This window comes from Jaculus jaculus, chromosome 12 (assembly GCF_020740685.1).
Source record: "Jaculus jaculus isolate mJacJac1 chromosome 12, mJacJac1.mat.Y.cur, whole genome shotgun sequence".
NCBI classification, from domain to species: domain Eukaryota; kingdom Metazoa; phylum Chordata; class Mammalia; order Rodentia; family Dipodidae; genus Jaculus; species Jaculus jaculus.
In genome coordinates this window covers 69,957,899-70,029,987 of record NC_059113.1, presented here as the reverse complement: position 1 = coordinate 70,029,987, position 72,089 = coordinate 69,957,899, and positions in this window count along the sequence as shown.

Below are 72,089 nucleotides of genomic sequence, written 5' to 3'. Positions count from 1 at the left end.
GAATTCATTAACACATCAAGATTATTCATCATGACCCACTGGAATTCATATTGGGGATACAAGACTGGATCAACATACATAAATCAATAAATGTAATACAATACATAAATAAATATAAGGATAGAAATCACATGACCATCTCCATTGATGCAAAAAGAGGTATTTAACAAAGTCTAACATGCCTTCCTGATGAAAGTTCATGAGAGAATCAGAAAGAACATCCTGACAATAATAAAGTCCATATGTGACAAACCTACAAACAACAGTATATTGAATGGAGAAAAATTGAGACCATTTCCTCCATTATCAGGAATAAGACAAGCATTCTGCTCTCACCATTTCTATTCAATGTGGTTCTCAAAGTCTTGCTACAGAAATAACAAAAGAAGGCATAAAAGGAATAAAATCAGGAAAGGAGCAAATCAACCATCCCTAGTTACAGGTAATATGATTCTATAATTACAATACCCAAGAGAATTGACAAAAAAAAACTTATAGAGTTAATGAGTAATTAATGATTAATTAACCTTTAATAATGTTGCAGGATACAAAAGCAACACACAAAATCAATAGTTTTCATATCCACTAATAGTGAACTTGCAGAGAACTTAGTCAAGGAAAACGTCTCATTTATGAGAGTTCCTCCCAAAATTAAATACCTAGGAACATACCTAGTGAAAAATGGGAGAGTTGTACAATTAAAGCTTCATAACACTGAAAAAATAAATCAAAGAGAGTACTATACAATGGAAAGATGTCCTATGTCTCTGGATTGGTAAAATTAACATTGTGAAACTGGCTAGTCTATCAAAAGTAATCAACAGAGACAATGTAGTTCCAATCAAAATTCCAATAATGGTCCTCACAGTGCTCAAAGAAGTTTAGAAATTCTTATGGAACCACAAAAGACCATTAATAGCCAAAGCAAAATAGGAGGTACCACAGTACAATATCTCCACTTATAAAATAGGTCAATAGTAACAAGACAGCATGTTACTGGCGCTAAAACAGACATATTAACCAATGGAACAGAATAGAGGACCCAGAATTTAATTCACAGTGCTTTGACCACCCAATCTTGGACAAATGAGCCAAAAATATTTAGTGAAAATAAAAACAGCTTTATTCAACAGATGATGCTAGCAAAAGTAGACATTCCACTGCAAAAGAATGAAATTACATCCATATCTCTCTGCCTGTACAAATATCAAGTCAAAATCGATCAAGCACCTCAATCCAAAACCACAAACACAGAAAATGCTACAGGAAAATATAGGGAACACATTGCAAGTTCTAGACATAGGCAATAATTTTCTGATTAGGACTTCAATAGCACAGGAAATAGCTCTAAGAATTGATAAATGAGTCTATGTAAAATTTAAAAAATTCTGCATAGCAAAATAAACCATGATCAGTGCAAAAAGCCTACACAGTGGGAGAAAAACCATTTCTGCTGATATTTTAGAGAGGGGGCTAACAACCAGAGTTTACAAAGAACTGAAAATTTAAACACCAAAAAAATTAGTTTTCCAATCACTAAATGGGCTAATAAAATGATTTGCAAAAGAAGAAATACAAGTGGCCAATAAGTATTTAAAAATATTCAACATCTCTACTGGTTAGGAAAATGCAAATCAAAACAACTATGTGATATAATCTTATCTCATTCAGAACAGCCAAGAGGATCCAGACAACTACTGCTAGTAAGGATGTGGAGAAAGAGGATCCCTCTCCATTTTTGGGAGTGCAAACTAGTATAGCAATTGTGGATATCAGCAGAGTTTTCTCACAAAGTTAGAAATACACTTCCCATACAACCCAGGTATACCACTTCTGGGAATACATATATCCTAAGGACTCCACACCCTACTACAAATACTTGCACATCCATGTTTATTGCAGTTCTATTCACAAATAGTTATGAAATGAAATGAACCTAGATGCCCAGAGACAGATGAATGGATAATGAAAATGTTGTGCATGACTCCTGGCCAAGATGACGACCGCATAGCTGCGCTGCAAATCCTGGGAAAGAAAGGCAAGTCATTAAGGGTTTACTGGGTCTTTTGTCAATGGGAGGGCATGGGGGGGGGGCAGGGAATCTCAGATCCCCTCATGGGCGAGTAGCCCACCCTGCCATGTCCGCCACCGCTGCCACTGCCTGCCGATGGTGCACTGATCCCGCGTCTATCCATCCCTGTGTGCGGAAGCTTAGACTGCTCTGAACACACACCCACATTACTGCTCTGGCCACCACGCAATCAGCGACTCCTAATAATAAGGAATCCCCAAATCCCTCAAGAGAGGGCAGCCCACCCCGCCCCATATCCACAGCACAACTATGCGCAGATCAATCCCTGCATGTGGAAGTTTACATTGCTCCACCCACTCGCTCAATTACTGCTACTGCTGCGGCATGTTCAATGAGCCCAGTCCCACAGCAACTGCCACACAAGCCCAGACTGTATCTTTGACTTGTGCCAGCTCAAGTGCCATCCCCTACCTGTCTGCCATGCCAGCCATCAACCATTGTCCTGTGGTAGGGGAGCACAGACTGCTTATGGGTCCCAGGGTTCCCAGCCAGAGTTTGGGCTGCTTCAGGGCTTGGTACCTCTGTCCCCCTCCAAGCTCGAATGCAGGCAGCTTTGGCACATTACCGCATGAGAATTCAGGAAACTTGGGTGACCCTGCCAGGCAGTAGATAGGCAGCATTGTCAAGTGAGAGCCAAAGCCAGGTGCTTGGCAACTGTCCCAGGATGCCTCAGATTCACATTGTGCTAGAGCCCAGGCTGATCCACCACCTATGTGCCCATATACTGTCATGGGCAGACCACAGTGCAAAAGAAATAACATGAAAAATCAAATGCAAGAAACTCCAGTTAGATCCCCCAGTCCTACAATGAATACATCTAACCAAAACATAGAAGAGTCATTACAATCAGAACATCAAATTGAAGATATGAGCAATACAACCCTGACCAACCTACTGGTAGAATTTGCAGGAAAGCAACAAAGGACCAATAATCATGTGGATGCTGCCATCACTAAACTAGAATTAATTGATAAGAAAATGGATGGAGTCCAAAGAGAGTTAAGAGATGGAGGGAGAGTGAAAAAAAGGAAGACCTTAAAAATCAGGAGGACTTCCGGTTAAGATGGCGGCGTAGGTACCACGCCAAAGCAGCCTAGGGGGGAAAAAGACCAAAAAACTCAGCAAAATACACACTTTTACTAAAAAGTGAAGTGTATAGGAAATTAAAGTGGCAGCGGAGAAGTAGAAGAGATATAGAGCCTCCAGAGCCTGCACAGGCGGGAAAAGCGGCTCCAGCAGCTCGGCCAACCGCCGCGGCCACAGCGCAGCAGAAAACCGCCAGACTCGGCTCGAGACGCAGGAAAAGCCAGGTGCGGGATTTTCCCCTCACACAGCGCTCTCCGCAACTCGGGAAACGTGTGGGGAGAGCGGCAGTGAGCAGCAGAGGAGCAGACCGCAAGGTAGAAGAACACGTGGAGCAGCGAGACAACCAGAGCAGCCGCGGCTCCCTCCCCTCCCCCACCGCCTGAACCCAGCTCCAGCAAACAGAGCAGCGGCCCAGGACCCGGCCACGCCAACATGGGCTGACAACGGGACCCAAGCAGGAGCAGAGTTCGGGAGCAACATCAGCGGCTCCAGCACCGGTACCAGCAGCCCCAGCGGGAGCAGACCCAGGAGCAGCAGCAGTGGCAGATCCCGCAGCAGCAGCTTCAGGGGGAGCAGCAGAAGTGGACACAGCAGCAGCAGCTTCAGCAGCAGTGGTGGCTCCAGCAGTGGCAGCTACAGCAGCAGCAGAGGCAGCAGCAGCGGCTCAGTTTGCCCTGTAGGAAAAGCAAGTGCCCAGCTCCAGAAATCAGAACAGCAGCCGACGACCCAGGCAGCAACTTGACTGAGACCAAAATCACCCCAGGTAACTGGGATTGCACCAGGGAAGGGTCTCATTTGGTCACAAGCTGACTTGGATCCCTCAATAGACCAGAAATCTAAACCTCTTTGTTGATAGAGGATCTGGTCATTATAATAACTACTCTTGCATACATACTAGGGGCTGTTTTTGATTGAATGTGTACAGTGTTTAGTTAAATTTTAGAATCTACCTGTATTTTATTCCACTCAGCCTGCTTGAATACTCCTATAGCAGGGAAACTCAACCCCTAAGAATATCTTTGCAGATACTCTGAGAGTCTTAAGAGCCGCACCTAATACCTTAAGGTCCTACCCTGAAAATATATTACATCAAATCAATTGATACAGCTAAGAATACACAACTAGCTAGAAAATCCAAGCATTAAGTTAATCCAAGATGCAAAAATATATACATTATAACACAAGAAACACTAAAAAGCAAGACGATATAAATCCACCTAAAAGTATTAATGCATCAGAAATGTCCTCCAGTGAGAAGAGTTAGAGGAAATGCCTGAGAAAGAGTTCAAAAGAATAATTATAAATATGTTCAAAGAGGTCAAAGAACACATGAAAACAATCAAAGAAGAAGTCAAAGAGGAAATCAAAGGAATCAAAGAAGAGGCAGGACACCAATTTAATAAAATAAAGAAGGCAATACAAGACATAAATAGGGAAATAGAAATAATAAAGAAAAACCAGTCAGAATTACTAGCAGTGAAGAATACAGTTAATGAAATAAAAAACTCTGTAGAAAATCTCACCAGGAGGATGGATGAGGGTGAGGACAGAATATCTAAGCTAGAAGATCAGGTGGCAGACCTAATGCAGTCCAACAAAGAGAAAGACAAACTTATAGAAAAGTATGAGTGGGAATTTCAAGATATTCGGGACACTATGAAAAGATCCAATAAAAGAATTCAGGGCATAGTAGAAGGGGAAGAACTCCACTCCAGAGGCATAGTAGGCGTCTTCAACAAAATCATAGAGGAAAATTTCCCTCAAATTGGGAGAGGTGCCAATACAGATACAGGAAGCCTTTAGAACCCCAGCCAGACAAAAACCAGAAAGAACCTCTCCTCGCCATATTATAATCAAACTTCCAAACACACACACCAAAGAAAAAATATTGAAAGCAGTTAGAGAGAAAAATCAAGTTACCTACAAAAGCAAGCCCATCAGGATTACAACAGATTATTCAACACAAACTTTTAAATCCAGAAGGGCTTGGAGTGATATATTCCAAGTTCTGAAAGATAACAACTGTCAACCAAGGTTACTTTATCCTGCAAAGTTATCCATTCAAATAGATGGAGAAATAAAGACATTCCATGAAAAAAGCAGGTTAAAGGAGTATTTGAAGACAAAACCAGCTCTACAGAAAATACTTGATAGAATCCTCCATGCTGAACAAAAGGAAAAGCACACATATAAGGAACCTAGAAAAAACAAGCTATACTCAAATACCAGTTAATAGAAGAGAGCACAGGTAGAACCAGAAACACACACACACACAAAAATGGCAAACATAAATACACACCTTTCAATAATATCTCTTAATATCAACGGTCTCAATGCCCCAACGAAAAGACATAGATTTGCAGACTGGGATAAAAAGCAGGATCCTACAATTTGTTGTCTCCAAGAAACTCACCTTTATACAAAGGATATACATTATCTTAGGGTGAAAGGTTGGAAGACAGTGTTGCAAGCAAATGGGCCTAGCAAACAAGCAGGGGTTGCTATCCTAATATCAGACAGGGTAGACTTTAGTCCGACATTAGTCAAGAAAGATAAGGAAGGTCACTTTATATTGATTAAGGGCACACTCCAACAGGAGGACATTACAATCCTAAACATATATGCACCTAACATGGGGGCTCCCAAATTCGTCAAACAAACACTATTAGAACTAAGGTCACAGATAACACCAAACACAGTGGTGGTGTGTGACTTTAACACCCCACTCTCATCAATTGACAGGTCATCCAGGAAAAGAATAAAAAGAGAGGCATCTGGACTAAATGAGGTCATAGAAGGAATGGACCTAACAGATATATACAGGACATTTCATCCAAAGGCTGCAGAATATACATTCTTTTCAGCAGCACATGGAACATTCTCTAAAATAGACCATATATTAGGACACAAAGCAAATCTTAACAAATTCAGGAAAATTTAAATAATTCCTTGCATTCTATCTGACCACAATGGAATGAAACTACAAATCAGTAGCAAGAAAGGCTATAGAGCATACACAAATTCATGGAAACTAAATAATACACTACTAAATGATGAGTGGGTCAATGAAGAAATCAAAAAGGAAATCAAAAAATTTATAGAGTCAAATGATAATGAGAACACAACATACCAAAATCTCTGGGACACAATGAAGGCAGTTCTAAGAGGTAAATTTATAACCTTAAGTGCCTATATTAAGAAATTAGAAAGGTCGCAAGTAAACGACCTAATGCTTGGCCTTAAAGCCTTGGAAAAAGAAGAACAAGGCAAACCAAAAATCAGTAGATGGGAAGAAATAATAAAGATTAGGGCAGAAATTAATGAAATAGAAACAAAAAGAACAATCCAAAGAATTACTGAAACAAAGAGTTGGTTGTTTGAAAGGATAAACAAGATTGATAAACCCTTAGCAAATCTGACCAAAAGAAAGAGAGAAGAGACACAAATTAATAAAATCAGAGATGAACAAGGTAACATCACAACAGATTCCAGAGAAATTCAAAAAATCATAGGGACATACTATAAAAGCATATACTCCACAAAGTATGAAAATCTGAAAGAAATGGATGATTTCCTTGATCCATATGACCTACCTAAATTAAATCAAAATGAGATTAATCACTTAAATAGACCTATAACAAACATGGAGATCCGAACCGTTACCAATAATCTCCCAACTAAAAAAAGCCCAGGCCCGGATGGATTCACTGCTGAATTTTACCAGACTTTTAAGGAAGAGCTAACACCATTGCTTCTTAAGCTTTTCCAGGAAATAGAAAAAGAAGGAATTCTACCAAACTCCTTCTATGAGGCCAGCATCACCCTGATACCAAAACCAGGCAAAGATAGAACAAAAAAAGAAAATTACAGACCAATCTCCCTCATGAACATAGATGCAAAAATTCTCAACAAAATATTGGCAAACAGAATACAAGAGTATATCAAAAAGATCATTCACCCTGACCAAGTAGGCTTTATCCCAGAGATGCAGGGATGGTTCAACATACACAAATCTATAAATGTAATACATTACATAAACGGGTTGAAGGACAAAAATCACATGATCATCACATTAGATGCAGAGAAAGCATTTGACAAAATCCAACATCCCTTCATGATAAAAGTCCTACAGAGACTGGGAATAGAAGGGACATATCTCATCTAAAAAAATGTTCTACGTCACTAGTCATCAGGGAAATGCAGATTAAAACTACATTGAGATTCCATCTCACTCCTGTCAGATTGGCCACCATCATGAATACAAATGATCCTAAATGTTGGCAGGGATGTGGTAAAAAAGGAACCCTTTTGCACTGCTGGTGGGAATGCAATCTGGTCCAGCCATTGTGGAAAACAGTGTGGAGGTTCCTAAAACAGCTAGAGATTGATCTACCATATGACCCAGCTATAGCACTCCTAGGCATATATCCAAAGGACTCATCTCATTTCCTTAGAAGTACGTGCTCAACCATGTTTATTGCTGCTCAATTTATAATAGCTGGGAAATGGAACCAGCCTAGATGTCCCTCAACAGATGAGTGGATAATGAAGATGTGGTACATTTATACAATGGAGTTCTACTCAGCGGTAAAGAAAAATGAAGTTATGAAATTTGCAGAAAAATGGATGGATCTGGAAAGTATTATACTAAGTGAGGTAACCCAGGCCCAGAAAGCCAAGTGCAACATGTTCTCTCTCATATGTGGATCCTAGCTACAGATGACTGGGCTTCTGTGTCAGAATGAAAATACTTAGTAGCAGAGGCCAGTAAGTTGAAAAGGAGACATAAAGGGTGGAGAAAGGAAGGGAGGAGGATACTTAATAGGTTGATATTGTATATATGTAATTACAATGATTGTAATGGGGAGGTAATATGATGGAGAATGGAATTTCAAATGGGAAAGTGTGTGAGTGGCGAGGGAGGGAATTACCATGGGATATATTTTATAATCATGGAAAATGTTAATAAAAATTAAAAAAAAAATCAGCTGGCCATGCTAAATGCAGACATAAAGAAATGGAAGGATGACTTCCAAGAATCATCAAGAAAATCAGAAAATGATGTGAAAAGGGAGCTTGATAGAGTGATGGAAATGATACATAGAAAAGTAGTAGAAAATGCAAAATTAATTGAACAAGTCCAAAACTCTCTAGAGGCTCTCAATAATAGAGTCAGCAAAGTTGGGTAGAAACTCTGATCTGGAAGACAAGATGGAAGAAACAGTATGAGAGTTCAAAAATTTAGGTAGAGTTCAAAAGTTCCTGTGAACAGAACATGAGGGAATTTTGGGATACACTTAAACGTCCTAATAACAGAATCATGGGAATAGCAGAAGGAGAAGAATTTCAGACCAAAGGCATGGAGAAATTATTTAACAAAATAATTGAAGAAAACTTCCCCAGTCTCTTAAAAGAAAGGCCCATCAAGATACAAGAAGCAAACAGAACTCCAAATAGACTGGAACAAAGGAGAAACACTCCAAGACATATTGTCATTAAGACTCTAAACATTGACACCAAAGAGAAAATCCTAAAAGCAGCTAGGGAAAAACAACACACCACTTTCAATGGTAACCCCATCAGAATTACTCCAGACTTCTCAATGGAAATCTTGAAAGCTAGAAGGCCTGGAAAGAAACATTCCAAAGTCTAAGAAGCTATGGCTTCCAACCCAAATTACTCTACCCGGCAAAAGTATCCATCATAATAGATGGTGAAAGAAAAACTTTCCATGACAAAACTCAGCTTTATAATTATATGCACATAAAACCAAACCTACAGAGAATATTTCAGGAAATTCCCAACAGAGAAGAAACAAACAATCAAACTCAAATGCCTACAAGAAGCAGATCACAATAACCAAACTCAGTAGGTGCAAAAAACTTCAAAGTCCATGAAAACACCAACACACATCTACCACCACAATATGGCAGGGATCAAATCAAATCTCACAGTTATTACCCTAAATATTAATGGCCTAAATTCACCCATCAAGAGACACAAGCTAACAGGATGGATCAAAAATTAGACCCCTCAATCTTGCCTTCAAGAACCCCACCTCAACACTAAAGACAGACACCTCCTTAGGGTGAAAGGGTGGATAAAAATATTCCAAGCAAATAGGAATAAGAAAAAAGCAGGTGTATCTATGTTAATATCAGATAAAATAGACTTCAAACCAGAAATAATCAAAAAAGACAAAGAAGGCCATTTCCTACTCATCAAGGGAATTAAGAGGATATTACAATCATAAATCTGTATGCACCAAGCACAAGGGCACCACAGTTCATAAACCAAAACCTACTTGACAATAAAACAGAAATAACCACCAACACCATCATAGCTGAGGACTTTAACACACCATTATCAGTAATAGACAGATCATCCAAACAGAAGCTCAACAGGGAAGTAAGAGAGCTCAACAAAACCATAGAGCACTTAGCCCTAATGGACATCTACAGAACTTTCCATCCCAAATCCACAGACTACACATTCTTCTCAGCAGCCCATGGAACATTCTCTAAAATAGACCATATACTGGGTCACAAAGACTGCCTCCACATATTTAGGAATACTGACATAATTCCCTGCATGACATCAGATCACAATGCTATATTGCTAGAAATCAAGAACAAAAGAGCCACCAAGAATCCCAACAACACCTGAAAACTGAACAGCACACTGTTAAACAATAAATGGATAGTGGATGAAATAAAAAATGAAATTGAAAAATTCCTGGAATTGAATGACAATGAGAACACATCATACCAAAACTTATGTGACACAATGAAGGTGGTCCTCAGGGGAAAATTCATAGCACTCAATGCCTTCATAAAAAAGACAGAAAGATCCCAAATCAATAACCTAACCATCCACCTAAAGGCACTGGAAAAACAAGAAAAATCCAACCCAAAGAGCTCCAGAAGGAAAGAAATAACTAATAGCAGAGCAGAAATTAATGAATTGGAAACAATTGAGACAATTGACAAACAAAAAGCTGGTACTTTGAAAAAATAAACAAGATTGACAAACCCCTGACCAATTTGATCAAGCAAAAAAAGGAGAAGCTTCAAGTTAATAAAGTTCAAAATGAAAAACAAGATATCACAACAGACATTAGTGAAATTGGGAGAATCATCAGGACTTATTTCAAAATCCTTTACTCCAAAAAAGTGGATAATGTGGAGGAGATGGATAAATTCCTGGATACATAGCATTGACCAAAGCTAAACTCAGAGCAGATTAATCACCTCAATGAACCCATCACACTCATGGAGATTGAAAAAGTAGTAAAATACCTCCCAAAAGAAGAGTCCAGGACCAGATGGCTTCTCATCTGAATTCTATCAAACCTTCATGGAAGAACTCAAACCAAATCTTCATAAAACTATGACACACAATTGAAGAACAGGGAAAGCTACCCAACTCCTTCAATCAAGCTAGTATCCCCCTAGTTCCAAAACCAGGCAGAGATGGCACAAGAAAAGAAAAGTACCAGCCTATTTCCCTGATGAACTTAGATGCAAAGATCCTGAACAAAATCCTCACAAACTGAATCTAACAACACATCAAAAGCATTATCCACCTTGACCAAGTGCGATTCATCCCAGGCACACAGGGGCGGTTCAACCTAAGGAAATCTGTCAATGTAATACACCACACAAACAAGGTTAAATATAAATTTACATGAACATTTTGATAGATGCAAAAAAGGCCTTTGACAAGATACAACATCACTTCATGATCAAAACATTGGAGAGAATTGGCATGGTTGGTCCATATCTTAACATAATAAAGGCAATATACAACGCTCTGAAGGCCCAAATAATACTTAATGGAGAGAGACTGGAGGAATTCCCATTAAGATCAGGAACAAGACAGGGTTGTCCTCTCTCAGCTCTGCTTGTTAATATAGTACTGGAAGTCCTAGCTCAAGCAATAAGACAAGAGAAGGAAATAAAAGGGATACAATTTGGAAAGGAAGAAGTTAAGTTAGCTCTATTTGCTGATGACATGATTGTATATGTAAGAGGCCCAAGAGACTCTATCCCAAAACTCCTAAAGGTGATTAACTCCTATAGCAGAGTAGCAGGATACAAAATCAATGCACAACAATCAGTACCCTTTCTATATGCAAATGACAAAGTAACAGAGAAAGAAATAAGGGACATAGTCCCATTTTCAATAGCAACAAAAAAAATAATAATAAAATACCTTGGAATAACATTAACCAAGGAAGTGAAAGATATATACACTGAAAACATAAAAACACTCAAAAAAGAAATTGAAGAGGACTTGAGAAAATGGAAAGGCCTCCCATGCTCCTGGATGGCAGAATTAACATTGTGAAGATGGCAGGCCTACCAAAGGTAATTACAGATTTAATGCAATTCCAATTAAAATCCCTTATAGCATTCTTCACAGAGATAGAAAATGATCTAAAATTTCATATGGAAAGGCAGAACGCATCTCATATCCAACCATATCCTCAGCAAAAGAAATACCTCTGGAGGCATCACCATACCTGATGTAAAGCTATATTACAAGGCCATAGTAATAAAAACCGCATGGTACTGGCAAAAATCCAGGAGTATAGACCAATGGAATAGACTTGAGGGCCCAGACTTTGGGTCAAGCAACTATAGCTACTTGATATTCAACAAAGGCCTGAATAATATAGGCTGGAAAAAAGACAGCATCTTCAACAAATGGTGCTGGACAAACTGGATAACCACATGCAAGATGCTAAAACTTAATCCACACATTACACCATGTACTACACTCAAATCCAAATGGATCAAAGACCTCAACATAAGACCAGAAACTCAAATACTACTCGAAGAAAATTTCCATGATATAGGAATAGAAAAATACTTCCTGAACAAAACCCCAGTAGCTCACTATCTTAAACAGTCACTCAACCAATGGGACCACATGAAGCTGAAGAGTTTCTTACAGACAAGCATACAATAAGCAAAGCCAATAGATTACCCACAGAATGGGAGAAATTATTTGCAGGTTATCCAATGGATAGAGGCCTAATCTCTAGAATCTACAAAGAACTCAAAAATCTAAACAGTAAGAAGTCAAACACCCCACTCACAACATGGGGCAAAGAGATGAACAGACAGTTCACAGTGGAAGAAATACATATGGCAAACACACACCAAAGAAAATGTTCATCATCCCTAATCATCAGAGAAATGCAAATTAAAACAACTATGAGATTCCACCTTACCCCAATAAGGAGAGCAAACATCAAAAAATCAACTGAAAACAAATGCTGGCGAGGATGTAGAGAAGTAGGAACACTCATCCACTGTTGGTGGGAATGTAGGATGGTAAAACCACTTTGGAAAGCAATATTGAGACTCCTGAAAAAGCTGACTATAGAGATAGCAACAGAGCCAGTTATTCCCTTACTGGGCATCTACCCTAAAACCTTCAAACCACAGGGCAGAGAGATTTGCTCAACTATGTTTGTAGCGGCTCAATTCGTAATAGGTAAGAGCTGGAATCAATCCAGATGTCCATCACTAGAAGAATGAATAATTAAGATGTGGTATATCTACACAATGGAATTCTATACAGCAGTTAGAAAAAAATGATACAATGAAATTTGAAGAAAAATGTTTGATCCTGGAACAGATCATGCTCAGTGAACTTACCCAATCACAGAAAAAAAATGGCCACATAGTCTCACTCATCTACAGCACCTAACCTGAATCTATGCAAGATACCTTACATACCTAGCAAGCATCTCATGGACTAGACAATAGGGTGTGTGGGAGGGAGGGAAGGGCATCAAAGGGGTCAGAAACAACTAATTTAGACCCAAAGGGCAATGGTACCATAAAATTCTACTTCCTAAAAGGCAGACCAAATGGCTGAACCTTCACCAGTCCCTTACAGGAAACACCTGAACCACAAGACACTGGAGAGGGTAGGATCAAGTCTAACCTAAGTCTTCTACATCTTCCCTCCCTCCCTCTTCCTCTCTCTCTCTTCTCTCTTTCGCTTGTATATTAATTAGCTTTTTCATCATTTTCTTCGTGGGCACTGACCTGTAACTCCAGTGCCAGCATGGGACTATCATCCACAATGAACTTTTGATTAGAGAGACCTACAAGGTTCCCTAAAAGAATGACAGATTTCTGTCAGAGTACTTGTTTACCCACCAAAGGTTAGTGGTAAGACCCTACTGCTAAAGACACCATATGCAGTTGACACATAAAATGGAACAGCATGGCTGGAAGCTGGAAGAGAGTCAGTCCCCAGAAAGTCAGTATGTCTAGTGCCAAAAGGTGCCACATGGGTGACTGGGGGAAATGACCAGTATCTGTCCAAGCAACTCATGGTCTAACCTACTTAGCAGCAAATAACCTGTTGTGATACCCACACAAGTGCAATAGTGGCACACAGCCATGGTGGGAAATTAACTGCTCTTGATTTGGCTAACTGATCCCCTCAGTGGTATGGGACCCATAGCTGGTGCTGGGAAACAAGTCAGAACTATATCCAAACATAAGCCCACTCTCTGATATCAAGCTACCATCAATCATGGGCTACAAGAGGGCCTATACCTATTAAATTCTCTACAATAAAAGTAAGGGTTATCTTATTTCTCCTGGTGCTAACTTAATCTCTGTTGGAGAATCTGCTTCTCTTTTTCAGATAGATGTAGATCCTAAGGAGGGAGCCACCCCATCATACCTCAAAAGGGCCCTAGCTGAAACTAAGAAAAATTGGCAAAACAAGCAAGGGTGCTATTTTCCTGATGAACTGGATACCAGCACAAGGGAGAAGGAGACCAACACGAAGAAAAATCAACTCCTACCACACATCAGAGAGCCAGAGCTGCAGAGGCCCCCAACACCTCATCACTTAAGCAGACCAAAAATGAGCCCAACATGGCTCAGGGATATTTTGTGGAAGAGGGGGTGGAAAGAATATCAGAGCAACATGTTGGGTCATGATCTGCAGAGACATTTATCTTACCAATAACTGTGGGCTAACTCCACAATGCACGACCCATATACCTCAATAAGAGAGCCAATGGGGAGGGGGTAGGTCACGGATGACCCTAATAATGGTACCAAACTGACTGTATTTGCTGAATACAAAACTAATAAAAAAATAAAATGTTGTACATATACACAATAAAATTCTATTCAGCAGTACTGAAAAAAAATCTTCAGGAAAATGGATGGATCTGGAAAGAATTAGATTAAGTGAAGTGACTGAAACTCAGAAAGATCAAAAATGCATGCTTTCTCTAAGATGAGGGTCTTAGCATGTACTATCTGTAAATGTGCATATAGAGTGGGGCAAAAGTGAATAAAACTATAAGCAAATAACTGTAAACAAAAGTGAATATAAAGAGATGAGCTGGAAGAAAGGAAGAGTGGACAGATGGATAGATATTACAGGAAGGAAAATAGAGGGGAGAGAGAACTGGGGAGAGCTGGAAGGGGACAGAATCAACAAAAACCAATTATGTGAAAATGCCATAAAATGTAAAAAGGTATCTAGTATCTTATCAACTACATTTGATGTTGTACCCTGACTGCTATTTGCACACACACACACACACACACACACACACACACACACACCTATGTACATGCACAAGCAGGAACATGCACACACACACCTTTGTTAACAGCTCTTAAGTACTTTTCATGGTACTCTGCAGAGGTGGCCACACTGTGAGGATAAGACTTTTATTCTTAAGTGATCAGAGAAAATCGCCATAATTTTCACATAAAGCGTAAATCTCAGTCCAGAAATACACTTTCAGTTTTCAAAATTATAATGCTAATTTTATTTGTGAAAATAAGTTGCTGAATCTTCAGCTTATGCCAGCAGGTAGCTAGAATCTGGGGGGGGGGGGGCTTTAAGACTACTGAGGAAGCAAGGCACACTTGTCACCTATGGTCCAGCCATGAAGGCAGACTGGGACCATCACTGCCTCTCAGGCTAAGCCAATACTGAGTTCAGGATCTACTGAAAAGTAATGTTAATGCTCGCTAAAACCACCCAACAATTGGGATTTGAATGAAGAGTTCCTTTCACTCCCCCTAAAATTCTACGAGTGAGAAAAAAAAATCATTTCAAGGCTTAACCTAGCCTAATCTGAAGGTCTGCTGTCGCACAGCCACATACAGGTTAGCACCCAGGTACACACATGAGTATCTGTAGCTCAAGAATTACGTGCGACACTGAGACTGTGACAGAGACAGCCAGCTGCCACCAAGGATCTGTACCTTCCTCCCTTGTGTGAGTTATTTGCAATTCAGGTGCCCAGCAGGGAACATGTTCTAAGATGGTTTTGGATTTGGCTCAGGTTTGTTTCATGCAGGGCTGGAGAGGGAATGAAGGGCTTTGCAACTAGTTAACTATGCACTGGACCATGAGTGGCAGGCACACTGGCCCTCTAATACTTCTTGTATGTTGGTAAGGACAGAAGACTTGATTCTACTGAGTGAAAAAGCAACAGGGGAGGTTTTTTGTTTTGTTTTGTTTTAATTTTCCCATAAGATTTACACAGTTCTCTTTGCAGGCTGGAGTCTGAGACTGAGGGCAGTCGTGGACACTAATATTTCATAATCTTGGTCCTTACAAGCTTCCTCAACACCTGATATGAATGACCAACACATTGTTTTCATGTTTAGACACAGTAAGCCTGGGGAATTGGTGTCTGTCAGCACCTCATGTCACGCTGCTAATAGAGGGATATGACAATAGGCAGCCTCCATGCCAGACCAATAGAAGAGAAGCCGTAGACATAAAGGTAAGCACCACAGCCTCAGAGGAGTAAGACATGGAGAAGTATCCTCAGTAAGTACGATGGGAGATAGCAGACACCAGGGAAATGTTATCAACAACTGTGGTTTTATTGCCTTCCAACAACATACAATGTGTAATGTGGGGAGATTTCTCTGTTGACAAAGTGCTTGAATTGCAAGCATGAGGATCTGTGTTCAGTTTCCAGTACATAAAGTGCCAGACATGGTGGTTTGCACCTGTAATCCTAGCACTAGGGAGGCAGAGACAGGAAGATCCCTGGAGCTCACTGGTCAGCTAAGCCAATGAGAGGTCCTGTCCATAAACATGCACCTACACACACACACACACACACACACACACACACATACATGCACACCACACACCTGTATAAAAGAGATAGAAAGCTCTAAATCTTCTTAAAACATATATGTTCATAAAAACTTATAAATGTTCATGAAAATTTATAAATATTCATGAATTTCAGAATTTTCCAGACCAATGGGATTCAGTTAAACTTTGAATTTTACTATCTTGGTCCTGAGGTCAGCAGAAGTCCTATGATTTCACAGCACAGAGGAAGTTGCCAGGTCTTTCTTTGGCCATTGTTGCTTTATAGTTATTTCTAAGTCACTACCTTATGTCAGCTTAGCTCTGCAAGGCTTTCAAAAGATTCTAGAGGGTACCCCTCCACAGATAATCACTATAATTGAGAGAGAGAATGTCTAATTTTCATCAGAGAAAAACTGTAAGAACTTCATAGATTTAGTGTCATTATAAAGAACTATACAAGGGCTGAAGAGATGGCTTAGCAGTTAAGCGCTTGCCTGTGAAGCCTAAGGACCCTGGTTCGAGGCTCAGTTCCCCAGGTCCCACGTTAGCCAGATGCACAAGGGGGCGCACGCATCTGGAGTTCGTTTGCAGAGGCTGGAGGCCCTGGTGCTCCCATTCTCTCTCTCTCCCTCTATCTGTCTTTCTCTCTGTGTCTGTCGCTCTCAAATAAATAAATAATTTTTTTAAAAAAGAACTATACAAGACCCATGTTTATAAAATCTAGTAAAATCATTCAGATCCTATCTCCAAACAAACCCTTTGTGAAAAGTTAAGCCACTTGAAAGAAAGGGTTTTGCTGTCCTCCCAGTAAGCCAGTTTTATGAGCCATTTGCTGGGCTTGGCCAGGTTGTGTCAGGTGTGCTATGTGTTTACCATGCTTGCCTACATTTCTTCTCACCTTTCACTCAGTTGTACCTTTTAGTGAATTGACATTTTCCTTTATCAAATTTAATGGCCTTTCTCAGACATAGGGAGAGCTGACTAATCAGATTATATTTGCAATAGCCTTCAGGAACCTATTTCTCTGCAGTCCTCCAGGGCATTAAAGGCTCACCGTGGATCTATAAATGAAGGTGATCACAGACCAGATATCTGCCATGCCTGTGGTGCACTCTGCCCAAACAAGGCTGGTCTCCATTGGGAAATACTACTTGGATCCCTTTTCTTCATCTTTCACCTCTCATTTTTAGCTGAGACTCATTGCTTGTGTGGGGTTTTGTTAACTTGATTTTAAAAATTAAGAGTAATTTATAAAATTTAATTATAAAGTTAGAAGACAAAGAGGCATCTTTACAAATGTTTTGTCAATGTATTAGATTAAAAAAAAAAAAAAAAGCATTTCAAAGAGAAAATACCACAATGATTTTTTCTGGAACAGAAAGAAGCTCCAGTTTCTGGACAATTAAATAGTCATGTCTCTGTATAAAATGCCCATTTGTTGTGAACTTCCTGGTTCCACTAACAACCTCCCAAAGGTGTGAGGGATCACATATATTTCCCACTCTATCAAAACTCCAGGGTGACTAGCAAAGCACAGTACCTCTACAGGGGTGAATTTGATCAGGACAGCATTCCTTCTCTTTGCCTAGTATATTATCCATATAAAATTCATGACATTAGAGTGTCAGATTGGGAATAAAGAATAAAGCTGCAGAGGGCCAAAGTAAAGGATTAGGATGTGGGGCTGTTGCAGTATCCCAGTGTGTGTGCCAGTACACTAGAGTTATAGTTTAGGATAGGCATCCCACAAAGCAAGTTAGAGCAATTCAAGGTAGCTTTGGGGGTTGGAGAGATGGTTCAGTCAGTGGCTAAAGCACTTGCTATGCAGGCATGATGAACTGGGTGCAAATTCAGCACCCACACAAATGTCAGGCCTGGAAGCCCCCTTTGTAATCCCAGTATTTGAGAGGCAGAGATGAGGGATCCTTGGGCAAGCTGGCTGACTAGACTACGGAATCAGTGAGCTCAGGGTTTAAGTGAGAGATCCAGTCTCATAAAATCAGGATGAGAGCAGTGGAGGAAGACACCCAACATCAACCTCTGTCCTCCAAACACACATGGGCACATGTACACGCACATGTACAACACCACACGCGTAGCACAAGATGATGAAAGTAAATTGCAAGTTGAACTACAGAGAATCTCATTTCTCATGGACTTCCTGTTTTGATCATGTGAGCCAAGCAAAGCCCAGGCTTCTCTAGAGATCCTAAAGTGGTAACCTTGTGTGAGCGCATTTATGTCACAAGGAGAAGGAGACATATGCCAGAATATTCCATTTATATGAGCCAATAAATGTCATGATGTGCTTAAGCCACTTTCTGTGACATTCACTTGCAGTTGTGTCTGATAGACTTCTGTGTATGTCATATCTGCTCAGCTATTGTCTCACCAACTTGATCTGCCAAGAAGGATCCAATAAGTAGAGTTTATATGACCAAAAGGCATGGCCCACACCAGGGTCGGTATTTGTTGAAATGAATGTAAGAATGCTACTTTTAATTGAAAATTTTGAATAGAACAGAGTTGAGGTTTGTCTTTTTTGTGTTCCAATGATTTCTGAAACATCTGTGTGAGGCCTTAACAATATGAGTGCTTTAGACCCTAACACAAGAAAGCAAAAGAATGAATTGGATGACATTAGTTGAAAATTTCATTATTAAAGTAGTTATTTGGCCAAGCAAAGGCCATTCAAATCAGACTTAGAGTGAAAGTAAGCAAAAAACAACAAAAAGTTGAAAATTATTTTCATTTCTGTTCTCTGATTATTTATTCTATTCCTTTCCCCAAAAACATCAAGTCTAACTGTCCTTCCAATGATTTTTCTCTCTCCTTTACATAAGTGGTCAGTGCTTCTATCTTTCCTTCCTAATTGTTTCTTTCTTTGAAAAGAGTCTCTCTCTCTCTCTCTCTCTCTCTCTCTCTGTGTGTGTGTGTGTGTGTGTGTGTGTGAGAGAGAGAGAGAGAGAGAGAGAGAGAGAGGAGAGAGAGAGAGAGAGAGAGAGAGAGAGAGAGAGAGAGAGAGAGAGAAGAGAGGGAGCAAGAGAACAGGCATGCAAGGGTGACCTGCCACTGCAAAGGAACTCTAGATGCATGTGCAACTTTGTGGATCTGGCTTTAGGTGTGACTGAGAAATTGAACCTAGTCCACCAGGCTTTGCAAGCAAATGCCATTAACTGCCCAGCCATTTTTCCAGCACTGACGTCAACTCTAATTTCTAAAATATGGAAGTGGTGACAGAAACCAACCAAAGCACAGGTCAAGCTTGGTGTGTTTGATTTTTAAACTTTCCCCTTAGCAAACCTCTATTGCTGATCTCAAATTATCATTAAGCTTTCTATTGCAATCTAAAATTTATTAAAAGGGAAACCAGGATAAGTTAGAATTAACTTTCTTCCACAAATGCTATATTGAAGTTCAAGCCAGGATTTGGGAACTGGGTTGGATTGGAAAATTCATAATGTTTTGAGCAAAGCAGGATTTTTAATGACCTAAATATGAAGGTTAAACAAAAGACTAGAGGAGAAAAGGAAAAAGATGAAAGACAGGGGAAGGTTTCACCATTTGTCTACCCATAAACCAACACTGAGACTTTTCCTAGAGCTACACATTGGGTGCCCAAGTGACCTTAGCATGGCCTCCCTTGGAAAACTCAAGCCTTTCAGGTCTCAAGCTCTAAAGTCATCCTATATTCATTACTTAGGGGCTTGAAACAGAAATCCCTGCTGGGTTAGTTAATGAGCAAGTCTCAGCTTTAATTACAAAGAAACCACTAGCAAGTCCTCCTGGTCTGCTCCCTACTCTGAGAGAATACCTCACCACACAAAATTAACCTCATGCCATTCAGACCTCCAGCTTCTAGTGACTTCCATATATAATTAAAGACCTTGGTCCTTTTCTTAAACTCCTTTGACCTCAGTTTACATGTGGGAAAAACAAGGATATATCTCAAACTCTGTTTTCCACACTTGGATGGTGTTATCCCAGTAGTATGCATGCAGGTTATGTCATTTATTGTTAATAATATGTAGGATGCTGAGAAATCCCAAGGTCCCCTAGGCAGGATTTATTTAAAGTTGTCTCAGCATGCCCATCTCTGTTAGACATGATGCTCTCACTAAAGGACTAATGTAGGGACAGTTCAGAGAAAGAAAATAATAGATTTTACTAATTCAAACATAGATAAGGACCTAGTTATAAATTTAATATGTAATTATTTTTTCAAGCCCTGATAAAATATCTCTAACTTTCACTAAAGGATATGTGTATATGATGAAATTAATGTACATAATCAAACCAATCATCAAAACCCAGAGCAAGGAATCAAATCATTACCAGATTATAATTCTACTATAATCTTGCTAGAACTAGACTTTTCTAATTAGTGAGTTCCAGGTCCAGTAAGAGACATTGTCTGAAAAAATAAAATGGAAAGTGATTGAGGAAGACACCCAACATCAACATCTAGCCTTCATATACATATGTATGCTGACCCACACTGTGGCAGTCAGGTTCACATTGCTGGGAGAAATCACCTGACCAAGAGCAACTTGTGGGAAAAAACAGGTTTATTTTGGCTTACAGGCTTGAGGGGAAGCTCCACGATGTCAAGGAAAATGATGGCATGAGCAGAGGGTGGACATCACCCCCTGGACAACATAAGATAAACAGGAGAATGTGTCAAACACTGGCAAGGAGAAACTGGCTATACCACCCATAAACCTAACCCCAACAATACACTGACTCCAAGAGGTGTTAATTCCCAAATCCATCAGCTGGGAACCTAGCATTCAGAACAACTAAGTCTATGGGGGACAACTGAATCAAAACACCACATTCTGCCCTGACCCAAATAAACTGATATCCATTCATGATGTAAAATACAATGCATTCAGTCCAACTTTAAAAGTCCCTGTATTTTTTATCAATCCCAATGATGTTCAAACATCCCCATAATCCAAGATCTTTTAAACTGAGCCATAATACCAAAAAGTCCCCCCAAAACTATAATGGCACAGAATAAATATTCACACTGCAAAAGATGACATTGGGCATAGCAAAGAAATATTCAACCAATTCAAGATTTGAAATAAAGCCAGGTGTGGTGGTGCACACCTTTAATCCCAGTACTTGGGAGGCAGAGGTAGGAGGATCGCCATGAGTTCAAGGCCACCCTGAGACTACATAGTGAATTCCAGGTCAGCCTGAGCTAGAGCAAGACCCTACCTAAAAAAAAAAAAAAAAAAAAAAAAAAGATTTAAAGTAACCAGGGCAAACATCAAACTCTGTAGCTTCAAGTTCAACAACTCTAGCCAGTGACAAATTTCCAAGTCCAATAATTCTAAACAGCAACAAGTCTCTGGCATTCTAATTCCACCCCTCCAGCTAGGCAATTATAAAAAACTTCATTGGGGCTGGCAGCTTTTCGTAGCAGCCATCTCATGGTCCTGGCACCTCTATTGGGTCTCCACTGCAATCCACAGTTCATCCTCATGGCTCCATTGGGTCGTCATGCAGGCATCCAGCAAACCTGCTTCACACTGTCCATGGCCATTTCCAAAACACAAGATGTCATTGGCAATTCAATGGCCCTCTCTTTCCTGCACTTATTTTACTCCATAATACCAGGTAGGGTGTCAATTTGTTAATCCAGGAGGGAATAAAGCAGACTTTGAAGAACAGGACACTCCTTCAGCATTCAGGCCCCTTCAAAAGAGTCTACATTCTTCCTGTTGCCCCAATGCAGGTTAACTGGTCCAATCTCAATAGTTGTAATCTCTCAAACAACTTCCAAGTGAGTGGGCAGCAGTTTAGGTCCACAGTTTTCAGGTTTGGTTTTGTTTTGTTTTCTGTGCCATATCCCTCTGCTCACACCAGCTCTTTTTTTTTTTTTTTTTTTTTCAAGGTAGGGTTCCCCTCTAGCTCAGGCTGACTTGGAATTCATGCTGTAGTCTCAGGCAGGCCTTGAACTCACAGTGATCCTCCTACCTCTGTCTCCCAAATGCTGGGATTAAAGGTGTGAGCCACCACACCCTGCTCACACACCAGCTCATTTCTATGCAAAGCAACCCTGCACAACTTCTCAGGACAAGGACATATTAGCAAGCTTCTCACACAAACTGCCTCCAGCCCAGTCCAGACAAAGCTCTTTCTCACCCTCATAAGCCAAACCTCGCAGTCCATAGTTCTTACTGCATTCAGCTCTTTCAACTCTGACCAGAATAGTCCATCAAGCTGTACTTACACTGTAAGGCATCTATCTCTTAGGCCAAGGTTTCAAATCCTTCCACATTCTCCTTGAAAATCAGCTCCAAAAGGCCAAAGCCACACAGTGAGGTGTCTAGCAGCAATCCCATTCCTTGGTACCACTTTAGTTTTGCAGTCAGGTTCGCATTGCTGGCAGAAATCATCTGACCAAGAGCAACTTGTGGGAAAATAAAAGGTCTATTTTGGCTTACAGGCATGACAGAGAAGCTCCATGATGGCAGGGAAAACAATGGCATGAGCAGAGGGTGGATATTACTCCCTGGCCAACATCAGGTGGTCAATAGAAACAAGAGAGTGTGCCAAACACTGGCATGGTGAAACTGGCTATAACACCCATAAGTCCGCCCTCAACAATACACTGCCTCCAGGAGGCATTAATTCCCAAATCTTCATCAGCTGGGAACCTAGCATTCAGAACAATTAAGTTTATGGGGGAACACCTGAAGCAAACCACACCCCCACACACGGATGTCCACATGTGTACAAATATGTATGCACATGATGTACAAAAAAAAATACTAAATTTAAAAAAGGACTTCAATAAGTGACTTATTAAAATATTTTATTTTAATTTATTTATTTGACAGAAGAAGAGAGAGAGAGAGAGAGAATGGGCATGCCAGGGCCTGCGGCCACTGCAAACTAACTCCAGATGCGTGTGCCCCTTTGTGCATCTGGCTAACGTGCGTCCTGGGGAATCAAACCTGGGTCCTTTGGCTTTGCAGGCAAATGGCTTAACCACAAAGCATTCCTCCAGCCCAAAGTGACTTCTTTTATTTATTTATTTAAAAGTGATAGACCGAGAAGAGGCAGATAGAGACAGAGAATGGGCGTGCCAGGACCTCCAGCCACTACAAATGAACTCCAGATGCTTGTGCCCCCTTGTGCATCTGTCTAACATGGGTTCTAGGGAATCAAGTCTGAACTGGGGTCCTTAGGCTTCACAGGCAAGCACTTAACCACTAAGCCATCTCTGTAGTCCATGACTTCTGTTTTAAAGAAATAAAACAAAGGTAGCAGAATGAGAACAGGTTTAAAACAAAAAAAAAAAATTAGGATCAATAAATTAGATGACTAAATAGAACCTGATATATCAAACATACCCCAGGACAGGGTAACCAATGTCTGAGTGGGAAAAGTGAAGACACAAATGAGTTTTAAATGGGAGTGTCTTCTGGGTTCAGGATGCATCTGCTCTCAATAATATGGGAACTGGAGTGAAGAGTGGAGTAAAATATAGTCAAAGATGACAGGAAGAAATTCAAGAACTCACTGAATTGTCTTAGACTGAACAGCTCAAGGTCCTGTTGTCTCTCTTTGAATTGATGATTCAGCCAAACTACTCCATCCCCATAAATGAAAACAGTAAAGAAATTGAAATCCTTTTTGAATGAATTCTCCTGGATAGAATCACGTCTCAGCACATCTGATTTCCACTCACAATTTGTACATAAAGGAAGGGTAAAAAAGCCAAGTGATTGAAACCCTGCCATCCAGCTGAGCCACACACTGTTACAGCCTCAAAACTGGGACAAGCATTACCAGTAGGTTCTGAGGCTTATGAATAAATGAGTAAATACATACATAAGCAGATAAGTAAATAAGTAAACCAGCAGAGTTTTGCTACTCAATTTAATTTAAAGAGGTCTCAAGTAGATAATATTTCTTGAATGTGCTGTCAGTAGGATCTGAAGAGCAGGCTTCCCAGAGCCTGCATGATAGAAACTGGAACCCAGATAGCTCTGGCACTGTTGGTGGGAAGGAGAATTAGTCCAACTCCTATGGAAATCAATATAGAAACTCCTCAAAAACATGAATATAGACCTTCATGTGACCCAACTCTCCCACTTCTGGGTATATATCTGAAGGACTCTTTCAACATATAACAGACACCTGCACACTCATATTTACTATGGTACTATGCAGACATCAGACCAGGAACTCCATGGTTCTTTCCACTCTGACTCAGCTCCAGGACCACGATTTCAAGAAAGACATTAAAAGTTGACCACTTCCTCAACTACCTTTGAGGTGTCAAATAAGAATTCTTGCATATTTCTCCCCCTGTCTCTCATTTCCACTTTGAGCAAGAGAGGAGCACAATTTTTTAATTTTTTAATATTTTTTACTAATTAGTTTTGTAGTCAGTGAATACAGTCAAGTTGGTACCATTGTTAGGCTCATCCACATACTACCCCCTACCCCTGGCCCCTCCTTGTTGAGGTATATGGGCCATGTATTGTGGAGTTAGCTCACAGTTATGGGTAGGAGAAATGTCCCTACGTATCATGACCCAACATGTAGCTCTGACATTCTTTTTATATTTTTAATTCAGTTTTGTATTCAGCAAATACAGTCAGTTTGGTACTATTATCAGGCTCATCTGTGACCTACCCCCTCCCCATTGGCCCCTCTTGGTTGAGGTATATGGGTTGTGCATTGTGGAGTTAGCCCACAGTTATGGGTAAGATAAATGTCTCTGCAGATCATGATCCAACATGTGACTCTGACATTCTTTCCGCCCCCTCTTCCACAAAATTTCCCTGAGCCATGTTGGGTTTATTTTTGGTCTGCTTCAGTGATGAGGTGTTGGGGGCCTCTGCAGCTCTGGATCTCTGATTTGGTAGGAGTTGATTTTTCTCTGTGTTGGTCTCCTTCTCCCTTGTGCTGGTATCCAGTTCATCAGGAAAACAGCACCCTTGCTTGTTTTGCCAATTTTTCTTAGTTTCAGCCAGGGCCCTTTTGAGGTATGATGGGGTGGCTCTCTCCTTAGAATCTACATCTATTTGTAAAAGAGAAGCAGATTCTCTAACAGAGAGTAAGTTAGCACCAGGATGAATGAGATAACCCTTACTTTTTAATATAGAATTTAATAGATGTAGGTCCTCTTGTAGCCCATGATTGATGGTAGCTTGATATTGGAGAGTGAGCTAATGTTTGGATATGGTTCTGACTTGTTTCCCAGCACCAGCTATGGGTCCCATATCACTGAGGGGATCAGTTAGCCAAATCAAGAGCAGTTAGTTTCCCACCATGGCTGTGTGTCACTATTGCACTTGTGTGGGTATCACAACAGGTTATTTGCTGCTAAGTAGGTTAACCATGAGTTGCTTGGACAGATATTGGTCATTTTCCCCCAGTCGCCCATGTAGCACTTTCTGGCACTAGACACACTGACTGTCTGGGGACTGACTCTCTTCCAGCTTCCAGCCATGGCATTCCATTTTACATGTCAACCACATATGGTGTCTTCATCAGTAGGGTCTTACCACTAACCTTTGGTGGGTCATCAAGTACTCTGACAGAAATCTGTCTTTCTTTTTGGAAACCTTGTAGGCAGAAATTTTACCAGCAAGAAGAGAAACCATGTCTAATTCTCTCTCACCCTTCACATCTCTCACCATGCACATCATAATCAGACACTCAGTGGCATAGGCAAACTGCCCATGGGTGCAAGTTCTTGTTGTACTTGAAGTTAACTTTGAAAGTCTGAGCTTAGCCATTCAAACCTGAGGATTCAGTAATTGTAATAAGCATGTTTATGAACTACTGTGCATCCCAGTGACCAAAGCACCAAGAAATGCTGAAATTTGTTTCATAAGTAAAGTACACAAGGATTTTTAATAAATATGGATTTGTATTTCAAATAAAGTCTTACTATCTTTTCATGTGATTCTGTTTGATTCTCGAGAATGTTTATGTTCATTTGACAAGTTTGCAAATAAATATTAGGATACATTTACATCAGAGATTCAAACTGAAATTAAATTTGCAATTTTTCTCCTTGAATCTGTTTGGGATTTGGCCATCATTTCTTAAGACTCACTGCTTTTTTCCATCTATGCTCTCTTTTGATTTAGCTGTTTTTGTTTTTCATGTGAAGTTGTCTCTCTCATCCATGGGAAACTGATTGCAAGATCTTTAATATCCATGAAATAATGCAGAAGTCCATATAAGATGTGTTCTGTCTTATATATCCATGCCTATAATAAAGTATAATTTATAAAGAAATCACAAGAAAAAATCAATGTCAACAAGAATGAATAGTACAATCATGATGATGCATTCTAATGAAAGCTATGTGAAGGTTTCCCTCCTCTTTTCCTTGCTCCCTCCCTCCCTCTCAAAGCATCTTTTTGTATAGCAGTATGTCCAGACTACAGTTGATTGAGTACAGCTGAATGCACAGGAAGTAAAATCATAAATAAGAGGGACTACTGAATCTTTATTTTCATTTTTATTTTTTACTTATTTTATCTTATTGTTATGGGTTTTTTTTTGGGTGGGGGGGACTGACGTAGTATCTCACTCTGGTCCAGGCTGAACTGGAAGTAACTATGTAGTCTCAGGGTGGCTTCAAGCTTTTGGTGATTCTCCTACCTCTGCCTCTCGAGTGCAAGGATTAAAGGCTTGCACCACCACACCAGGCTTGAACAATATTTTTAAAAAATATTTTATTTATTTATTTATTTATTTGAGAGAGAGAGGGAGGGAGAGAATGGGCATACTAGGGACTCCAGCCACTACAAATTAATTCCAGATGCATGTGCCCCCTTGTGCATCTAGCTTACATGGGTCCTGGAGAATCATACCTGGGTCCTTGGGGTTTGCAGGCAAGCACCTTAACCACTAAGCCATTTCTCCAGACCCTGAATCTATTTTTAATTCTTATTTTTATTATCCTTTATTATTTCTTCTTTCATTCTGTAGACACTGGTTTGCATGATCAGTCTCTACTTACCATCTCCCTTTGCCTCTCAGTTGCCACTTAGATTTATCTCTGATTACAAAGTCATATGAGAAGGTTTCTCTTGAATATATACTGTCTGCTTCCACAGAGAAATAATTATTGAATACATTTTATGTATTTTGGGGAGGTAGGGTCTTGCTATAGTCCGGGCCCACCTGGAATTCACTATGTAGTCTCAGGCTGGCATTGAACTCATAGCGATCCTCCTACCTCTACCTCCTAAGTGCTAGGATTAAAGGTGTGCATCACCATACCCAGATTCAATGTAATTTGTGTATGTATATGTGTGTGTTTGTGTGGGGGAAGGGGAGATGTGTCTGTGGTCCATGCCTCCTAAACACATGTGTAGAGGCCAAAAGGGAATGGTGAGTTTCTACCTCTATCACTTATGTATGTGTTTCTTTAAAAAAAAAATTGTTTTTAGAATTTTTTAGAGAGACAGCAAAAGTGAGATTAAGAGAGAGAATTGGCACAGTAGCTGGGAAATGGAACCACCCTGGATGTCCCTCAACTGATGAGTGGATAATGAAGACAAGGCACATTTATACAATGGAGTTCTACTCAGTGGTAAAGAAAAATGAAGTTATGAAATTTACAGGAAAATGGATGGGTCTGGAAAGGATTATACTAAGTGAGGTAATCCTGGCCCAGAAAGCCAGGAGTAGCATTTTCTTTCTCATATGTGGATTCCAGCTACAGATGATTGAGCTTATGTGTGAGAAGGAAAAAACTCAGTAGCAGAGGCCAATAAGCTAAAAAAGAGATATAAAGGGAAGAGAAAGGAAAGGAGGGGGGTACTTAATAGGAAGAATAGATTAACAGGGGTGAAAGGGCCCAAAGTGAGGTCAGGGGAAGAGATTGAGTAAAGGAAAGGTGGGGGGAGGGCTAATCAAAATCTAAGAGGATATAAATAAATCATATGAAATCCTCTGGAGCCATAGATTGTTGTTAGAAAATTTTCAGTGCCAGAGATGGGATACCTTCCAGTAAGTTGTTGGCCAGGGAGGTCCCTGATGCCCCCAAAACATTATAGGCCATTGCTGAGGCCCTTGGCTTTCCACCAGGAATAGATGGTAAGAACCCCTTTTTGGTAAAGACTCCACATACTTGGGATGCAAGGCCCCTGAGAAATCCTGCTGGAAATGAGGTGATAACCTCCTCCATGTAGACCAGCTGACAGAAATCTGGAAGAAGCCATTCTACATGCAGTTCAATGGGAGAAAGAGATATCACCAGTGAAGATACTCAACAGTGGACACTGCAAGCCTTATATTTGGCCAGTCAGGCCAAATGAGCCAACGGGTACAATAGTGGCATGTCTATCATTGTGGAAACCAACTGCTCTCTAATTGGACTGGAGGCCCACTCCATGGGAGGGAATACATCCCTGATACTAAAAACTTAAAACTGGGTTAGTCATGAGCCCTAGGGATGTGACGTCTGCTGATGTCTGGATAAATGTGTAAACTATGCTTGTCAAACTTCCCAGTAAGCACTACCTCTTAATGTTCATATCCTTATATTAATGCTACTCTCACTTTTGGTTGAGAATCTTCTCTTTTCAGATGGCAGTGACCTTGGAACAACTCAGAAGGTATCATGGTGCTGGAAATAACTGACCGCAGTGCTCAGTACTGCAATATCTTTATCACACCTTTCAAGGCTCAGGGACTAATGCAGAAGAGGTGGCAGAAAGAATGTAAGAACCAAAGGAAGGGTAGGACTCCTTACAATGTTCTCCCTCCAGACACAAAATGGCCTGGGCTTCCATGACCTCATAGTGCCTGACACGACCTACAGAAGACCATCACTACAGGAGGAAAAGATGATGATATCAAAATAAAAGAGAGACTGATTGAGATGGAGAGGGAATATGATGGAAAATGGAATTTCAAAGGGGAAAGTGGGGGGAGGGAGGGTATTGTCATGGGATATTTTTTATAGTCATGGAAGATGTTAGTAAAAATTGAGAGAAAAAAAGGCAATGGATAGAATTTTTTTGTTCCAACTAAATTCTATCTGGTCATAAAAGAAAAAGAGAGAGAGAGAGAATTGGCATGGCAGGACCTTAGTCACTGCACTTGAACTCCAGATGCTTGTGCCACCTAGTGTGCATGTGTGACCTTGCACTTGCATCACCTTTGTGCATCTGGCTTGTGCATCTGGGATCTAGAGAGAGATTGAACCTAGGTCTTCAGACTTTGAAGGCAAGTGCCTTAACTGCTAAGCCATCTTTCCAGCCCTCTATGTATTTCTTTAAGAGAGAGTCTCTCACTGAACTCCAGAGCTGCTGTTTTTCAATCAGACTGCCTGAATCCCAGTAAGCACCAGCTATTCTCCAGTGTTTACTCCCCATAGGAATTCGGTAACAGACATGCCTGGCCATGCTCAGCTGTTTACGTAGTGCTATAGCATCAAACTCAGGATGAATCAGGCCCTTTCAGATCATCTTATTTGTGTGGCAAGCACTCTTACCTGCTAAACCATGTGTCCAGCCCATGTGTAATATATTTTATATGTATTTGTAAATGAATATTCCCAGTAATCCTGGTTGCAGATGAGGGCTCTTTCAATAATGGGTTGTAGGGTTGTTTTGTTTGCATGTGTGTTGTTGTTTGTTGCTGAGGCAGTCTCACTCTGTAACATTGACTACAAAATGATACCAACTCTGGTTGATACTCACTTTGAAATCCGGACTGGCATTGGAATTGTGATAAACCTCAGCTTCCTGAGTGTTGGGATTACTGATGTGAACCACTATGCCCACTTTCATAGGCTATGTTTTATTCTTTTCTTCTTTCCTAGGTTTTTAGAGCTATATCCTTCTAAATCTCAATGTAATTTTTACCTATTTCCCCAGTTGAATAGCTATCACTCTTTCTTTTCTCCAACTATGGGCCTAGGAGAAACATAAAGAGAGTTAAGACAATAGAAAGCAAGAGAGCAGGAAAGGGAAAGGAGACCATGGGGGAGTTTCCCCATGAGGGCAAACTCACCAGAACCTGGAGGTTCATGAGTGAAGAATTGGCCACCAAGAAAAGTTGCTCTCATCTGGTAAACATATTTATAACCTTATGGTGGTAGGCCCTACCTACCAGCTCAGATAACCAGAGAGATAGCCAATTGGTCTAGGCTAGGGGCTGTCTCAGGAAAAGGGTAGCCATGACTCCAAATTCCATGGGCTGAACCATAATTTGCCCAACCATAATATTAGGATTAAATCCTAGGAAAGACCTCCCTTCCAGGAGGGGCCCAGGTTGTTTGTGGAAAAACAGATTTAGGGAAGAGATAAGAAGTCAGATTGCACTTTGATCTGGAGCAGGGTGGAGACTGCAAGGATATTATCAGTGGCCCAGTCATCCTAACCACCTAACAAAGCTACCTGACTCCCTCTCATTCCTCCCATTCTTGAGAAGGGATTCTAACTACTGTTAGAGGAAATAGGATGATGACCAGCTAGGCTTTACTGCTTGCAGCTGAATGGGATCGTAGAGTAATTGCAGTTAAGAGTCTCTCCTACAATGGGGGCTTTCTAAGGGACCCTGAAAGTATATTGATGGAGGGCAGGAAGATAGTTTTAGAAGAATAAAAACAAGGTGTTAAGGGGAAGTGGACTTATAGCAGACTGGTGGGCCTTCCAATCTGAAACAGATAAATTTGGGGGTTGGGAATACTTCCCTGAACCCTGAGTTCATATCTAAAAATTAACCAAAGAATTGACAATCCAGACTAAAGAAAGTGATTTTTTAAAAAAAAACATATTTTATTCAGATATCACAAGGATGTAGGGAAAGAGAATGGGCTAAGTTAGGAAAGGTAAAGTGGGGAGAGGGGAAACACACCACGTGGTCCAGAAGCCCAGGTAAATGGACAGGAACCTAAGATTTTAAAAAATTATAATAAAGAATTTGGAAAAGCATGCACTTCTAAAGAGATTAAAAGTAAAAATAGCAATAAAATTGTGCCTTTCCACCCCACTGGGGTGGGAGAGACACAGGGATGTTGCTGTCATAACTCTGGAGAGGTAACCACTGAATCCCACAACTGAAGCAGGAGGGGCGAGCTGAGATAGGAGAGGCATAGGCAGTGTAAGGCTATGACATAAGCTCGTTTTAAGATCCCTCTCTTAAAGGTCACACCTTTCTGCATAGTCCAAAAACTATCTGCCTGACCTAGTTCCCCACATTATTACATTTCAGCATAGAAAATTGTGGACCCGTAGGTATAAGACATTAAAATATAACAGAAGATATATGATGGAATTTTGGTGTGGTATGCACATAACAATTTTACACTGTTATAACTAACCTTAGGAATTCAATTAAACTAAATATTTAGATGAAGCTACGAGTAATTTTGCCCTTGCAAACAATGCCTTTTCCATTTGGAAAACATGTTCCTGCTGTTAAAGAGACAAGAATTATTTTTTGAAAAATTGCTTTGGAAACAATTTCCTCAACATCTTGCTACAGGTGTTAACAGGAAAGAAGAACACTGAGGGGGCCCATTCTCTACCAAACAAGAGAGGGTCTCCTGATCTAGAGGCTGATGAGTCATCCCAGCCTCAGGGGAGGAAAATGGGTGTTGTTCATAAAGTTGCTGAAAGGCCAGCATGTAGCGCTTAAGCACTCAGTTACCTCATGGTAAGAAGATACATACAGCTTTTTCTGAAGTCTTTTTGGAACTAAACTTTAGCTAGTCAGCAAATGGTGTTATAAATTTCCATCCATTTTTGAGTAACAACTGCAAGTAATTGAAATTTTAGAAAAACCATATGCAATTGTGAAAGGGTATACAAGAGAGAATTAGGCATCTAAAATGATGTTATTTCTACTTAGTGTGGTTTTCTCAGGAAGGTGGGATGGGAAGGATTCTAACTGTGTTTCAACATAGACTTTTATATTTAGGTGATTATTAAAGTAAAAACAAATAAAAATTCCCAGTATCTTTAATAAATGCAGGTATTATATGAGTAATATGTGGTGAAACTTACAGTATTCAATCACTTTTTCCTATAAAAATGGCAATTTCAGTGATAACCTAATGTATACTGTAGCAGATATAAAATAACATACATTCCATTCTAAAAAATATACACTCAGTAACCTCCATTTTTGTGGAAATTATATATTGTTTCTTCTGTAATCCAAACTTCATGGAAGTAGTAGACAAAGTAGTGCACAGGGATAACACTTTATGATCAGATAAATTTAGTTATTTTACTAACTGTAGGAGAAGAAAAAAGAGAAAAGAGAGGGAAAATGAGGAAAAGAGTCTCTGACAAACAATGCATCTTAAATCATCAATCATTAAAAACAGACAAGAAGAGCCCAATGGAGAGTAATGCTAAAATTTGAAGGAAACCCAAAGTGAGGTCAAAGACTTAGAAAGAATGGTGCAGTGCCAAGAGAAAACCTGCTGAGTACAGTGAACATTCTCTCCTCTGGTTGTTCCTACCACAGCTCAGACTTTGTTTAAGCTACCATTTCCTTACAAGCCCCAGGAGATTAAAACATAATAAAGTCCAAGACTCAGAGATCCTGGGAGACAAGCATCCACATTCACTTCCCAGAGGTGCTCATGTGGGGAACCTTGGTGTTGTGATCATTCGAGGAACACAAGGAGATGCAGATTACTAAATCAAATACTTATTATTTTTTAAATATTTTATTTGCATTTATGAGAGAGAGAAACAGGGAGAGAGAGAGAGAGAATGGGCATGCCAGGGCCTCTAGCCACTGCAAATGAACTCCAGATACATGTACCGCCATGTACATCTGGCTTATGTGGGATCTGGGGAATCAAACCTGGGTCCTTAGGCTTTGCAGATAAGCACATTAACTGCTAAGCCATCTATCCAGTCCCTAAATCAAATACATATTACACTCAAATAGACTAAATGCATTTGGGTGGAAGAAAATTTTAAAGTTATTAGAAAAATGAAGAAAACTAAGATTATTTCTAGATTCCTGCTTCAAAAATTATCAGAATGTGACTGCCACATGAAAAAAGTTGTTTCGTGAAAACAGTTTTAAGACATCTGAGTGTTAGTACCTCTCCCAAAGTGCCCCCTTCACAGGACTGTATGGAAATAAATACATAATTTCTTTAAAAATGGAAAACTTGATTTTCTATTGATTCTTTTATCAATTGTATTTAGGTTTTTTTTTTTTTTTTTTGCAATGTTTCTTTAAATTAGAGAGAAAACCTTCCATCCATTAGAAATAATCTCCTTTCATCTGGTGGTGGTGATGCATGCCTTTAATCCCAGAATTTGGGAGGTAGAGGTAGGAGAATCACTGAGAGTTTGAGGCCACTCTGAGATTACGTAGCTAATTCCAGGTCAGCCTGAGCTAGAGTGAGACCATACCTTGAAAACAAAACAAAATCTTTTAATAAGATTCTAGATTCTAAACAAATATTGATTATAAATATATTTTGATACCTATCTGGAAGACAAAAAAAAAAAGATAAAACTTCACTAGGTACCTCTTCCCTCTATTGACTTTAAATAGGATAGGAGAGCCTATGTTAACTTAGAATTACTATATCACTCTCTTCTCTCTTCTTTTTCAAGTATATAACCTTACACTGGGAAACCAGCTTTTCAACTAGGCTATTTCTAATGGGAGGGAACTAAACCAAAGCTCTAATAACGCTGCTCAATTTTCTAAAATATTAAACCACAGTCTACTGACAGAAACACAGGCAACTGTTAATGATTTGCCTACAATTTCTGTGTTTCTATCCTGGTTGTTCTGGGAGATGTTTTGCTTCTCCCACTGTGGATGGTTCCTGGAGAGCAGCTGCAGCTCATTTGCAGCAGGAGTGCCCAGGAAGCTTCGCAGGCTCTGAGAAGTCTCCACTCCCCAGATTTTCTGGACCTGGTTTATTTGCATATGAAAGGCAGCCCCCCCCCCCAAGGTGGCCCCACTGCCTCTTAGTTGTAGTTGGAGCTGGAAATATTTTTCAAGTAGCAAATTCCATAAAACAAAACTAGATAGCACTTAATTATTCCCTTCCTTTGTTCAATTAGAACCTTCTAGCAAATGGCAGAGAGTAGCCTTCCCTGTGAGTCTAGTCAAAAAATTTACCTAAAGAAAATAATGTTCTCTTATATAGGATCAAAAGACAACCACAGCACCAGGTCTGGCAACAAGCACGGAGGTGTCCTGACTCTGCAGAGGTACCTAAGCACACGCTGCTAATCAAACATTTTCAGGAGGATCTGCTTTGAAAATAACTGTATTCCAAGTGTCTTACCTGGCATGCCTGCATGTTTTCTTTCTTCTTATTCTATCTTGAAACTTTAAGTGCTTAATGATTCCTTTCCATCTGTGGTAAGGGCCTGAAATTGGATGTGTGACATTAAAAAAAAGAGAAAGAAAGACAGAAAAAATATCCCCCTATTGTTAGCTGTGTGGGGGCTAGATACTTCCTGCACCTTATTTGGACTTATTGCCACTGGGATAAATGGGTGTTTTCAAGATGTTGAATCGTCGTGGAGAAGAGGCATGTAGAGAAATCAAGCACTGCCCTCACCACACCTAGGCTCTTGTAATTCAACAGGGCCACATTGACAGCGTCTTGGGCTACAGCAGCACTAGTCTTTCCTACAGCTCTTGTAAGCCATGCTTGCAAGTCTGGACTGCAGTTATGTTAATGACAAACACTTGGTACGGAAGAAACTGTGCACTAATAAAGCCCATGGAGCCTAGGGCTGTGGCTTTGAAGCTGATACTTAACTTGTAATATTAGCTTCGAATGCATTAGATGTGGAAATGAGCTCGATAAGGACTCTTACCGTAATGGCTCCAAATTGATTATTTCCTTCCTCATATAAACTTGCCAGACAGCCCTGTGGGCTTACTTCCGAAGACTTGCTCTGTCCAGGGTCCGGGAATCTTATCACTAGGAAATGAGCAGCAAGAACCCAGAAAACTGTGATAAGGCACGTTCACAAGATATTAGTTATGAGATTTTGACTTTTCTTATTGAACCTAAGAGCTCCTAATGTCATCAGTTAAATTTTCATTAATTACATCCTAAACATGAGAGAGAGAAAGATCAATAGCCTTACATTAAACAGTCAAGCACAAATATCCCTGACAAGGAATCAGTGAGAAAAATTCAAACCTGTATACAATGTGATATGTACCTCTTCAATTTATAAGTCATTAAAAAAAAATGTAAAGAACTGTCCTTCAAGTGATGTGCATGGTACCCATTTTGAAGTTTGTAATACTTTGAATGTCATTCATGTGTTGTCTGCTTAAAATCAAAGCCTAAAGTCACATTCTTCTTTTGTAAGTTTTAAGACTTTATACTGATCCATTTGAGTACCACCAAATTAACATTTCCTTAAAATAAAATATAAGTCAATTCAGGCAAGAGTATTTTTGTTTTACTTGAACTTCTTCAATTAGTACAAGCCACAAAAGAAAAGAAGACTTTGGAACTTGAAATTCTTGTGGTTTTGGGTTCTCTTTTTAAAAAGGTCCATTTTGCCCAGGATTACTAAGTAACTGTTTAACTGCACTGTTGCTTTCAGATTAACATATAAATGTTGATCCCTATAATTAAAAATGTCCACTTTTTTCTCTAAGTTCCTAATTCATCCCACATTTATTCAGCTTCAAAATTGAATTTGCTTCAAGGCCTTTTCAAGATATTGTAACTACAGTGAATTTGGAAATGAGACCTCTTGGAGTCATTACCACTTTCTTCTTTTTTCAGAAAAAGATACTTGTAATCATCTAGAAATATAATTTTATCACAAAAAATATATATTTAAGTAATTAAGCCAGGATCTCAAACCCCACAATACTCATTTCATATTAAAAATTTCCATGGATTCCCTTTAATTTTAGCCTTTGAAGAAGACAAAGCCATGTTTGTCTTGCAAAAGAAAAACAGAATTTCATCAGCTCTTCTCTAGACCTTAAGACATAGAAATAGCCAAAGTAGTAGTGATCAAGATTTTTATTCTCTTAGTGAACATTTCAATAAATACACAGGCATGAAGTTTTTCTTGCCTTCCTATTTATGTTGCTTTAAATGTCCCTTTTTAACAATAATTTTTATGTATTTAAGAAAGACAAAGAGAGTGTGCATATAGACACACCAGAGCTTCCTGCCACTGCAAAGGAACACCAGACACATGCACCACTTTGTGCATCTGGCTTTACGTAGGTGGGTACTGGGGAATCGAACCTAGGCTGCCAGGCTTTGCAAACATGCACCTTTAATTGCTGAGCCATATCTCCAGCCCACCTTAACTCTTTGCCAACTTCCTCCTTCACCAGAGGATCCCAGGATACTATAGTCCAGTCTTTCCTGGTAAGAAACTCACTTCACAAACCAGGCAGCAGCCCAGGGAGGTAGTTCTGAGAATGGATGATTCTTTGGATCTAAAACCCATCAGGGAATTTTGAACTAGAAAATTATTTGCCATGGGAGAACAATGTGTGACTTAGTGGATGTTCTGCAACATTGGCTGCTATCCAGCAAATCAATACCCAGATGTCCCACCTAGCTATGGAAATCAGAAGTATCTGCAGACACTGCCAGATGGGAGGCAGAATACAGCCACGTGACCAACACCCTTAGGAGTCATCCAGCCACTACTACCTCCTCTAAGGACAAATTACATTTGCCATCTGATCTTGAAGATGGTTTCAAAGATAGGAAACAAGTCAAGTTACTAAAAGGTTCTACTCACTATTAATAATTTTGATAAGAATCTGTATCAGTTTGTTGTGTACAAATCTATGTTACAAAATTAAATTCAAATAATTAGTGATTATGTTACTTTTGTCCCTGCAATGTCTTAAGACAATATTGTTAACTTCATTTTATATGTATATATGTATGTATGTATGTATACACACACACACATATATATAATATATATGAAATATTATGTGTTTTTCTCAGTGTGATATATCCAGCTAGAGATGGCCAAAACACCAAAATTTATATATTGTTTTATTAAATAAAACAAATAATATTTACCTCCATAAATTTAATTTATTTATTCACCCACTGTTAACTGAATGCCTATTATGTTCTAAGCAATTAAAACTTGATGGTAAATATTCAGGCTCATGTCCCAGTCCTCATGCCACCTGCATTCTCATATATAAACAAGACAGGTGCATAAAATGCAGAGCATGTTCAGCTGTAATGATGAACTGTAAGACACTGTAGAAGAAATTTGTGATGAAGTATTAGGGAGTGTGTCATAAAGAAAATCCTATTTGAATATTCAAGGAAAGAACATTCTAGGCAATTGTCACCAGATGAAGGTTAGGAGGTCAGGAAGTAGCTGGTCACAGAGGACAGTGTGGGAAAGCTTATGAATGCAAATGGAAGAGTGAAGATGCAGCCTGTACAAAGCTTTAGCTGTAGATAGTCCACATGTTGTCTGCATTTTAAATGGCTATAAGTATTAAATTTCCTCACCAGCCATGTTCAATAACTATTTGCTTCTGAAATCCCAGAAGGAAGAATGGTATTTTTCTTTGGCCACACTCACCTTAATTACCCTCCGCCACCCCTTCCAGCTAAAATCCATCTTCCCATTAGATTCATGCCCTACTTTCATTCATTGTTTGCTTGCTTGTTTTCCATCTTACTGAGCTACATTAGGGCCACTCAAACTGATACCCACTGTTGCAATCAGGTTCGCATTTCTAGAAGAAATCACCCAACTAAGAACAGCTTTGGGGGAAAAGGGGTTTATTTTGGTTTACAGACTCAAGTAGAGGCTTCATAATGGCAGTGGAAAATGATGGCATGAGCAGAGGGTGGACCTCACCTTCTGGCCAACATAAGGTGGAAAACAGAAACAGGAGATTATGCAAGGGGAACTGGCTATAATACCCATAAGCCCACCCCCAGCAATACACTGCTTCCAGGAGGGACACCTGACTCGAACAACCATATTTCACCCCTGTCCCCAATGATAACCATCCATGATAAAAAAAAAATGCAATGCATTCAGTCCAACTTTAAAAGTCCCCATGTTTTTATCAGTCCTAATGATGTTCAAACATCCCCATAATCTAAGGTCTTTTAACTGGGCTATAATACCAACCCCCCCCAAAAAAAAACCCATAATGTCACAGAACAAACACTCATATGACTAAAGATGTCACTAGGCATAGCAAAGAAACATGCAACCAATACAAGATTTAAACAGGGCAAACACCAAACCCTGTAGTTCCAAGTCCAACAACTCTAGTCCACTAATCTCAAAGTCCAATAATTCCAACCAGTGACCAGTCTCTGGTATTCCAATTCCACCCCTCCAGCTAGGCTACTCACAGTCCTGGAAAAATTTATCCAGGGCAGGAATTTCTCCTTGAAAGCTATCTCAAGGTCCTGGCATCTCCACTAGGTCTTCACCGCAACCCATGGTCCAGCCTTGGGGCTCCATCAGATCTCCATGCAGGCATCCATCAAGCCTGTTTCACACTGCCAATGGCCATTTTCAAAACACAAGACTGTGCTGCAAATTCAATGGTCCTTTCTTTCCTGCATTTCTGATTCTCCATAATACCCACTGGGGTGCTGATTTAATTCAGTGGGAAATAAAGCAGACGTTGAAGAATAGGACTCTCCTTCAGTATTCAGGCCCCTTCAAAAGACTGCATTCATTCTGTTGTCCCAATGCATATCAGCTGAACTGATCTCAAAGATTGTAATCTCTCATATAATTGCAGCTGAATGGGCAGAAGTTTCAGCCCAAAGATCACATTTCTGTGCCATTTCACTCTGCACACACCAGTCTGTTTCAATGCTTAGCAGCCCCACACAAGTTCTCAGGACATGGGCATAACAGCATGCCTTTCACACAAACTGCTTCAAGCCCAGTCCAGGTAAAGTTCTTTCTTACACTCAAAAGCCAAATCTCATAGTCCTTAGTTCTTCTTGCATTCAGATCTTTCAACTATGACCAGAATAGTCCATCAAGCTGTACTTACATCACTGCAAGGCATCTCTTAGGCCAACATTTCAAATCCTTCTACATTCCTCTTGAAAATCACCTCCAAAAGGCCAAAGACACATAGTCAGGTGTCTAACAGCAACACTACTCTCAGTACCAACTTTATTGTTGCAGTCAGGTTTGCATTGCTGGCAGAAATCACTGGACCAAGAGCAGCTTTGGGGAAAGCAGGATGTATTTTGGCTTACAGACTCTAGGGTACACTCCATGATGGTAGGGACAAATGATGGCATGAGCAGAAAGTGGACATCAACTCCTGGCCAACATAAGATGGACAATAGAAATAGGAGAGTGTGCCCAACACTGACAAGTGGACACTGGCTATAATATGGATGAGCCCACCCCAACAATACACTGCCTCCAGGAAGCATTGATTCCCAAATCCCCATCAGCTAGGAACCTAACATTCAGAACACCTAAGTTTATGGGGGACACCTGAATCAAACCAACATACCCACCCAATAATATTCAAATCTAGGAGTGCATAGGAGAGAGAGCATGAAGCATTTGTATTACTGAGTCTGTTTCCTAAACCAGTATGATCTTTTCCAGTTCCCCATCATTTTCCTGCAGATTTCATAGCTTTATTTTTCTTTATAGCTGAATACAATTCCATTGTGTGTATGTACTACATCTTTATAATCAGCTGATGGACATCAGAGCTAATTCTATTTTCTAGATATTCTTACTAGAGAAGCAATAAACTTGGCTGAGCAAGTATCTCTGAGGTATAGGTTCCTCAGGATATACACCTAGGTATGGTATCACAGTGTCATGAAGATCTACCTTTAGCTTATTGAGGAACCTCTGCACTGAGTTCCATAATGAACCAGCTTTCACTCCCGCCAACAGTGAATAAGGGTCACTGTTTCCCTTACATCTTCAACAACATTTGTTGTCTGAGACTAATGATCGTTAAGGGAGCACTGTGGGTTGAATATTCTTGTCTAATTCATACCTTGAAGCTTAATCTTTAATGTGATCTTGCACACTGGTTGGGTTTTGGGGAGGTAATTATGTCATGAAGTTGTAATTCTCTAGCCCTTACTAGGGGTAACAAAGGAAATTCTTCCCTCTTTTCTCTCCACCACATGAAGGTAACCTTCTTTATACCACAAAATCAAGCTCTTGCACTATGATCTATCTCAAAGCACCCAGGCTCCAGAAGTGTGAGTAAGAAATTTGTGGTTCATCCAATCTATGGCATTTTGATTAAAGCAGCCATGCTGAGTAAAATGGGGTCAAATGAAGCAATATGAGGGCATCCTGGTGCAAAGTACTTCAGGAGGAAGATGTGAATGTGAAGATTCCAAGAAGAGAACGTGGCTGGTAGGAATCAGCTAGAGTGGGAAGGCCAAAATGGCTAGGGCAGTGCACCCAGGTTGTAGAAGAAAGAAGGGTTAAGTCTCTTAAGGGCTTTTCTTTGACTGAAATATAAGGCCATGGTTAGACACGGCCTAATTTTATTTTTCCACATTAAGAATTCCCAACTTCTGGGTTGGAGAGATGGCTTAGCGGTTAAGCGCTTGCCTGTGAAGCCTAAGGACCCCGGTTCGAGGCTCGGTTCCCCAGGTCCCACATTAGCCAGATGCACAAGGGGGCGCACACGTCTGGAGTTCATTTGCAGAGGCTGGAAGCCCTGGTGTGCCCATTCTCTCTCTCTCCCTCTATCTGTCTTTCTCTGTGTGTCTGTCGCTCTCAAATAAATAAATAAAATATTTAAAAAAACAAAAAAAAAAGAATTCCCAACTTCTTTCCCTCTCCAAGTCCAGGGTTTCACAAGGGTAAACCAGGTAACAGTGCTACTTGGGAAAATGGCTTTCTTGGTAGAGTGCTTAGACAGATGGAATTGACCATTAAAGCCATTAAAGGTTACAGCAAGTGCTCTGTTGAGAGGCACTGCTATTACTCTGTCGGCCCCATGGACAAATCATTGACAGCTTCATCACCAAATGTGGTCTGAATGTCAGTTGTTGGATATATTCTCCTAGTTTTGGCTAAAGTGAAGAAAGAGATGATTGAAAAAAATTTTGTGAGAGAAACAAACAGAATTTTATCTTCTTTTAATATTCCATTCAATCACTATACAAGTTATTTGGTTGATTTTGGAATAATTCAGTTTTTTAAAGCCAATAACTAAAATATTCATGTTGGACATGAATAAGGCCATTGCCTTATTTCATTCTCAGTCACCCTACACAAAGTAGTGAATGATATAATTGCACCTGGGGAAGGGGTTTGAATTCTGCCTGCAGTTCCCAAACTGTCCACTTTCCAGCCTCCAGTGTCATGCTTCCCTATGTGTATGTGTCCTCTGTGAGTTGCTAAAGTGCCTCACCACATCTCATATACCTTCTCTGACCAGTTTAATAAGTTAGCTACTTTAAAGGCAGGTGGTATGATACATGCTTTCAAATCAGTCTAATAATGGATTCTGATAATAGGTTAGTATTGTAGCTGAAATATTCACAGTTCTTAGGAGGAAGAATGTAACTAATAAAGACCAGAGCAGATATAAATGAAATAAAGATGAAACAATACAAAGGAATAATGAAACAAAGAGTTAGTTCTTTTTTGAAAGGTACGCCAAATTGATAATCCCTCAGCCAAACAAACCAAAAGAAATACAACAAAATAATTAAAACGATAGGCTGTGGAGAAGGCTCAGTAGATAAAGTGTTTATAGTATGAGTATGAGGACCTGAGTTTGGATGCCCAACACTCACGTAAAGTGTCAAACATGGTGGAGTGCTTTATCTAATCTCAGCACCAGGAAGGTAGAGGTAGGGAATCCCTGCATCTCACTGTCTAACTAGCTAGTCTAACCAAATTGGTAAGACCTAGGTTCAGCAAGAGACACTGTCTCCAAGTATTAGGTAAAGAAAGTGTTGCAGTCAGCTTTGCATTGCTGGTAGAAATCACCCAACCAAGAGCAGCTTGTGGGAAAAAGAGGTTTATTTTGGCTTATAGGCTCGAGGGGAAGCTCCACAATGGCAGGGGAAAATGATGGTATGAGGAAAGGGTGGACATCATCCCCTGGCCCACATAAGGTGGACAACACGAACAGGAGAGTGTGCCAAACACTTCTAACCCCCATAAGCCCACCCCCAATGACACTCTGCCTCTAGGAGGCTTTAATTTCCACTTGCCATTAGATGGGGAGACTAGCATTCAGAACACCTAAATTTATGGGGGACACTTGAATCAAACCATCACATTCTGCCCCTGACCCCCATAAACTGGTAACCATCCATGACATAAAATGCAACGCATTGATTCAACTTTAAAAGTCCCCATAGTTTTTGTCAATCCCAATGATGTTCATATATCCCCATAATCCAAGATCTTTTAATTGAGACATAATACCAAAAACTCCCCCCTAAAATCTATAATGGCACAGAAAAAACATTCACACTTCAAAATATGGCATTGGGCATAGAAAAGAAACAAGGCAAACACCAAACTCTGTAGCTTCAAGTCCAACAACTCTAGCCAGGGACAAGTCTCTGGAATTCCAATTCCGCCTCTCCAGGTAGGCTACTCATAGTCCTGGAAAACTTCATCTGGGACTGGAATTTCTCCTTGGCAGCCATCTTATGATCCCGGCATTTCCACTGCAACTCATGGTTCATCCTCATGGGCCCAGGTTGTCTCCATCCAGGCATCCAGCAAACCTACTTCACACTAGCCCAATCCAAGCAAAGCTTTCTCTCACCCTCATAAGCCAAACCTTATGATAGGACTGAAGAGATTGCTTAATGGTTAAGACACTTGCCAGCATAGCCTAAGGACCCAGGTTTGATACCCTAGTACCCATGTAAATCCAGTTGTACAAAGTGGTACATATGTCTGGAGTTTGTTTGTAGTCACTAGAGGTTTGGATAATGATGCACCCAGAAGCCATAGGTTATTACTAGAAAAACTTCAGTGGCAGGAATGGGATACCTTCCAGTGAGTTGTTGGCCAGGGAGGCCCCTGATGCCCCCAAAATAATATAAGCCACAGACAATGCTCTTGATTTCTCACCAGAACTAGATAGTGAGACCCTATTGCTAAAGACTCCACATGCTTGCGCTGCAGGTCACTCAGAAATAAAGCAGAGCTGAGCTGAAAACCTCCACCCTGTGGAATAGCTGACAGAAATATGGAAAAAGCTAGATTGCATGCAGCCCTATGGGAGAGAGAAGTCATCAACAGTGGTAAACAACAAGGTACACTGCAAGGCCAAACATGCCAACTGGTGCAATAGTGGCATGTATATTGTGGGGGAAACCAACTGCTCTTGAATTGGACTGGAGGATCACTCCACAAGAGGGAATACTTGCCTGGTATTGAAAACCTAGCCAAAAGCCTATGGTGGGGGAGTCATGAGCCCTAGGGGAGTAACATCTGCTGTTGTCTAGCTAAATGCATATATTATACCCATCAAACTGCCATGTAAGCATTTTTCTAAATGATTATGCCCATATATTAATGGATACAGAAGCTCTCTTTTGTGATGGCAGTGGCAACTGGAATGTAAGGTTCAGGAGTGACCAAGACCACATGAACCACTCTAAGGCAAAGATGGAAGCTTTTATTTGGGAAAAACATGAGCTGTGAGGACTGACTCTCAAGGATGGAATACAGTCAACTTTGAGATTCCAGATAGTGGGCTATATACAGTTCTTCAGTTGGGGGAAGGTGAGGAAGGGAAAATAACTCCTTTGTTCATTAAATTAGCCATTTCAAATAGCTAGGGTGTGAGACCAGAAGTGATCAGGTCACCTGAGAGATAAGGGGGCAGGAAATCATGATCTGTGGGATTGTTGGGCAAGGAAGGGATAATAGCTGGGTGGTTCCTCATTTTGTCCTGACCTAACATTCCAGCCATTTGTTGATGATAGGAGATAAAGGTTAATTTTTTCATGCTGGCCATAAGGACAATGAGTTTTTATGGGAGAGGCTGGATAATGCAGTTGATGGGTCTCCCTTCAGGGAAGGTGATGAGGAGGCAGTTTCATGGTGGCTAGAGGTGGCAGAGTAGTGTGATCAATAGTGCCAGTGTAGAATGTGGTTACAACTTGGTCCTGAATGAAACAGAGACTTATCTCATCAACCCTATACTGAGCTGGCTTCAGGGCAGTTGCTGGCAGACACTTGTTATAGAGGTGAAGGAGATGGGCTCTGTGCACTCCATGAGAAGACAGAAGGAAGAATAACAGAGCTTGTTACTCTAGTGAATGGCTGACATAAAAACACAAGATATAAAGGGAGAATGAGCACTCAGAGGTGAGGGATAGAGGGCTTGGGGCAAGAGAGAGGAGACAGAGGAGCATTTTGGGATCAGGAGAAGAATAGGAACATAAGAGAGTTTAAGTTTGAGAGTTTCCATTGGGATGGCAGTGTACTTATCCCAAGATGAGATAGGGTAAGTGCTAAGGAAGGAAGGGGCCCAAGAAATAGCTCTGATTCTGGCTAAGGTAAAGTGGGAGGACCTGGGGTCAGCAAAGGTGAAGTTAACCAAGGACAGGGAAAAGCAGAAGGCATGAGTTAATGTTAAAGTTTAGTATTGTAAGTCAGCACCAGATAGGGGAGCCTATTAGTCTGAATCATTGTTTATATTATAGTTATAAGTTGAAGTTATACTTTTATTACTTGGTGATTAAGACAACATAGGCTGCTAGAATTAACCGTATATTTTGGAGCTCAATAATGGCTCTATAGGAGAGACTTTCAGGGACCTGTGAGGAGTTCTATGACTTTCGTCTGTTAGAATAAATCAAAGCCATGCTTACCAAGTGCCCCTCCCTCTCTTGGGAAGCCTGAAGACGGATTTTCCTCCAATGTGACTCTCCTGTTGCAGATACACTGACTTGGAATTCATTTCTGGGTCTCCACATCCTCTCCAACCAAGAAGATGGGTAACTTACCAGAGGCTAGAAGCTCAAGTGTCCCATCATCTCCTGTGGCCTTTTTAAAAAAATATATCTTCATTAATTAGTTTTGTATTCAGCAAGTACAGTCAGTTTCATACCATTATTAGGCTCATCCATGACCTACCCCCACTTCATTGGCTCCTCCTTTTTGAGGTATATGGGTCATGCATTCTGGAGCAAGCCCACAGCTATGGGTAAGATAAATGTCTCTGCATATCGTGACCCAACATGTGCCTCTGACATTCTTTCTGCACCCTATTCCACAAAATTTCCCTGAGCCATGTTGGGTTCATTTTTGGTCTGCTTCAGTGGAGAGGTGTTGGGGGCCTCTGAGGCTCTGGCTCTCTCATTTAGTAGGAGTTGATTTTTCTCTGTGTTGGTCTCCTTCCCCCTGTGATGGTATCCAGTTCACCAGGAAAACAGCACCCTTGCTTGTTTCACCAATTTTTCTTAGTTTCAGCCGGGGCCCTTATGAGGTTTGATGGGGTGGCTCTCTCCTTAGGATCTACATCTATTTGAAAAAGAGAAGCAGATTCTCCAATGGAGAGTAAGTTAGCACTAGGACAAATGAGATAACCCTTACTTATTTTTATAGAGAATTTAATAGGTGTAGGCCCTCTTGTAGCCCATGATTGATGGTAGCTTGATATTGGAGAGAGGGCTAATGTTTGGATATGGTTCTGACGTGTTTCCCAGCTCCAGCTATGGGTCCCATACCACTGAAGGGATAAGTTAGCCAAATCAAGAGAAGTTGGTTCCCCACCATGGCTGTGTGCCACTATTGCATCACACCAGGTTATTTGTTGCTAAGTAGGTTAGACCATGAGTTACTTGGACAGATATTGGTCATTTTTCCCCAGTTGCCCATGTAGCACCTTCTGGCACTAGACACACTGACTGTCTGAGGACTGACTATCTTCTAGTTTCCAGCCATGCCACTCCATTTTATATGTCAACTGCATATGGTGTCTTCAGCAGTAGGATCTTACCACTAACCTTTGGTGCGTCATCAAGTACTCTGACAGAAATCTGTCTTTATTTTAGGATAACTTGTAGGTCTCTCTGATCAAAAGTTCACTGTGGATGATAGCCCCATGCTGGTACTGGGAGTTACAGGTCCTTTTGACCCAGGAGCAGGAATCAAAATATTAGTTATCCTTCTAACACCAATGTTTTCAATTGATTTTGGCTTCTACATATGGTTATTAATCGTTTAGAGAGACTGTTCATATCTGATTAGCTGTACATATCAGATTAGTTAAAAAGAGTATAGAACATACCTGGTTAGCAAAGCAGTTATGGTAAGACAATGACAAAATAGATTAAAATTATTCTGATTAATATTTAAGTTTAGTTGTCAGATGACAGTGTAAGCTACATTTGGGACATAGAAAGCATGCACATTCTATCTTTTAAGTGTCTGTTATTTAGAAGTATAGGCAGAACATTTTATTAGCCCTGAAAACAATATTTTAGCAATTATTTTATGAATGGTTTTAAGTAAATTGACTTAATCTAGAAATTTTATGTCAGGAAAAAGACAAGACAGTATAAAAACTTAGCACTTATGTTTGAAAAACAACTCTGGATAGTCTGTACATTAATTCAAGTACAGATTAACCACCGCCCAAACTGGAAGTAGAATAGCAATTTAAGATTATTTTTGGGCTGGAGAGATGGCTTAGTGGTTAAGTGCTTGCCTGTGAAGCCTAAGGACCCCGGTTCAAGGCTCGGTTCCCCAGGTCCCACGTTAGCCAGATGCACAAGGGGGCGCACGCATCTGGAGTTCGTTTGCAGAGGCTGGAAGCCCTGGCACGCCCATAAAAAAAAAAAGAAAAAAAAAGATTATTTTTTAAGGACAGAAAACATATCTTAACTATCAATATCTTGATAAGCAGTGAACTTAAGATACCAGAAATGAGACAATTAATTAAGTGAAACCTTGACTGAGACTGATTATATATATCTCAAGAATAAAATAAAACTTGGTCATTGTTGAGTTAAGCAAGCCCAATTTTAACATACATTAGAGACAATAGGACAAAAACAATGTCATTTCTTACATAAGTACCTTTTACCATTGAACAATTTTAAGGCTTAACTAAAGAAATATTTATGACAGTCACATGAAATTTAGACAAACTATATTAACATTATTTGTATACAGTGGATTTTTCTATGACATGAGGAGCATTTTTGGTTTTTCTAAAAACAAAATCACAAGAAGTCACTTTTTATAAGACTTAGTTTATAACCTCAGTGATAATCATCTAGCAGAACCAGCATACACAAGACAAGAACCATCTTAAAATTACAGATTTTTAGCCAGGCATGGTGATGAATACTTATTGATAGCCAAACACCATGGACTTTGTGCAAACCAAATTACAATATTCTGATATCTGAAAAAGTCTGATATTAACAAAAACTAGAGTTTATATATCTAAGACTCATGAGGCTATAGAGAGTAAACTATGACCAAAATATCTGCTGACAGAATTTAAAATAAACAAGAAATCTATATTATATAGCAACATTTTTGGCTTAAATATGAAGACATGAAAATTTTTATTATTTTTTAAGTTCATCAGAATTGGGATACCTTTATATAATATATATATATAGAGAGAGAGAGAGAGAGAAGAATTAGCACTTTTGAATGCTAAATAAAATGTCCATCCAATCTATAAGTCAGTTTCTGAAATTACTTTAGCTACATTTAACATACCCAATGAATAGAGCAACTTGATTAAACTGTCGTGATCTAATGTAAAAAGGAGACATGTCTCATAGAAAAGAGAGGGAATGAGCATACCAGGGCCACTTGCCACTGCAAATAATTTCCAAACATATGCTCCAGTATGTGTATCTGGCATTGTAAATAAGCACCTTTAATTGCTGAGCCTAAAAGAAATATTTTTAATGTCTTAACATACACAAAATTTTATGGCACAATCTTTATTCAAACCGTAACCAACTGCATAATTCTGTGTGTGGTACTTTGGTAAACTTGTTCAGTAATGACATAAGTTAAATCTAAAGTATTAAGACTGATTGTTGGAGGGATTATATCTTAAATCACAACATTAAGTTTGTTTAGAATTTTCTTTTACTGTTCACTATAAAGTAAATAGTTTTGAAGTGTGTGATAGATAAATACTATTTAATGCTTTAAATGTGGTCTATTTGCCTTATAAAATAAGAAAAAAAAAGTAAATCATTCCTCTGTGAGTTTTTTTTTTTTATTTTGAGGCAGGGTTTTAGATATAATAACCTCTTTAAGTCATTGGACTCAGTCACACAACTCCTTTTTATTAATGTGTCTTTTATGTACAGGATCAGCCTGTTCAAAGGCCAAGAAAAAGAACAAATGTGAATGGGGAAAATGTTATACAGTGCTAAATAAAAGAAAAAAATGCTATCATAAATTTTACAATATGAACTTAAAATCAATTCTAACATTGCTGAGAAACTTGGTACAACAGAAAATGAAACTTAATATGTGATGAACCCCTATGAGGTATTCTACCATATCCAAGAGACAATGACAAAAATACAAGAGCAGGGAAGGTCTGAAATTAAAGGCCAGAACCCCAGTCCAGATCTGCTAATTCTAAGAAAGAAAAGAGAATGTCTTGAAATGAAATATTAATATAAAATTAATTATATTTAAAACTTTGAAAGGCATGTCAGAGAAGTGAGACACAAACATCTTGATATACCCTGGAGAAAAGAAGAACCAGCCTCATGGCTGGAATGTTTCCAGCAGAATAATATAATAAAAAACTGGCTTAACAAAAAAAGAGGACCAAAAGTAGAACACGTAACCATTTTTCTCAGTACTGCTGAATCAAACTAGAGCATCACAATACAGATATAGGTGAAGAGAATCCATTAGAATGCTTTTTCCAGAACAGAAAGCAACATTCAAAGTACCTTTAAAATTAGGAAAGGGAAAATCAATCTTTCTTTCCTTCCTTCCTTCCTTCCTTCCTTCCTTCCTTCCTTCCTTCCTTCCTTCCTTCCTTTTTTGGTCTTTAATAAAAAGAGAAGACATTTTTCCCCATGGCTACCACCCCTCTCTAGCTACAAGATTTCATCCCCATAGGCAGATTGAAATTTTCTGAGGAAGAAATGGGTAATTACTTCCTTATATCTCTTATTTCCCATCACTTGTCCTTTTCCTTCCCCTTCTCCTTTCTTTAAATGAAAAAAAATTTTTAGAATGAACAATCTCTATGATTGTTCTTCATTGTGTCAGTCACCTCATCAGCATAGATAGACCATTTACTATTTGCCAGTAAAAACAGTGCACATTCTGCTAATGCAGTTTGAAAATGAACACAAAATAAACCAGAAAATTATTACTAAATATTAATAAATATTAAAGAAGAAACTATAGGAAAAAAAGGACAGAGCAATAGGATTAATAAATGTAGCAGACAGCTTCAGGTTCGCTGAGATGAACTTTCAGACCAGGCACAGTTATGGAGGAAGGGATTTATTGAAGCTTACAGATCCAGGGGAAGTTCCATAATGGCAGAAGAAGCTGGCCTTCCCTTGCAGGCCCAAGCAGACAGAGAGAAGCACAAGCCTAAAGGTCAAAAGCCACAGCACACTTCAGGAACTCCAGCTAGGCACACTTTGCATATCTTTAGATTGAAATCAGAAACCCACCACCACACCTTAAGATCACCCAGTAACGTTGTCTCCAGCAGGTGGCTACAGATGCAAACTACAAACAACTGAATATATTGGGGGCCATCTATTCTATTCAAACCACCACAATAAGTAATCCCTATTATTATGTTGGCAAAAAGCAGACAAATAAAAAAAAAAAAAACTCTAATAAAAAATGTTGAAAACATGATTTTCTGGGCTCCTCCCACATCCTCCTGGGTCTGAATTCCTTGCACAGTCAGTACATGGGCAGGCACAGTGGTCTGGAGTAGTCTGGATCCATTTCTTGTCCCCTTCCACTGCCTGGGTCTGAGTTCCTTGAACAGTCAGTATGTGGGAAGGTGCAGAGGTCTGGAGTGAGTAGGCTGGACACATTTTTGGTCCTCTCCCACTGCGCAGGTCTGAGTTCTTGAACTTCAGTGTGTAAAGCTACAGCCCTCTGGAGTGAATAGACCAGACACCTGTAACTGAGCTGCTCCTATCTCCCCAGTCTAGGTTGCCTGCACTGGTCTATGTCCTGGGGGGCCAGATCCCTGTTCCCTTACTCTTCGTGGTCCCCTGGTCCTGGTGGGTCCCATTGTGCCTTGCTCAGGGAGGTCTGGCCCTTGTGTGAGCTGTGGGATCAGACCTTTTGCTCTGGTATATTAATTGGCCACTAAGTACTGGCATCCCTGTTCACCTGAGTCAGAGGGTGAATAGGCCAAAGGACACAAACTTGCTTCCTTCTCAATAAAAAATAGTCTTCCTAAAATGATTAGACAATGATACAAAACAGCCAAAGATAGTCAAAAAACTAAGAGATCTCCACCAAGGATGCCTAGTCCTACTACAGAAGCCTCCAATGAAATCATAAAGATATCAACACAAATTCATTCCCAAAATGAAAACACAACAACCAATGAGACCCTGATCAAAACAAAAATCACTGAACTTGAAGCAAACTATCAAAGAACCAACAATCATACCAATGAAATGGAACAGAAACCTCTCCTAGAGAATTCAGCTTTTGGCAGTAGGCTTAACTTGATGGAAGAACATTCCAAAGAGATATGAATAAATTTAAGCTAAGTCAAGAAATGGAAGGCCTCAACAACCAGTTGATTAACCTTAATGAAGATTTGATCAAATGCAAAATTGAACTATAAGAAGCATAAAGAAAATCAGAATTCAAATTGAAATCATACCTCAAAAAAGAGATGGACATTATATAAAACAATACAACAGAAAGCAAAAATCAAACAGAATTTATGAAAACCTCTCTAGAACCACTCATGAACAAAGTTACTCATGTGGAAGACAAAAACTCTGACCTAGAAGATAAGACAGAAGAAATTGACTGGGAGGCCAAAAACTTTGCTAAGTTCAAAAAAATCAGGTGAACAGAATATGAGGGAACTGTGGGACGCTCTAAGATGACCAAATATCCAGATCATGGGCATACCAGAAGGAGAGGAAATCTAGACCACAGGCATAGAAAACATACTCTACAAAATTATTGAAGGAAAATGTTTGAATCTTGCAAAAGACAGGTTCATCCAGATACAAGAAGCCCACAGAACACCAAACTGGCAAGACCAAAGAAGAAACTTCAAGACACATTATAGTTACTAAAACCCTTAACAAAGAAAAGAAAGAGTGTGTGTTAAAAACAGAGAGAAGCAATTCACAACATACAAAAGCAATCCCATTAGAATAACATAAAATTTCTTAATGGAAACCATGAAAGCCAGAAGGTCCTGCAATGGAACACTTAAAAGTCTGAAAAACTATGGTGTCTAACCCAAGCTACATTACACGGCAAAAGTATCCATCATAATACATGGTGAAAGAAAAACGTTCCATGAAAAAATTCAACCCTATAAATATATGAACACAAAGCCAAACCTATAGAGAATACTTGAGGGAATACTCCATACAGAACAGTCAAACAACCAATATCAAGAGCCAACAAGAATATCACAAAAAACAAAATAAACTAGGTTCAAAATAGTACATAACACAAGCAAGCACCCAATCCTACAAAACACCACGTAATGACAAGGATTAATTCAAACCTTACTAAATATTAATGGTTTTAACACACCTATCAGAAGACACAGGCTAATAATAGGTTGGATCAAAAAACTGGACCCTTCTATTTGCTGTCTTCAAGTAACCCACGTAACCACTAAAGATAGACTCCTCCTTAGGGTGAAAGGATGGAAAATAATATTTCAATCAAATGGAAATAAAAAACAAGCAGGTGTTGCTATATTAATATCTGATAAAATAGACTTCTAACAAAAAATAATCAAAAAAGACAAAGAATACTTCTTACTCATCAAGGGAATGTTCTAACATGAGCACATCACAATCAGAAATATTTATGCCCCAAACACAGGAGCACCTCAGTTTATAAAACAAAATCTACTCAACAATAAAACAGAAACAAATACCAACACCATAATAGTAAGAGACTTCAATACTCCACTATCATCAATAGACAGATCATCCAAGCAGAAAAATCAATAGGGAATTAATAAAACTCAACATCATAGACCAACTAGACCAAACAGATATCTTCAGAACTTTCCACCCCAACTCTACAGAAAATACATTCTTCTCAGTAACTCATGGAACCTTCTTCAAAATTGACCATATATTGGGGCATAAAGCATACCTTCATAAAGTCAGTAAAATTGAAGTAACTTCCTGCATCAAGTCAGATCACAATGCTTCAAAGCTAGAAATATACAACAAGAGACACATCAAGAACTCCACCAGTTCCTGGAGACTAAACAATATACTTTTAAACAATGAATAGGTAGTGGAAGAAATTTTTTTTTAAAGCAATTTTTAAATTCCTAGATTTGAATGACAATGAAAACACAACCTACCAAAACTTATGGGACACAATGAAGGTAATCATAAGGGGAAAAGTAATAGCCCTAAATGCCTTTATTATAGACAGAGAGATCAAAAATCAATAATCTAACTGTGACCTAAAGGCTCTGAAAAAATAAGAACTATCCAACCCAAAGAGCTGAAAGATAGAAAGAAAGAATCAAGATTAGAGAAGTAATTAATGAATTGAAACTAGGAAAACAATTTAAAAAAAAATAATGAAACAAGAGCTGGTTCTTTGAAAAAATAAACAAGATTGACAAGCCCCTGGCCAAAGTTATCAAGCACAAACAAAAGAAGTCTCAAATTAACAAAATCAGACATGGAAAGGAGCAATCATTACAGACATCAATGAAATCAGAAGAATCATCAGGGCATACTTCCAAAACCCTACTCCACAAAATAAAATAATCTGGAAGAAATGGATGAATTACTAGACAAATACCACCTACCAAAACTAAACTCAGAACAGAGTAATCTCCTAAACAAACATATAATATCCATGGTGATTGAAAAGTTAATCAAAAACCTCCCCAAGGGCTGGAGAGATGGCTTAGCAGTTAAGCGCTTGCCTGTGAAGTCTAAGAAACCTGGTTGGAGGCTCGATTCCCCAGGACCACGTTAGCCAGATGCACAAGGGGGCTTACGCATCTGGAGTTTGTTTGCAGTGGCCGGAGGCCCTGGCATGCCCATTCTCTCTATCTCCCTCTTTCTCTCTCTGTCTGTCACTCTCAAATAAATAAATAAAAATAATTAAAAAAAAACTCCCCCAAAAGAAAAGTCCAGAATCAGATGGCTTCTCAGCTGAGTTCTATCAAACCTTCATAGAAGAATTGAAACAAATTTTTCTCAAACTATTTCGCAAAATTAGAGATAGAGAATCCTCCCCAACTCATTTTATGATTATATTATAATTCTAAAACCAGACAGATATGCAACAGGGAAACAAAATTCTAGGCCTATATCCCTAATGAACTTAATGCAAAGATCTTGAACAAAATCTTTGCAAACTGAATTCAACAACACATCAAAAGCATTATCCACTGAAGCAGATATTTTCATATGAACTGAGATGAACTTCCAGACCAGGCACAGTTATGGAGGAAGGTATATTTATTGAAGCTTATAGATCCAAGGGAAGCTCCATAATGGCAGAAGAAGCTGGCCTACCTTGATACGTTTAAGCACAGAGAATGAGAGAGATAGAGAGAAAGAGGGAGAGAGAGAGAGAGAGAGAGAGAGAGAGAGAGAGAGAGAGAGAGAGGGAGAGAATCACAAGCTAAAAGCCACACAATACTGCACACTTCAGGAACTCCAGCTATGCATATTTTGCACATACTTAAAAATCTCAAACCCACCACTTCACCTTAAGATATGCCCAGTGACATTGCTTCCAGCCAGGTGGCTGCATATCCAAACTGCAAACTAATGAAACACTGAATATATTGGGGGCCATCTATTCAAACTACCACATCCACCTTGATCAAATAGGTGTCATCTCAGGGATGTAGGGATGGTTTAACAGCAGAAATTGCTCAATGTAATACACCACATAAATAAACTGAACTATAAGAACCACATGATCATCTCAAGTGATGCAGAGAAGGCCTTTGACAAAATATAGCACCTCTTCACAAACAAAACACTGGAACGAATAGGCAAGGAGGGTTTTAGCTCAACAAAATAAAGGGTATCTATAAAGCTCCTAAAGCCCAAATAATTCTTAATAGGGAAAAACTCAAGGAGTTCCCACTGAGATTGGGTACAAGACAGGAGTGTCACTCTCACCACTGCTCTTCAACATAGTACTAGAAAGTACTACCCCAAGTAATAATACAGGAGAAAGAAATAAAAGGGATTCAAATTGGAAAGGAAGGAATCAAATTAGGCCTATATGCAGATGACATGATCCTATATATAAGTGACCAAAAGTCTCCATCCCAAAACTTCTAAACATGATAAATTCTTTCAGCAAAGCGGCAGAATACAAAATCAATGCACAAAACTTAGTAGCTTTTCTAAATGCAAATGATGAATATACAGAGAAAGAAATCAGTGAGACTGTCCCATTATCAATAGCATCAAAAATATTTTTTTTAAATAACAAAATAGTGAACATAATGAGGGCCATCAATTTAAACTACAACACATGTTATGATGTTTCTTTGTACACTTATACTTCTCAATGCTTATTTATTGAGATTTCCCACATCAACCTATTAGTATATTAATTAGAGGTCACTATATGCTGGGAAACCTTTTTTGTAATGGTCATTAATTTAAAAAATTAACACAGTTAACTTTGGAATTAGATGACCAGTCAAGGTTTTGTTTGTTTAGCATATGTCTTGTACAGCTTTGGAATATACTTATACTAAAAAATCCATTGCTTTAGTGAAGTTCATGTATATCTGGGTCCTGTGTTTTACTTGGTGTCCAGCAGACCTATCCATATTCTCTCATCTTTTCCTCTGTCTAGCTACTTTATACTGGCATTTCTGCTCCTCTCTCCAACAGCAGAGTTCATTTTGCATTCTATTAAATCAGGTTGGTCTTATCCCTTGTTTTGTCCCATATAATATCCCCAAGGAGTCTTTTGGAAACCTAATTCACAGGTCATGGTGATACGGTACTGTCTGCTCTCACTCTCTCAAAGCTCAGCTCATTTGGAAATGCTGGAGCTAAATTGTGGAAAGACAGCCACAATACAGTAAGCGAGGCCTTAGAAGATTTAGGACACTTACAACCCTTAAATGAATGTGACTGTTCAAGTGAGCCTGTGAGGCCTTCAATGAGCCAGCTAGCAAAAACATAGGATCAGAAGGAAGTTTCAGTGCTGTAGTTAGAACATTGTAGTGGTACTTTTGCAGGTAGCTTAGGTAATTGATACAGTTCAACTTAGTGCAGTGTCTGCCCTTAGAATTTTTTGATTGGATGGCTAGACTGACTGGCTCTCCAAATACAAGGCATACATCAATCCCATGAAACATCCTAAACACAGTTCTACCATCTAAACATGTCTATATTCACCAAAAGAAAAGAAGAAGAAATAAAGAACCAGAAACTATGAGTAAAGGATAAAGCAGCAACAAGGGATCTTGGAACACCAGGCAGGACTCATCAAAATAGGGTAGGAAACAGCAGAGGCTAAAACCATAAAAACCTCATATAAAAGAACAAGTTCTATTTTTTTCCTGTTTAAACTTGCTCTTAAAATTTATGAGGTACACATGGAAACCCACAAACTATAGGCTTGAAACTTTAAAAGTGGTATCTGCAGTCAGCTTCTAGGCTAGCCAGTGCCACCTAATTGCCAAATTGTTCTCCTCAGGTAGGCCCCGAGAATACAGAATTTTAAGAATAGACCCTGCCAAAAGCCATCCTTTTACCTAACAGTTACAAATAAACCCCTACTCCAGCCATCCTTTCTAATACACTTCACAATAGACCCTGCCTCCAAGTATTCCTTCTCTATAATACACTTCAGAATAGACCTGACTTCCAGCCATCCCTTCATAATAGACCACACTTCCAAATATCCCTTCTCTATATTACACTTGAGAGTAGTCCCTATCTCTAGCCAACCATTCTCTACAGTACACGCCAAATAGACTCTGTCTACAATCATCCCTTTTTATAATACACTTCAGAATAGATCCCACCTCCAACTATCACTTCTCTTCAATACACCCCACAATAGACCCCAACTTCAGATATCCCTTCTCTGTAGTACACTTCAGAACAGACCCTGCCTCCAACCACCCCTTCTCTGCAATTACTTAAGAATATAAATTAACTCAAGTGTTCTCTTCTTCATAACACACTTAAGAATAGACATCACCTCCAACCATCCCTTCTCTATAATATACCTCACAATAGAACTGGCCTTCAGACATCCCTGCTCTGAAATACACTTTAGAATAGACCCTGTCTTCAGCCATCCTTTGTGTATAATACACTCAAGTATAAAACCTGCTTTCAGATATCCCTTTTTGATAATACACTGTAGAATACACCCAGACTCCAATTATCCCTTCTTTATAACACAGTTAAGAATAGATCCCACCTCCAAATATCCCTTCTCCATAATATACATCAGAATAAATCCTGCACCAAGACATCTCCTCTCTACAATATGCTCAAGAATTGACTCTAACTCCAATCATTATTTTCTACAATACATTTCAGAATAGATACTGTCTTCAACTATCCCTTCTTTATAGTATACCCCAGACTAGACCCTATCTCCAAACACCCTTTCTCTATAATACAAATCCTAACAGACACCACCTCCAACCATTCCTTCTCTACAACACAATTAAGAATAGACCTTCTCCTCCAGATATTCATTCTGTATAATAAATTTACAGAGAACAAGACACTGGAGAGGGTAGGATCAAGGCTAACCTTAATCTTCTACATCTTCCCTCCCTTCCTTTCTCTCTCTCTCTCTCTCTCTCTCTCTCTGTTCTCTCTAACTCTTGTATGTTAGTTACCTTTTTCCTCATTTTCTTAGTGGGCACTGACCTGTAACTCCCAGTACAAGCATGGGGCTATCATCCACAATGAGCTTTTGATCAGAGAGACCTACAAGGTTTCCTAAAAGAAAGATTTATGTCAGAGTACTTGATGACCCACCAAAGGTTAATGGTAAGATCCTACTGCCGAAGACACCATATGCAGTTGACATGTAAAATGGAATGGCATGGCTGGAATCTAGAAGAGAGTCAGTCCTCAGACAGCCAGTGTGTCTAGTGCCAGAAGGTGCTACTGGGGAAAAATGACCAATATCTGTCCAAGCAACTCATAGTCTAACCTACTTAGCAGCAAATAACCTGTTGTGATTCCCACACAAGTGCAATAGTGGCACACAGCCATGGTGGGGAACCAACTGCTCTTGATTTGGCTAACTGATCCCCTCAGTGGTATGGGACCCATAGCTGGAGCTGGGAAACAAGTCAGAAAAATAGCCAAATATTAGCCCACTCTCCGATATCAAGCTACCATCAATCATGGGCTACAAGAGGGCCTACACCTATTAAATTATCTATAAAAATAAGTAAGGGTTATCTCATTTGTCCTGGTGCTAACTTACTCTCTGTTGGAGAATCTGCTTCTCTTTTTCAGATAGATGTAGATCCTAAGGATGGAGCCACCCCATCAAACCTCAAAAGGGCCCTGGCTGAAACTAAGAAAAATTGATGAAACAAGCAAGGGTGCTGTTTCTTGATGAATTGGATAACAGCACAAGGGGGAAGGAGACCAACACAGAGAAAAATCAACTCCTACCAAATCAGAGAGCCAGAGCCTCAGAGGCCCCCAACACCTCATCACTGAAGCAGACAAAAAATGAACCCAACATGGCTCAGGGAAATTTTGTGGAAGAGGGGGTGGAAAGAATGTCAGAAGCACATGTTGGGTCATGATCTGCAAAGACATTTATCTTACCCATAACTGTGGGCTAACTCCAGAATGCATGACCCATATACCTCAACAAGGAGGGGCCAATGGGGAGGGGGTAGGTCATGGATGAGCCTAATAATGGTACCAAACTGGGCTGGAGAGATGGCTTAGCAGTTAAGCGCTTGCCTGTGAAGCCTAAGGACCCCGGTTCGAGGCTCAATTCTCCAGGACCCACGTTAGCCAGATGCACAAGGGGGCGTACGCGTCTGGAGTTCGTTTGCAATGGCTGTAAGCCCTGGCGCGCCCATTCTCTCTCTCCCTCTATCTGTCTTTCTCTCTCTGTCTTTCTCTCTATGTCTGTCACTCTCAAATAACTAAATAAAAAATGAACAAAAAATATTTAAAAAAATCATTAAAAAAATAATGGTACCAAACTGACTGTATTAGCTGAATACTAAACTAACTAATAAAAAAAAATTAAAAATATTTTAAAAAGAGGAAAATAATCAATGGCATTAAGCATCAAAATAATGAAAAATAATTTCCAAATAGACACTACCTTCAGATGTTGCTTTTCTATAATATACTACAGAATAGGTACTAACTTCAACCATCTCCTGTATAATATACTCCAGAATAGACCCCCTTTTCTAACATCAATTTTCTATAATAAAATTTAGAATAGATGCTGCCTCCAACCTTCCATTCTCTATAATATAGACAAGGCAGAAAATAAGCCCAGTCCAGGAATCTTGGACAGGAATGGCCCACATCTAAACTAGGATGGAAACTGAGTAGACCAGGTTCCCAGCTCCAACCTTTTCAGGTGTACTAGTGACTTTACTTGTTTCTGTGAACAAATACAGGCAAGAAGCATCTTAAGGAAAACAAGGTTTACTTTGACTTACAGTTTAAGGGGACACAGTCTCTCATAGAGGAGGAAGTAGGAATGGAAAGCAGGTGACCACATTAAGTCTACAGTCTGGAAGCAGATGGAGAAATGAATGGTTTTTCTCAGCTCTCTTCCTCCCTTCTCTTCAGTCAAGGACCACAGGCCATGGAATGATTCCACCCACAATTAAGGTGGGTCTTCCCAACTCAGTTATCCTAATGATATTGCTCCCTCACAGACATATCCCTGTGACAAAATACCTAATAGAAGCAACTTAAGGGAGGAAACATTTGTTTTGGTTCATGGTTAAAGAGGTCTCAGTCCATCATGATGGCAGAAGCACCTGAGACTATGACCTTGGGAGCTTGTGTCAGTGGTTGCTGAAATATACAAGTAGGAAACAACAGAGCTTAGAGCTGAGAACTTCAGAGAATGTGGAGCCTCTGGAGAATGTGTCACTGGAGGCAGGCCTTAAAGACTTTTATCCTGCTCCATTTGCTGTTCTCTCTTTGTGCTTCCTCCCTGCTGATGTGATGCTGGTTTGCTTCTCTGGTCATGCTTTTTTCCCACTATGATTGGCTCTACCCTCTGAAACTGTAAGCTTAAATTAACTCTTTGCTTCCTTAAGCTGCCTGTAGTCAGGTATTTTGTCCTGGCAATAAGAAAGCAGCTGATATATCCATTAAAAAGAGTTTCATTTTACATTAAGTAGTTACTTTCCTTGTTGCTGTAACAAAATTCCCAATGAAAGCAACATAAGAAGATTATTTTCGATTATAGTTTCAGGGATTACAGTCCATAATGTTGTAAAACCATTCTGGCAAGAGGTTAAGACAGTTGTTTACATGGTGCCCCAGGAAGCAAGATGAAGGGACTGATTAAGGTTGGTGCTGAGATAGCTTTCTCCTTTTTTTTTTTTTTTATAAAGTCCAAGACACCAGCCAATAGGATGCCTACATTCAGAATGAGTCTATCATTTTCTGTTAAATCTTTCTCAAAATTATATCACAGCCACATCCAGAGCTAGATACACATAAAAGGGATAAAAGGGGAAAGAAAGAGATAAAATTATCATTATTTACAGATGATATGATTCTATACACAAAGGACTGTAAGACAACCACCAAACTCTCAGAGCTAATAAACAGCTTTAGCAATGTAGCAGGATACAAAATTAACACACAGAAATCAGTGGCCTTCCTATATGCTAACAACAAACATCCTGAGAATGAAATTAGGGAAACACTCACATTCACAATTGCCTCTAAAAAAAAATAAATAAATACATTATCTTGGAATACACCTAACCAAGAAAGTGAAGGATCTCTACAAAGAAAACTTTAAAGCACTCATGAGAGAAATTACAGAAGACACTAAGAAATGGAAAGACATCCCATGTTCTTGGACTGTAAGAATCAATAATGTAAACATGTCAATCTTACCAAAAAGAAAAAAAAATCTACTCATTTAATGCAATCCACATCAAAAATCCAATGTCATGCTTCACACAAATAGAAAAAAAAATTCTAAAATTCATTTGGAAATACAGAAAACCTCAATAGCTCAAATAATTATGAATAAGAAAAAAATAAAACTGGCAGTATCACCATACCTGATTTTAAGCTATATTACAGAGCCCTAGTAACAAAAAATAGCATGGTACTGGCACAAAAACAGACATGAAACTATATAAAACAATGTAGAGGACCCAAATACTACAACAACTGCAGCCATCTGATTTTCAAAATAATAATAATAATAATAATAACAAAAATATTCACTGGAGAAAATACAGCTTCTTTAACAAATGGTGCTGGGAAAACTTGATATCGATATATAGAAGAATGAAAGTAGATTTCTATGGATTCCTGGGTCCTCACTCCAGGGCTAGCTGTGGTTCCTCCAAAGGTGTCCAGACAACTGAGGTGGTGAGTGTGTAAAAGTAAAGACTTTTGGGAGACAGTTTCAGTGAACAGCTCTCGGTTTATTGTCAGGGAAATGGATTTATAAGCAGTTGAAGGGGATAGAGGACCCTAAGGGGATTCGTGGGTTTAAAGGTTGCTAGTCTATGCCTAACATGGGGACATTCATTCCAGCACATATGCAGTGGTGGAGGTGGAAGGGGGTTCAGGTAATCTATTGGTGGGAAGAGGGTCTTGGGGGATGGGCTGTGTGAAGGTGCTGGCTGATAAGGAGTTTCCTAGGCAACTGACCAAAGGTCACAGAGCTATAGGCGAAGCCTAAGTTCAGGTGTGCAGGGCTTGGAGAGGGAGGGAACTCCTGTATCCTGGGGACTTTAGCCATGCCTGGCCTCTGGCTCCTCTCCTAAAGGCTCCAGCCTGTGCCTGGCAGTGCCCAACAACTCCCCCTTTGTTTTTATAATGGGGCAGTGTTATCCTGAATGAGTTCTTTATAATTTGCCATAGGTCTAGATAAAGTTAGGTGGTATATGAGGACCTGATTAGTAGCAACCTTAGCAATGTTAGTTATTTGTTATCTGAGAAATTTGATGAGATATGGGGCTACAAGCAATGGGGTTCCTATAGTAAGGAGTGACTTAGAAGAAGCCAAGCAACTAAAGGGTTAGAGAACCAGGTGGTGCAGTCCTCAGCTTGTAGCAGTCAAGAAGCTTAACAACATTTGATTCGCTAACAAAAAAAAATATTCTTTTTCCAAGACCATACCTCCTCACCTCCATGTTCAGAAGTAATGAGGACCAAGACTAGATGGTTTTTTTTTGTTTTTTTTTTTCGAGGTAGGGTCTCACTCTGGTCCAAGCTGACCTGGAATTAACTCTGTCATCTCAGGTGGCCTTGAACTCATGGCAATCCTCCTACCTCTGCCTCCTGAGTGCTGGGACTAAAGGCATGCGCCACCACGCCCGGCTAGACTAGATGGTTTTGAACTACCACACCCACAAGAAAGTTCAATTGTTTCTGGAGAGATTTGAGGCAGTTGGTCACTGGAGGCACCCAAAGACAGCGTCACAATGAGGCCCACCAGCAGGGGGATTAAAATGTCTTCTGGTTGGTTCAAGTGGAGTTTGTAGGCCGAATTTTTTTTCTTGTAGAGATACACCTGTGAAACAATCAAGACTGGGGAACAATAAGTGGCAGAGGAAATATTTATGCATGGCATGTTTACTCCTTTTGCTTCAAAGGAGAGAGGGTGTCTTGACACAACTGGTCCTAATTATGGAAATGTTAAGCAATCATTCAGCTCTGGTCAGCTTAGAGCTGGACAGGCAGAGAAACATCTTGACTGGCATCAAAGAGGGCATGGCCTATCCTTTGCAGAGCCATGGACGTGGTACACACATGAAAAATTGGTTCTTTGGAACTGGGCAAGAGATAAGAAAAGCTTTCCTGTTCTTTTTACTTTCAGGGGTCTAGTCACCTTAATCCTAACCCCTTTATTTCTCCCTTTCATGAGAAGACACTCTAACTGTTGTTAGAGGACAAAGGACAAAGATATCAGATCACTTACTATATCCTGCTGAATGGGACATGAAGTTGTGGCTTGTGGCAGTTAGAGAGTCTCTTCCAGAGAGGGGAACTATTCTAATGGACCCTGGAGTGCAGGAAGATAGTCTTGGAATAGAACATTGGGAAGAATGAACACAAGAAGTGAACACACATCAAACTGGCACTTTTTGTGGTTGGGGGAATCCAGGTAGACAGGCTTGAATTGGCTCAAGACCATCTGAGCATGAACTGGTTGAGATTTTCTTTCAGAACTGTTCATCAAATGGCACAATAGTAGTCAACATGGCTTGTAATACAGATGAGATATTAGCAGAGTTATCAGAAACATATACACAACATTTAACCTTGATAATAGAGAGACACTGACTGTCATTAAAGGCTGCATATTTTTTTTGGTCTCAGAACTTATTTATGTACTCTAGATTTGAAAATAACCCTTTTAACACCTATAGTTGTTTTTCTTTATTATAGCATATGGGGAAACTATATCTTAAGGTCTTGTTTGTTTCCCCTCTTGTAAAGCTCTTGTTGTATTACTTAATAGGCCATTCCTCTCTCTCTCTCTCTCTCTCTCTCTCTCTCTCTCTCTCTCTCTCTCTCTCTCTCTATATATATATATATATATATATATATATATGTATATATATGCACATACACATATATATACATATATATTTGGTTTTTTGAGCTAGGGTTTCACTCTAGCCCAGGCTGACCTGGAATTCACTATTCACTATGTAGTCTCAGAGTGGCCTTGAACTCATGGCAATCCTCCTATCTCTGCCTCCTGAGCTGGAATTAAAGTTATGTGCCACCATGCCTGGCTAGGCCATTTCTATATTTAAGGGTTTTTTGTTTGTTTGTTTGCTTGCTTGCTTTTCATGGTAGGGTATCACTCTGTTCCAGACTTACCTAGAATTCACTATGTAGTCTCAGGGTGGCCTCAAACTTTCGGTGATCCTCCTACCTCTGCCTCTCAAGTGCTGGGATTAAAGGCATGTGCTTTTAGTTAAGGCATGGCTTATAGTTAAGGTTTTGTTTTGTTTTGTTTTGTTTTGTTTTGTTTTGTTTTGTTTTGTTTTGTATTTTTGGCCATACATTTCTCTCTGAGTGTTTAAGACCATGCAAAAAGCCAAAATTCACTTAAGGATTAATTTTGGAAGTCACTAATGGCTCTCCAAAGAGACTTTAGGGTCCAAGGATTAGCCCTATAGCATACTGGTTTTTCCGTCTGTTAGGATTAGTCAGGGCTGTGCTAGCCAAGTAGTTTTCCCTTCTTTGGGAAATCAGGAGTAGTGATTGTTCCTCAATTGTGACTCTCCTGCTTCAGACGGTATACCAATTTTGTTTGGGTCTCCATATCCTTCCTGCTCAGGAAGATAGGTCACTTACCAAGGGGCCAGTGTAGAAGTGTCCCATCATCTCCAGGGGCCTCATGACCTGGGAGCACAGGGCAAAATATTGGCTCTTTTTGCTCCAATGATTCCAACTGGCTTTGGCTTCTACATAGGTAATTAACACACTTAGAAATGAAGTTACACTAACCTGGATGTATCTACATAAACAGCACATTTGATTACTGAAATACAGTTAGTTAAAGAATTGCACAAGTGAGCAGGGCGTGGTGACACATGCCTTTAATCCCAGCACTCAGGAAGCAGCGGTAGGAAGATTGCCATGAATTAGAGGCTACCCTGAGAATTTCAGGTCAGCTCTGAGCTAGAGCAAGGCCCTACTTCAGAAAAAAAAAAAATGGCACAAGAGCTTTTAAAATCATTTTGTTCAACCTTTTAAACTTTTATTGTCCTGTGGCAGCACAAGCCATATATCTGAGGTATAGAAATTAGGCACATCTTACACTTTAAATATCTAACAGTTATAAGTACAGGTAGAACCTGTTACCAGTCTTGAAAAAAATACCTATTAATTTACAAACAAGCTAATTAAAAATTGTCAGAAAAGGACAAGTAAGAAAGTATAAAGTCTTAGAACCTGTGTTTGAAAACATCTTTGATTAGTTCAGATACCTGTGTGGGTATCAATTACCCAGAGAACACTGGAACAGATTCTTAACTTTATCCATGCATAATAATCAAGTCCAAATGGATCAAATACTTGAGCATCAGACCTGAAACTCTGAAACTGCTAGAGGAAAAAGTAGGGAAAATATCTCAAAGTATTTTCACAGGTCATGACTTTCTGAATATAATCCCAGTTGCTCAGGAAATAAAACCACTGGGACCTCCTATGTAATTCTAAATTTAATTCAGTTGAGAATGAAGATTTCCCATCATAACCACTGATGATATAGTAGCTGATGACAACTTTGATAGTATATGCTGTGTCTTGATTTATTGCTATTAAGGTATGAGTTAATATATGCAAAGATATAATTTGTGCAGACAATTCACCTGTGACTTTAATGTCACACTGAATGAAACTTTATTGTGGCTGAAATAGTTGAGATTTGGTATACTTCTAATTCCACATGCCTCCAATAATCCTGTCACTATGCACATTATCATTGATAGGAATAAAGGTCATGATCATATTCCCTTTTCAGAACTGTTAGGTTTACTGCAGGATGTGAAATCTGTATTCTGTAGCCAAATCTGCAATGATTTTGTAAACAAGTTCTTTTTAAACATAGCCATTGGCCATTGTTAGTTTTTATGTTCAATGAATTCTCAGTTTTCATGTTTTATTAGCATAATTGAGCACTCAAAGGAGAGACCTATAGTCACAAGCATAAAACACTTTCTAGCCCTTTATGGAGGCTTGCTGACTGCTGCTCTAGAGGATACACAGGAATATGGGCAATACATTTAGAATAAAATGGATGAACAGTTATTATTATAGAAAGATAAAGCAGTAATAGGAACACAGGGAAATGAGATTGTTTTGTGGCCGAAAGCCAAACATGCCTCTCTGGACTCTGAATAGGCCTAGAACTCCCTAAGCCAGTTGCTCTCAAATCTCAAGTTCCCTTGCCTTATGATTAACAAAAATGATAAATGTAGACAAAAAGAAAGATAAATTATGAAAGATTTCATTTAATAGGGAATATAAGTAGAAAAGCTCCCATATTGAGTCCTCCTCTCCACCAACTGGGAGGGGTCTGGAAAGGGAAAATAAGTCTAAAATTTTTATTTTTATTTATTTATTTACAAGCAGAGAGAGAGAAATAGAGAGACAGTCAGAGAGAGAATGGGCATACCAGAGCCTCCAGCCACTGCAAATAAACTCCAGATGCATTTGCCCCTCATGCATCTGGCTTATGTGGGTCCTGGGGAATCGAACCTGGGTCCTTTGGTTTCATAGGCAAACACCTTAAACGCTAAGCCATCTCTCCAGGCCAAATCTAAATAACTTGTACAGCAATTTGGATCAGGTCTTTTTATAAATTAGGCCCTCAGTATGGATGAATCTTACTGCCAAGTTCAGATGTATATAAAGGACCTTGATTGGTTGGTTTATCCTAAAGGAAAGCAAAGAATAAGAAAGGGGAAAGGACTGTGAAAAGCTGAGGAAGAATTAGGAAGCTGCTCCTGATCACCATTGTTGCAGTCAGGTTCACATTGCTGGCAGAAATCACCTGACTACAAGCAGCTTTTAGGCAAAAAATGATTTATTTGGGGGAAGCAACATGATGGCAGGGGAAAATGGTGGCATGAGCAGAGGGTGAACATCACCCCCTGGCCAACATCAGATGGCAATAACAGGAAGAGAGTGTAACAAACACTGGCAAGGGAAAACTGGCTATAATACCCAAAAGCCTGCCCCCAACCATACACTGCCTCCAGGAGGCATTAATTCTCAAATTTCCATCACCTGGGAATGTACCTGTACTTGCAGCACTGCAAGGTGTCTTTTAGGCTAAGATTTCAAATCTTTCCACACTCCTCTTAAAAATCAGCTACAAAAGGCCAAAGCACACAGTCTTGTGTCTAGCAGTAATCACCCTTCTCTGGTACCAACTTTACTGTTGCAGTCAAATTCACATTGCTGGCTGAAATTACCTGATCAAGAGAAGCCTGTGGAAAGAAATGGTTTATTTTGGCTTACATGCTCAAGGAGAAGTTCCATGATGGCAGGGAAAATTGTGGCATAAGCAGAGTGTGGACATCACCTCCTGGATAACTTTGGGTAGACAACAACAACAGGAGATATGTTGAACACTGGCATGAGGAAACTGGCTAAAATACCCACACTGCCTCCAAGAAACATTAATTCCCAAATCTCCATCAGCTTGGAATCTAGCATTCAGAACATTTAAGTTTATGGGGGAAACCTGCATCAAACCACCATAGTCAACTTGAATGAGACGAAAGTTTTGCCAAGGCTGGGTAACATCTATGGACCTGTGTCTCTGACTACCTATAAAAGAATGTTACCTTGCACCTAACTTTAAAGATTTAAGAAGCCTCTTCTTGCCCTGTTCTAACTTGTTGGATGAAGTTCTCTCCTGTTATATAAATTATCAGCATTTCTATTGTGTTCAGGCCTTCTGTACCTCAGGTAAGAGGGAAAATAACTCCCTCCCAGTAGCATCCAGTGATACAAAACAGAGATGAAAGCTCCAGTGTGGAGAGCTGAGATGTGCCACGCCCTAAAGATGGCGTTGGCTTCCGCCTTCCACTAGCCCCATAGAGAGCGCTCTCTGGGATAAACAAGTCCTTATTTGGCTGAGGCTGCTTAACTAATTCTGCTTCCTTAATCGTGGACCTATCTGCATGGGCCACGTGGCTCACTAGGATTGGCTAACGCAGGACTACTTAGCTTGTGGGTCGGCTCTCCCCGGGGTCAGAAGATTGTTCAAGGTTCCTGAATAAACTGCTTACAGAAGAGCTCTTGGGTCGCGTCATTCTTGCTGGTCGAGGTGGTCGCGACACTCCAGTCCTAGGATCCAGTGAGATTTCCACATTGCCTTTAACAGACACTCATGAAGAGTGAACTAGATACCTTATACAACAACATAGCATAAGACCTTTCCCTTCCTATTCCTTCCCCAAGAATTAAAATCTTTTTCTTGCAGTGGGCAGTTTAGAGCCTCCTCTTCTCCTCCTTGCTATGAAACCTGCTACTTGCTTTTGTGTTAGTCAACTCTAGACCCAAGAAAAGTATCTGAATCAATGTTTTTTCTAAACTCCAAACCTGACACTAACCTGCATCAAGATGATGTTGGATCATCAGAACTTCATGACTGACTGGAGAAGAAGGTTCACGAGGAATCTGACATTCTTCCTGCAATACAGGGTAGCACTTGTCATTATCTGAGATAGGAAACATATGGAAAATGTACCTGTATGTGCTTTATAAAATAATGGTTGGGAGAAGACACATGAGTACACTGCATAACACAAATACTTGGTGTGGGTGAATTCTGAAGAACTATGAAGTAGCAAGAGAAAATTTTAGGAGAAGAATTTTGAAGATCTAAGTTTTAGGAAAACTAGAATGGAAATATTTAAAGGTTAGTAGTGGTTGAGTCTACCCTCCAAGTGTGAGGAGAGTGGAGATTATTGAAGGTCAAATGTAAATGATACATCTTAAAGAAAGGGAAGAAAGAAATCATAGAGAGGTACGAGGAGGTGGATACTCCTCTCCAGGATCATTGTGCCCTTTGCTGCCCATAGTGATACTGTACATCACTGTGTCTTCAGATGATTTTTTTTTTTGTCACAGTTAGTAATTGATGTACATTTAAAACCTGTCTCTTCAGATATGTTACTCAGCCCCCCAAATCTCTTTGTACTTATTTTATTCCTGTTATATCATATGACTATGGTTTTAACACCATGAGAATGAGAATTTTGTGTTTACATAATGTCTTATAGAGTACCAGGTATACGATTGATAAATATATATCAATGTAACCCTAACTTGCATACTATTTTTCCTTCAATTTCTATTTCAGCTTCTACTAAACTATACTGGCTTAAATAAGACAGTGACTTTAAGAGAATGTACCTAGCTGCATTCTCTACACCAGAGCTGTGGGAATTTGCTGGGTCATATAGCTTGAAGTCAGTACATTGTAAAAGAAGGAGTGATTTCATTTTTAGAATATCAAAATACTTCATTTTCTAGTTTTCCCACAGCAGTTAATTATCGTGTTATTTAAAAAAAATATTTTCACCTTTGAGTCATGATTTATCTCTCTTAACAATAGGAACATGCACTTCAAGCTCAAGTAATAATCAAAACCTAAACATTTGTGTGGAATGTATGAGCACATAATGACAGTTATTCAGTTTTGTTTCCCTTAGTGTCTGACGTGATAGTTTTCTTTAAAAATATGATACTTGACAAAAATAACAATGTTATTTAAGTGGATTTGTTCAATATTTTTATCTTTGTACTGTTTATACTAGGAGTGATATGTCATAAATTTGTCCCAATATTGGTTATTCATCACCTCACACTCAAGAATTTCTAATCAGAGGAGAAGCAATTCTCTTCAATGACCTCATCTTCCAGGAAATAATGAGAAAGAAGAGCACAGCAAGCCCAGAATAAACAGAACAAAGGAAATAAATACAAAAGTAGGAATAAAACAAAATGACAAAAATAGAGACATGAAAAGCTATTTTTTGAAAACTTATAAAAACCTATCTAGACTGGACAAAAAGGGAAGAGAACATAGCTAGATTTTTTTTTAACAGAATGTAATGTGAATGATCCAATTCCTAAAAGAATTCTTTTCCATCCCTGAAATTTCATGAGCACTGTATATATTGCCTATATTTCTATCAGTGTCTGTGTACTCCACAAGAATTGCCTACTAAATTCTGTTTACAGAAATCTAGAGTTGCTCAAGCTTTCAGCTCAAAGCTCTTCAACTTCCCTCTAGCAAACCAGTCCACAGGTTCAAGTACCACATGGTCAGGTTTATCACTGCAACAAACCCACTCTTGGTACCAATATTCAATATTAGTTACTTATTTCATCTCTGCGACTAAATATCTGGCCAAAATGAAGCACAACAACAAGGAAAAATAAAGGAAGTAAGTACTTCATAAGCTAGAATATATTGTAACCTTGTTATTTTGGGAACCTATTTCCCAGTCCCACACATTCTGTGGGATGAATAAATGGATAAAAAAGGATGTACTAAATTATCACAAAATATTTTCTTATTTTAAAAGTTTATAGAGTACTTCCAGGTAAGATGACTGCATAGCAGTCACAACAATCCAGCCTAGGGAGGGATTTAAGCAAAACTACAGCAACGTACACTCTTCTGAAAAGTGAAGGTGTATAGCTTTTTATTGCCTATAGCAGAGAAGCAGGAGAGACTGAGATCTATCAGAAAGGAAGAAACTGGCTAGAATCTTGCCAAGGCACTTGCAGACTTGTAACTCATTCATGCAAATCACTGTGGAAGTGTGTGGCTGCCCAGTATCCAGCTGCAGGAGCAGAGACCAAACAAGGGGACTTTACAACCTCATCAGCCTCTTTGCAAGGTCAAGAAACATGAAAAGGAGACAGCAGAGATTAATTAATGAAATGCTGAAAGGGACACAGGCAGGACCAGCTGAACAGTTGTAGTACAACTCCAGGGTGCTTAATAACACTGTGATCCTCTGGAGAACTCATTCAGCTACTGGCAGTAGGGGGTCCAGTACAGCTGATCAGAACACAAGATTCGTAGCACAAAATGGAGGGAACAAGATGGGCTCTTAGCATTGGTCAGATTTGAAACCACCCCAAAAGGATATGAGGCTGAATGACAAAAATGTAGGTACAAAGTCTTGCACTGGAAGTGCTAATCTCTCTTTCCATATCAAGGCAGGTTATGGGTTACATATTCTTGGTTGGCTTTACCATTCTCAATTAAGCTGTATTTGGGGGTTGATATTGTTGTCTTTGATGCTTTCAGATGTATAGGGCCTTTGTGTTTTTTATCTATCATTATTGGCAGTAGGGTCTGATTCAGACCCAGGCTGATCTGAAACCCATTTTAGATCAGAAATCTCAACCTTCCAGCTGACAGGATTAAGGGTGCAGAGCAACACACACCCTTGGGGATTTGGGCATTATAAAGTTATCTGTTGAATTAATCCCCATACTTACATACTCTGAGCTGTATTTTATTGAATATATATGTAGTTTAGTTGAATTTTATAATATGCCAGTAAATTTCTCTACCCAGACCACTAGAACACTTGAATAGTAGGCAAACTCAACATTTAGGGTTACTTCTGTGGTTGGATTGGAGTACAAGAGGTACACTTTGCACCTTAAACAACTACCCTGAAGTACATAAAATTGGATTGACAAATCTGAAAGCACAACAGGTAACAAGAAAACCCAAGCATAAAATCAACTCAGAATGAAAAAATCACTATACTTTAATAGAAGAAACACAAAGAGTCAAGACAATGCAATCCCACCAAAAATAAGAAATCCATCAGAAATTGCCCCTGTGTGACTGTTTTAGATGAAATGCCTGACAAAAGATTTAAAAAAAAACAAAAACAGAATGTATGAATGATTTCAGCTCTACTCAAAGAAATCAAAGAAGAAATCCACAGAATCCCAAAAGAAAGCAAAGTAATTAAAGAATATGACAAACTCCTGAAGGAATTCCAAGAGAACACAGGAAACCAGCCTAATGAAATAAAGAGGTTATTACAAGACATGAGTAAGGAGTTGAAATACTGAAGAAACAGTAGGTGGAAATACTCTCACTGAAAAACACAGTCAGTCAAATAAAAAACTCTGTAGAAAGTCTCACCAGTAGAATGGATGAAGGAGTGAACAGAATATCGAAACTAGAAGACCAGGTGGCAGATCAAATATAGTCCAACAAAGAGAAAGGCAAGCTAACAGAAAGGTATTAATGGGAATTTCAAGAATAATTTCAATCCAGAGGCTTAGTAGGCATTTCCAACAAAATTATAAAAGAAAAAGTTCCCCAAACTGAGAAAGAAATGCCAATGAAGATACAGAAGCTTTTGGAACACCAAACAGACAAAGACTGAAAAGAACCACTCCTCATGATGTTATAATTAAATTACTAAGCATGCAAACCAAAGAAAATATATTGAAAGCAGTTAGAGAGAAAAGTAAGTTACCTATAGAGGCAAGCCCATCAGGTTAACATCATATTACTCAACACAAACTTTAAAAGCTAGAAGGGCTTGGAATGATGTATTCCAAGTTCATAAAGATAATGACTGTCAACCAAGAATACTTTATCCTGCAAAGCTATCTATTTAAATTGATGAAGAAATAAGCATATTCCACAAAAAGAAAAAGGCTAAAGGAATTTATGACAACTAAGACAACACTGCAGAAAATACATGAAGGAATCCTCCATGGTGAAGAGAGAGCAAAGCACATACATGAGGAAACAGGAAGATAAATAAATAATACTCAAATGACAGATAAAACAAGAGAGGAAAGGGAAACAGGAAGCACTACAAAACAAGAAGATCATGAGAATAAACAGACACTTTTCAATAATAAGTCTTCATATCAATGGCCTCAATGCCCCCA